Source organism: Mercenaria mercenaria, chromosome 8, assembly GCF_021730395.1.
Source record: "Mercenaria mercenaria strain notata chromosome 8, MADL_Memer_1, whole genome shotgun sequence".
Lineage (NCBI taxonomy): Eukaryota > Metazoa > Mollusca > Bivalvia > Venerida > Veneridae > Mercenaria > Mercenaria mercenaria.
The window spans coordinates 72,372,767-72,444,855 of NC_069368.1; the positions used below are offsets into that span (position 1 = coordinate 72,372,767).

Here is a 72,089-nt window from a genome sequence, read left to right on the forward strand (position 1 = left end):
TAGTACTGTGAGGGAATCAGATGTTTCCTTCTTGTGACATGGATAACTTAACACTTGCCTCGGAGGTATTAAATTCTTTATCTCAGTTCAACAGGGGTCGAGCTGTCGGTCGCCAATGGCGCCAAATGCGCCGATTTACAAATTCTGGCGCTAGTTTAGATCAGTTGGCGAAAGTTTCTGGCGACAACAAAGCAAAGATAGGCCCGAGACATTTTTTTTTTTACTGACACCAAGGATCATCCTACATAGTCACTGTGTAGTCAATTATTGCCTGCGGGCTTAATCCGAATCGCCGAGATGTAATCTGTAAAACTGATGTCAATTATCGATAAATCCTTGGTTAACTCCACCTACTCGCCTGTCAAACTTCAACCAATCGTAGCGTCGTTTATAAATTTGTAAGCCGCCGCCATTTTGAAAATTTTCAAGCGGCGTGAAAAAGACAATAATTTTATCGAGTGCAGACTTAAACCTTCTTCTACATGATCTTATTGTATCAATCTTATGTTATTTATTGATTTTATTATAAATTGCATCCAAATTTATTTCAAACACGTCCAATTTCTATAAATGAATTACCCAGGAACCTATTCCGCGGACGTCTGAACTGCTGTAAAATATTTGTAGATATATCAAGAATTTTGGTATTGTTTTCGAAAACATTAATAAATAAATCGAATAAATGTATAAATGTGAACAAGTTGATGCAAGAATCGGGCATTTTAAAAGCAAAAGAATCAAAACATGCACAAAAACTTCCTCTGCGTCTGATTGTGCACTTGATAAATTTACGAGTTTCGGACGTAGAAATTTCGGATGAAAATTTAAAGGGGCTTTTTTCCATAGCACAGTTGCCAGTTTGTACTTTACTTAGAAATGATTAAAATAACTTGTAAAACACTTGTTTTACAAAAATAATTTTTTAAACTGTGCTTTTTATTAGCTCACCTGAGCACAAAGTGCTCAGGGTGAGGAATTGTGATCGCTCATCGTCCGGCCGTTGTACGTCTGTCCGTCCACACTTTCCTTTAAACAACATCTCCTTCTAAACCAAGAGGCCAATTTTGATGAAACTTCACAGGGACGTTCCTTGGATGGCAGGGTTCCCGCTGTCGGTCGCCAATGGCGACAAATGCGACAAAATATAAATTCTGGCGCTAAAAATCTTCAATTGGCGAATTTCATTGGCGCCTACAAGATAATCGTCGATCTGATCTTCTGATCTTTCTCAATGACGCAATAACGGATCATCCGATATTTAACACTACACGAAGACAATACACAACGTGTCAATATCGATTTACACCTCGGGGCATAATTTAAAACTTCGCCGAGTCACTATAGCGTTCCTCCACGCAAGAACGATTATCAGTCAATCTGATTCGCCAAATTTAGCCCCGCCTACTTACACGAAAGCAAATGAAACGAAATATTAGCTGCGTGCTTCGTCTAATGCACCACACCTTTTTTATGATGCAAAAAACGCGAGATAAATTTACAGGTTATTTTAATGACAATCCGATTCGCCGAAGTAATTGAGACCGAGAAAATACCGGAAATAATGACACGTCAAAGCGCGATCAAAAGATACACATATTCTCCGATCGTAAATAGATAAATTTTGCACAAGCGTTGTTAAATAAATCTACACGTTCGTAAATTTCAGTCGCGGTCGTATAATTTCAATCGGAGAATTTTTGAGATACAAATGAACTAAAGCAGTTCTTTTGGTTCTTTTACGTGCCCAACGTAAAGCATTGATACACGGGCGATAATTTTAAAAAGCTCAACCCCAGAGCTTCAAAACAGAGTGCTAATAATACCTGTAGGTGGTATTTTCGCTATACATTAGTATGTATGAAAGGAAATAGAAATTTAGTTATATATATAATGAAACTTAAGCATTTTAAAAAGCTTTTCAAAAGTTATAAAATAATATAAAACAACACTGTTTTTGATAAATGACCGAAATTAATTTTGAAATAAAAAGTTAAAAGAATAAAGAGATAAATATTCATGTTTTAAAAACATCTATTTAGTGAAAATGACCATTAAAGGGAGATAATTAAAAATGGCAAACTATATAAAGGGATAGTTTTATAGATTGAACAATTACTTTTGTTTAGAAAATGTTCTTGAAAATGGTTGCGTAGATTAAAAACTTTTTTTGATTCAGTGTGACATTAGTACAAATATTCATGTTTTAAAAACATCTATTTAGTGAAAATGACCCTTAAAGGGAAATAATTAAAAATGGCAAACTATATAAAGGGATAATTTTATAGATTGAGCAATTCCTTTTGTTTAGAAAATGTTCTTGAAAATGGTTGAGAAGATTAAAAACTATTTTTGATTTAATGTGATATTAGGATAGACTGGTTCAAGAGCAAATTGCATTGTTACTGTAAAGAATCAAATGAAAAAGAGATTGAAAAAGAAAATGGTATGTCGCCTATCACAGACTATTGGCTCCAACTTGAGAGCCACTGGCGCAAACTTTTCCTGATTGGCGAATTTGTTGGCGCAAAGTGAAATTGACCCAGAGGAAACCCTGGATGGTCTTCTTTAAAAATTGTTTAAAGAATTGAATTCCATACAAAATTCTGGTTGCCATGGCAACCAAAAGGAAAAACTTTGAAAATTTTCTTGTTCAAAACCGCAAGGCGTAGAGCCTCTATATTTGGCATGTAACATCATTTAATGGTTCTCTATGAAGACTGTTCAAATTATGCCCCTAAGGTGAAAAGAGGCCCCGCCCCGGGGGTCCCAAATTTTACATAGACATATAGGAAAAAAACTTTAAAAATCTTCTTGTCTGAAACCACAAGACCTAGGCCTTTGATATTTGGTATGTAGCATTGCCTTGTGGTCCTCTACCAAGATTGTTCAAATTATTACCCTGGGGTGAAAAGGGGCCCTGCCCCGGGGGTCCCAAGTTTTACATAGTCTTATATAGGAAAAAATTTAAAAATCTTCTTGTCTGAAACTGCACGGCCTAGGCTTTTGATATTTGGTATGTTGCGTTGCCTAGTGGTCCTCTACCAAGATTATTCAAATTATGCCCGAGTTGAAAAGAGGCCCCACCCAGGGTGTCCCAAGTTTTACATAGACTTATATAGGAAAAAAACTTTAAAAATCTTCTTGTCTGAAATCACAAGATTTAGGCATTTGATATTTGGTACGTAGCATTGCCTTGTGGTCCTCTACCAAGATTGTTCAAATTATGCCCCTGGGGTGAAAAGAGGCCATGCCCTAGGGGTCCCAAGTTTTACATAGACTTATATAGGAATTTAAAAAAAAAAATCTTCTTGTCTGAAAGTTCAAGGCCTAGGCCTTTGATATTTGGTATGTAGCATTGCATAGTGGATCTCTAACAAGATTGTTCAAATTATGTCCCTGGGGTGAAAAGAGTCCCTGCCCCAGGGGTCACTTGTTATATGAGTTATATAGGAAAAAATACTTCAAAAATTATCAGATCATATTTCCTGGACTGTTTAATTATAATTACCTGATGACCCCAAGTAATTAGGGGTCACCTGACTGTGACCTTGACCTACTTTCTTGTTTTTAGCTTACCTGAGCACAAAGTGCTCAGGGTGAGCTATTGTGATCGCTCACCGTCCGGCGTCCGGCCACACTTTCCTTTAAACAACACCACAAGCATGTATGTCTCTGAAAGTTTAGTGTCATCTGTGAATGTGTTGATAAGTTTAAAATGTTAAATTGTCTATAAATAAAAAATATAAATTGATAAATGAAGTTTGTCATATTTGAGTCAAAAAGGTCTGCAATGTTTAAAATTTTGCTTGCCATAGAAATGATATCCTGTTGGTTATGAACAGTCACCCTCTGGATTATCACTGAGCACAGTTATTATAAGCAATAACACAGATCTGATTAAGTATTGCATATGTTCTCTTTCACTCAGGTGAGCGATATAGGGCCATCATGGCCCTCTTGTTCTGTTTGTTTTGTTACTTTGGTAGTTTTGAAAATTGAACTAAAATAAATGGTTGAATTTTAGTATTTGTTTTCTTTCTTGTAGTTTATAATGCAGGTAAAATTATGTTTCAAAGTTTCTCATCTTCTTTTGGCACCGGCACCAATGTTGGCTCCAGTGGCTCATCTTTGGCTCAGACTTTTGCCAAATGGCGAAAGTGTTGGCGACAGCTAAAAAATACCCAGAGCCACTCTTGGTTCAACTGCCACTGATCTAGCTAAAATAATTCAGCTCAGAGATGTTTATATGTTGTTACGGATCTCTGAGCTGAAACGAACCCCGTATTGACACCTAACCAGAAATCGTGCCAGAAGTCTGTCACGCTATAATTTTATCAAATCAAATGCCAGAGACTCACCTTTTTATTTAATATATTCTTAATCCATTTTTCTTTTGATTTGGCGTAAAATGAACCATGCAACACCATTTGAAAACAAATTATACCCAAAAGTTTCAAATGGGTACCACTGCCTGCAATATTTTGCTCACCATTGCAGTTGTCACGTGATCGAGGTACTCTTCATTTTGAAAATAAATCTAACGGTAAAGAATTATTATTTATGGAAATTCTGTGAATTTAAACCTTCTATGGTATAATTTTATGAATTTTGTGAAAAATTATTACATTTTTAAATCAATTAAATTCATTAGATATAAAAAATTTGATCCTGAAATTCAAAAATAACCATGTGCTAAGAACTTCGCATGACGTCATCAGTTTCTCGCGAGAGTCAGTGCGCCGATGTTGCTGGTTAGGTACACAAATGGGGTTACGCCATAACTTAATGGACGCGACCACCAGACTATAAAAATAGTGTCAGTTAAGTTATGGTAGCCTGAACTACCACTGATCTAATGTTTTGAGGTTACTTTTTTAAGGTATTTAAATGTCTGACAGAGGTAAATGACATGTATATTGCAGTGTCTGCAAATATATGAACTTTAAACGGTCGAAAATGAAATTTGCATAATTTATTCCACGGGACAGAATAAATAAAAAGTTCACTAAAGTATGTCTTTTTTATAGAAGCTGTACAACGTTTTCTTCGTATACAGCTTATTATGAATTCTGTATCCACAGTTACCTTTTCAATTCGCGTTTTTGAGGGGCTTCGCAATCCATTGTTTTGATAGAATTTGTACTACATTTTTGCACATTTTCGGTCAGTGGCCGCGTAACGAAAATTCCTGAGATGTACCAAATGTGTTTTGAGTAAAGTCTGTTCTATCCCGCACGCAAAGCCGTAAAACACGAATAGGTTAAATAGCACTAAATGTCACTCTCTATTAGGTTAAAGGTCAGTAAATCAAATCCTTCTTTGTTTCATATAAAAAACGACAACTTCAGGTCGTCTTTACGTATCTTTAGAGAACATCACTTTTTCCTACACCTATTTTTCATGGAAGTTCTATCACAAATTAACGAAAAAATGAAAAGAAAATAGGGGGTTATGTAGTTCCTAGTGAAATGCCAGTCAGTTGTGGTCTGCTACCCTAAAAATGGCGCATATTTGCTCTCGTCCGCGCAATAAACACCTGCTTCCGGTTTCGATCTGCAAAACTTGCCATGTGGGGTGTATGAACATGAAAACCGTCTCATTTCATGCAGAATGTATTCTAGTAGTGAAAAATGGTGATTAAAGCACTCGTTCTACACGAATTTGCGCAAAAAATGGGAAAATTAGGATCTATTTATTATGGACTTCTTTCGACTACACCACGGAAGCACATTTTTCGACCGAATTACTGACCTTATACCTATAAGAAATGTTTCTTATCAAATATCACACAATTTTCATCTCTATTTTCAAGAAAGATGTAATGCCAAACATATTGCCAAGTTTCATTGTGAAATTTCGAGATTTTAGAGAAATATAGACATTTAATAGAAGCCACCCCCTACCAATTTACTGGGCTAAATTTTGGCCCTATGGTCCTTTTATTGTATATTTTGGTAAAAGTTTCACTCGCTTGCATTATTTTTCACTTGGATTCTGAAATATCATTCATTCCGTCATGAAAAAGACCCAGAAGGATGCATTTTGTGCATTTTCTGACATTACGGAGACAAAATATTGGCTTTTTAATCCCAGAAATCGCTGCTGAATAGGCGCATCTACTCAAAATATGGTCAAAATTCAAAATTTTTCAAATTTCAATATTATTTTGCATTGGAAACACCCTTTTATATCATATACAACCGATCTATGACTATTAAGACTAATTGCGATGTGTTTCGAGAAAGTCTTATTTCAGCTCTTATAGGTTAAAGGTCAGTAAATCAAATCCTTCTTTGTTTCATATAAAAAACGACAACTTCAGGTCGTCTTTACGTATCTTTAGAGAACATCACTTTTTCCTACACCTATTTTTCATGGAAGTTCTATCACAAAATAACGAAAAAATGAAAAGAAAATAGGGGGTTATGTAGTTCCTAGTGAAATGCCAGTCAGTTGTGGTCTGCTACCCTAAAAATGGCGCATATTTGCTCTCGTCCGCGCAATAAACACCTGCTTCCAGTTTCGATCTGCAAAACTTGCCATGTGGGGTGTATGAACACGAAAACCGTCTCATTTCATGCAGAATGTATTCTAGTAGTGAAAAATGGTGATTAAAGCACTCGTTCTACACGAATTTGCGCAAAAAATGGGAAAATTAGGATCTATTTATTATGGACTTCTTTCGACTACACCACGGAAGCACATTTTTCGACCGAATTACTGACCTTATACCTATTAGGTTACATTCTACCAATTCAATTCCTTATTTATTTCATATTAATAACAAAACATTCAGACCTTATTTTCAGCACTTTAGAGCATTTCAATGATATGAAAACCATGTATGATCATTTAGTATAACATGTCTTCTTATCAAAAATAGAAAAATATTGACATGTTATGTTGTATATAAGAAAAATAATCTGTTCTGAGAAACATCACCCTCTAAAAATGCCCCTATGAAAACAGCCGTTTAGCAATTACGCATAGGTAGACATTTTTCGCAAAGAATAAAACTTATTCCAGGAAATTTACAATGAAAATGGTCTAGATCTATTCTCAATACAATAAGCAATAAACATAAGCCAAAAATTTAACTGTCACCTCCTCATTTCACTCATTATACCAGATTTCATCCATAGCATGGAACTACATTTTGGAACTACATTTTGGACTACTTCACTTCCGGTTTGGTGTAATCCGTCCTAGTCACAATAAGGTAAATAGTTTTCCCTATATATTCTATATAAAACTGACCTTTTCTAAAGAGCTACCAAACATAGCTAGACCCATTTCAGAAAACAAATCCTTACCTCATTTTAAAGAGTTATGATAAAACTGATATAAAATGAAGAGAAAAGTAGGGGTCATGTCTCTTCTAAGAGAGATTTCTCTGGTAACATTTGCTTACTGTAAACTGACACCAAAATCACACTGCTGTGACCTGGAAGTACTACTCATACTAAAACTGAGCTTGACTTCACCAAATACAACCTGCTCTCCCATTTTTCCTACCAAAATGTCAAAAATACATCCACAATGAAATTTAAACAGAAACTCGCTTCAATTTAGACCTCTGTTGGCATGCAAAGTGAAAAAATAGTGTTCAAATACCTGGCAGCCATTACGCGACTAGACCAGATGGCTCCCACGCTGGCTCCTTTAGTTTAGTTTGGCCTATTAGGCATACAGTTTATAACACAAACTACATTTTCTTGAAGAATATTGTCAGTGCTAAATAAAAATCAAAAGAAAAGTGGTGTATGATCAAAGTTTCCATGAAAAATATTGTCATGGCGTTATTTCATGATCAAAATGCTATCTTCATGTCAAGCATAAATCTGTCATGTGGTTTTACCCAAAAAACTGCAAAGAAAATAAGGAAAATAGCTCTACACAGCGAAAAAACTGAGGACTATTTGTATCTATTTGCATAATGGCGGATACAAATAGTCCTCAGTTTTTTCGCTGTGTAGAGCTATTTTCCTTATTTTCTTTGCAATTTTTTGGGTAAAATCACATGACAGATCTATGCTTGACATGAAGATAGCATTTTGATCATGAAATAACACCATGACAAAATTTTTCATGGAAACTTAGATCATACACCACAAGTATAATTTTTGGGGTCTCATTTTTTAGCTGATTTTGCAGTTTGTGTGTTTGACTGAAATTATTTTTCTTGCATCAAAATGACCCCCACTTTTCTTTTGATTTTTAGTTAGCACTGACAATATTCTTCAAGAAAATGTAAGTTACAGAAATTTAAAATGGGTCCTGATGTGTGCTGCGGTCATTGGAAATAGCTCTATTTTATATAGAATAAAGAACAACAACTATTTAGTGTGTTATAACCTAAATAGAATAATGGCGCTGAAAAAAATGGTAGTCGCATAATGGCGGATTCTTCTTCTTCCTTCTTCCGTTATCGATGCAGGGTCAAATAACTGACATTGTCGCATCGTGATTCAAATAGTCCTCAGATTTATTGTTCTGTAGGGCTTTTTTCCTTATTTTTTTGCACCTTTTCGCTGAAATCACATGACAGATCTATGCTTGACATATAGGTCGCATTTTCATAATGAAATAACAACATGACAGAATTTTTCATGGAACCTTAGATCATACACCACCACTACAATTTGGGGTCTCATTTTTAGCTGATTTTGCAGTTTGTGTGTTTGACTGAAAATATTTTTCTTGCATCAAACATGACCACTACTAAAGCTGAAGTTACACGACATAAACAAAAATGTTGCAGGCTCGGTTTGTTTCAGAAATGCAAGCTATCGTCCATGTAACCCTTGTTACCCCTAATCCAAAAACATTCAGCTGAAATTGCGTTTTCATAATTTTTTGTGACGTGCTGTAAGCTTTAGTTACCTGGTGTGGCCCTTGTATTCCTGTATACAGAAATATTCAGCTGAAATTGAGTTTTCATTTTTTGTGTGACCTGTTTCAACCTTCTATCGTTGGGTGTAACCCTTGTAACCAAGTATCCAGAAACATTGTGCTGAAACTGAAATTTAATAATTATTGTGATCAGCTGAATCCCCATGTTGCCTGGTGTTACCCTTGTAACTTGTAACAAGAAACATTCTGCTGAAATTGAGTTTTCATAATTACCGTGGCATGCTGTAACCCCATGTTGCCTTGTGTAACCTTTGTAACCCAGTATTCAGAAACATTCAGATCAAATTTAGTTTTTCAATTATTTTGCAACCTGCTGTATTCTTTTGTTGCCTGTTGTAACCCCGTATCCAAAAACATTCTGCTAAATTAAAAGTTAAATATTTATCTGTGTATTGCTGTGAACTACCATAACCTTTTATTGACTGATGTTACCATGTATCATAAAACATTTTGTGATTGCATTTAGAAAAAGTGTCCCCAACAGTGTGAAAAACTGTAACCTGTAACCCATCTTAAAAGCACATATGCTTGGGAATTTGGGTTGTTTTAAGGACATGTCCTTATTTTACATCCTGGTATAACACTTTTTAAATATTGTGTGCCAAGCAAGGGAGACCGCCGCATTTTACCTCCTGGTGCACCGACTGACACAGTAACACCCCTTTTTTAAATGCTGTGTGCCAAGCAAGGAAACTACCACTACCATTTTTCACGTCTTTGGCATGATGCGGCCGGGATCGAACTGTCGACCTCCCACAATAAAAAAAAAAGTGGCGTCTACCTAGCTTGGCACACAGCATTTAAAAAAGATTGTACCAGGAGGTAATACTAGAACTGTCAAAGGAGTGACTTATACCCCCCCCCCCACCCCCCCCAACAATACGGTCTTGTCGCAGAAGAATGGCAACCATAAGAAATTTTTAAGATACTTAGAATAATATAAAACGTAAAAAACTTAATACTTAAAAAAAATATTTTACTCGTCTTTAGAGTACTTCATCCTGGGCTTCCGCGGCACATATAAGTAATACTAGTATATGTGCCCAGGATGAGGGATGAGGTAAATATAAAAACCTCTAATATTGGGATACACTAAAAATGAATACAAAAAAGTGTCTTACCGACACATGTTACCACAGAAAAATGTATTTACATTTTACATAGGACTAATAATAAAAAAGTTAGCAAAATACCTAAAATATTGAAAATCTAAAAGTAGACCAATTCTTGGAATTTAAGGGGAAGTAACTCAGTACAAAGTTAAAAAAGGTTACTTCTCTTTGGCTCTAAGCCAATCAGAATGATATATAGTGATAATGCATCAAAATTTACCTAAAATTCTAAGTAAAAGGGGGCATAATTCATGAAAATTTGGTGTCAGAGTTATGCACCTTGTGTCACATGATGTGGGTGATAAGATGGAACAGATACTTACCTGACCTTATTATACCCCCACCAAACATGTTTGTGGCGGGGGGGGGGGGGGGGGGTGGGAAGGCTATATAGGGGTCAGTTTTGTTGCGTCGCGAAATCTATTATCTCAGTTGTTACTAAATTGATTTGATTCAAACTTAAAATAGATGTTCCACCTTATCACCCCCATCATGTGACACAAGGTGCATAACTCTGACACCAATTTTTCATGAATTATGCCCCCTTTTACTTAGAATTTAAGGTTAATTTTGATGCATTTTCATTATATCTCAGTTATTACTAAATGGATTTGATTTAAACTTAAAATATTGTGGAAGAAATGCAGGTAGATTTTACTTCTGCCCCAAGGTTATTTTTGAATGAAGTGAGCAAAATTCGAAACAGACCCACAGGATTCGACCTTAATTTTTCAATGTTGGAGTTAGAATTCTGTCTCATTAAATCTGTTCACCCTAGAAAAAATTATATTTACAGTTTTATTTTTTGTTTTATAATTGTTTAACAATAGTTTAATGCGTCTTTTATCAAAATTAATGCTGTAATTAGTTCTCTGCAAACGTTTTAGATAGTGGCCATCACATTGAAATTTGTCTCTACTTGAGCTTGAGGAAATACTATAAATTATACAAAATTTACAAAAAAACTGCACGGTAAAAGTTGTTAAAAATTTGCTACACAGTGCGAAATATGGTCAATTTTAAGAATATATCAAGCAAATGCTATTTTTAAACATAACTATTAGGGGTCCAATACCTTAATTGTATGCCCATTACAATGAACTGGAAAGTCAGGAATTTTATTGAGCTTACGTCTAGAAACAAATAAAATACATTCTGTCTTTCCTAAGTGTAGTGACAGTTTGTTATCTATCAGCCGTTTACATGTACTAGAATTAGAAAGTTCACCGCCTAAAACAGAATTGATCACATCAGGGTTCTTATGGGAAAAAAGAATCGCGCTGTCATCAGCATACAAAATTAACTTGCAGTTTATGCTAATGCTAATACCCATATCATTCACATAGCACCAAAAAACGCTGTCATCAGCATACAAAATTAACTTGCAGTTTATGCTAATGCTAATACCCATATCATTCACATAGCACCAAAAAATAAAGGTCGCAGTATACTACCCTGGGGAACACCGCAAACTATACTATCAAAATCTGACATAGTATTATTAACATGACTAGCTTAAGTATGAGCGGAACCACTCTACAGACTCGATGCCAATCGCCTTTAATTTAAGACATGATATCTGATGGTCGACCGTACCAAAAGCTTTTTGAACATCTAACATAATCATCCCTGTATACAGTCCTTTTGATGTTTGATTTCTTATGTGATCAGACAAGTGTATAATGCATGAGTCAGTAGAGTAGTTTCCTCTAAAACCGCTTTAGAATTCATATGATAAACCATATATTTTGACTAGGAAAGATTTCAACTGGTTATATACAGCCCTCTACTATTGACAAAATACTTACAGGTCTATAATTGGATACATCAGACCTATCTTTTTTCTTAAATAAGGGCTTCACCTTGGCACTTTTTCAAATCTTCACGTACAGTATTGCTAACAATTGAACTTTTCACTAAAAAGTAACATAAACTATAAGGTAAGCTGCTACATCATTCAAAAATATGGGTATTAGCATTAGCAAAAACTGCAAGTTAATTTTGTATGCTGATGATAGCGCTATTCTTTTCTCCCATCAGAACCCTGATGTGATCAATTCTGTTTTAGGCGGTGAACTTGCTAATTCTAGTACATGTAAACGGCTGATAGATAACAAATTGTCACTACACATAGGAAAGACAGAATGTATTTTATTTGGTTCGAGACGTAAGCTCAATAAAATTCCTGACTTTTCAGTTCATTGTAATGGGCATACAATTATTAAGGCACAGGACTCTGTAAAATACTTAGGTGCTCAGCCACTACTACTGTTACCAGTACAGTAAACCTCGCTTATAAGGAACAGCTTGGGACCTCTAAAAATTGTTCCTTATAACCGAGGTTCCTTATATCCGTATAGCGTACTAATTCCTTGTAACCGAGGTTTGTATAATGAACACCATTTGTATAGCGATATATATTTGACCGACGTTTGAAAAGGGCTCCGGGACGACTATGAATCTTTATGTGAGAAATTTGTGAGTCTAGTACAAGTCCTTTCCTATAGAGATGGTAAGGTAAACTGACTGCGTGTATATGACTGAAATAGTGTCGAAACACGGCGTTTAAACCTAAACTAAGCCAAAATGTACGTCGGTAAAAATGACGTGATTTGTGTTATTTTTTGTCGGCTATTTCGATTTTCTTTTTTAGGAGAGCACTATATTATGATTATAAGATATGTTGCAGCCCTTACCTTGCTCGGTAGCATGTTATGTGAATAGGCATCAATACTAATATAAAATAATTGTTCAAATAATTAATACAAAAATGTTAAATTAGACTACCAATTAAAATTTAAAAGTAGGGTGTTTATACAGTGCATTACGACTAGACAACGGCGCCATACATACGGACTAAAGGGAAAATTATACCTATAGTTTTGCTATTGTCAATTTTAGCACCTGCTATAATTTTACAATTGAAAATTTGGTAAACTAGACTGTTTGCCATTGTTAATCACGCGTAATTAACACATTTATTTAGGATAGTATGACATGACCGTGTCCACGAATGATTTTCGTTCACTACTGTTAACATGAAATACCTAATGCATGTAGCTCTCAAACATAATCTCGAGTAACTATAAGTAAATGATGCATGATGATATTATTTATTTTCTTTTTATCATATCCGTGAAATAACAAACTAAAGATTATAGAAATGAAATAATATATGTTTATTCATGTGCATAAACGCGCGTGAAAGTGCCGACGTTACTCTGACGTCATCAGCGATTTTTCCCGTTTATTTCCAGTTTTCAATAATGTTTATTCTTTATGTCTGTTCGCTATAACCGAGGGGTTTTCCATTAATGTTCGTACTTTGGGACTAGAAAAAGTGTTCCTTATAACCGAGTGTTCCTTATAACCGAGTTCCCTATAACCGAGGATTTTTATATTGAATAAAGAAGGAATTAGATCGGGGAATTGAAAACTGTTCCTTATAACCGAGTGTTCCTTATATCCGAGTTCCTTATACGTGAGGTTTACTGTATTATCAAAAAGTCAATTCAAGATTAAAGTTTTTATATAGGCAAAAAGCTTTTTTAAATGAAACTTTAAGAAAAACTCTATGGAATTCACTCTTACAGAGCCATTTTGATTGTGTTAGTTCATCATGGTATTGTAGGCTCTCAAAACATATGAATGCAGAAAAAAAACAAGGATGAATGTCACTTTGCTAGTTTTACTTATAAAGTTTCTTTGTAATATAAGGAAGTAGAACTGCCAGTGGGGTTGAGGGGGTAGGCCTTTATCAATTTGATATGTTGGTAAAAGAAGCATCCTGAAGGTATATAACATTAACAAAACTTACTCTCAGGTAATACACATAATGCCATACAGATTATAATAAACACGCCAATCTCTTATTCATATGATAATACATGTACAGGTTAAAATATATAGGTGTGTGTAGTGGCACAATGCTGTTATTAAACACAATACTTAAGATATATACTTGAAATATATGTAAACTTACATATGCATTAAAAGTATACAATTACACATTATACATATACATAACAAACACATGCTTACCAAGTTGTGGACTAAAAATGCACCAACACTATTTAACACCACCATTTTCATCACAATAAACTCAACTGCACATTCTCTCTGAGTCAGGTTAATGGTCTGCAAATGATTAAATTGTTAAATGTGTAATTAAAAAATGAGACAGAGATATGTGAGAAGACTGTCATTTATGAAGCATGAAGTTTACTCAAAATATACTAATCTGTCTAGGTAAGAAAATCCCAAACTGTAAGGTTAAATTCATCATTTATCACTTCATAAGACCAGTAAAACTGATAGGTACATTACAAATGAAATTAACTTTTAATAATAATTCCATCCATAAAATCATATGCTACAGATAAATCTAAAATGACTGAGCCATCACGTACACAGTATCAAAGTTTTCCAGGTAGTAAGATTTTGGTCACTAGATGCCTAAACCAATCAGAATACAGTCTTCTAGTGGGAACAAATTGACCAAGTTAAAAACACCTGACTGAACACAAACTGCAATTATGGTCAAAGGGAAGTAACTCAGCTATAAAACCTACTTAATCCAAACCTTTAAATTCAAGACTGCCACACATATTCAACAGGGAAATTTACGTTCTAAAAGTGACAGAGTCTCCCCAAACGTAAACACAGCACGCAGACGCGCACACGACCAACACACACACACTCACACAAAGCAAAGTCCGACATATCATAAAGAAATATTTAAAAGGTGCAAGGAACAGCACCAGTATAATATAAAGTAGAGGTAACAGTACCAATTTTTATGTACCAGCTATAAATTGTTGTAAAACTTGAACTTCTAACTATAATAGTATTTTAGACTGAACTGAAGGAGTAAATATGCTCTTAAAAAGGAAGTTAAGAAACATTTGATTTAAATATGAAGTCGGCTGAGGATTCCAGTTACATTTATTTTTAAAGTGTATAATAGTAAATTGTAGATTTTATGTGATATGATTTTTATTGTGATAACATTGTTCGTGTAATATATTCATGTCAAGTGTTGACAACATATTTGTGGGCTAATATAGCACAAACGATAAAAGTATCATTATTAGTATACTCTTGTCCATTATGACAATATGTTCAAGGACCCTGTTGGAAATAAGCCGTAAGGCTTTTACAGGTTATCCTGTGTACAATCTGACTAAAGTACTTGATCTTCTAAACGAATATCTGAGGATGACCTATTCACATTCATCTTTCTGTATATCTGGATTTCCGATATTTCTATTTTTATTTTTGCAAATCTATATTTTTAACCAATCAGACGATTCGTTTAAACAAGCATTTGGCTGAACCATCAAAATAGCGTCGAATGTCACAGGATGAGAAAAATGTGCAGTCAGTCCGGGGCTCGAACCCGGGACCCCTTACTTACAGGGCGAGTGCCGACTGAGCCAACCGGCTGCCTGACACATATTCTCCACTTACGTGACCAAGTCCGTACCGTGACATATGATACCTCTCAAAACACGAAGGCGCAGACATGATGTGGTCATCATAATAAACATGAAAAAAACAGGCTAAATATAGATTTTTTAACTTCTACTTTCACTTTCAAAATGTTGAAAGCAAGGCCCTGATTGGCTGGCGGAAGGGTCGTCAGAACGAGTCTATCAATAGCACGTCCTCAGATCCAAAGCGTATTGTTAATTGGAGATGCACTTTAGTCAGATTGACCCTGTGTATTATATATGTTTTAGCAGTACACTAGTCACAAAAAAATTGTCTGTGATATCAAATTATGTTTTAAATATGTGCTATAGAATTGTGTGATATTTGTTGTACCTGTATGACATACATGTATATATTTGCACGAATAAATCTATCTATCTACGATGCACGACACATCAAAAATTTCCTTATTATATTTTCTAAAATAAAGTACAGTCTTATTGCAGTTGACCATAACCATCTCGCACCCACAAGGAACCTGAATTACCTGATTCCACAATCACAATCTCATACGCAATACCATTCTAACTCCTTTTTTCCAAGAACAGTTCGTTCCTGGAATGATTTCCCCCCATACATACAATCCAGTCCCAGTTTGATTCTATTCACTGAGAGGCTGGCAACTGTAACCATCTAATCTATATCTATGTTTTTAATCTTAGTAATTGTTGGTCTTTTTAACTTTGCATCTAATGACTTTGCTAATCTTTTAACAGTCTGTCCCTGAGGTATTCGTCCCTGACAAGCGCCTCGCAGTTATAATCAGAATTGATTCTTGGGCACTACACTGTAGATGTAGATGTAGGTGAGCGTGCATAAAGAAACAGATTACAACGCCTATTTCACCCAAAGCTTGAATATTGCTCTTCAATATCCTTAGGACGGCCAGCACATATTTATGCAATCTCGCCAGGCACATGTATGTTTTTGACAACACAGAAAATGACGTCACTCGACCTTCAGCTATTTCCGGAAGTAAATAAAATGAAAGTAGAAATGCTAAACTTGAAAACGAAAGCCGCATTTTGATTCGTAGATAGTCAGGGGTCACGCGCAGGGGTCACCCCGTCTAAATGTATGCGCGTGGACTTTTTTTTTTTTTTTTTTTTTTTTTTTTTTGCTATTGGGGAGCCAATTTTCAGCACTTTATTACGAATTGAAATTACCTGGGCTTTAGTACAGCATGTCAGCTTTTAATCTATGAAAAAATATTTGAGCTCTGGATAAACAGAAATCCCACAGGGGTCCGTAACGGACCAAGGGTATATTGATAATTTTGGAACTTCATCAAATCGCTCAAAATGTCATTTTTGATGTTGTCTGAGAGTGTCAGTATATGCCTCAGATATAAGATATAACCGTATTTGAGAGCTGCAGACCTAGATATTTCAGAAATATTTTCAAAATAAGTTTCGTGTAATAAATGTTGTTTCTACGGAAGCGTGAAAGGGCCATCAGACGCTAATACGTTTTAGTACGTTAAGGCTGCGGAAAGGATATGGCACTCTTGGCAAAAATCCCCTACATTCAAAATTGAACGACTACAACGATCTGCAGCTCGATACGTATGAAACAACTATGGCCAAACAAGCAGCGTCGCTCAGATGCTTAAAGATCTCAACTGGCAATCCTTGAACAACGCCGTATCAATAATTCCCTTATTATATTTTTCAAAATGAAGCAAGTTAACATCAGCTCATGAGCTATTTTCCGACAAACATATATAAAACAGAGATTAACAATGATAAAGCAGCTAAAAAGGAAAACATAATAATATGCTTTAAGCATGTTGTATCATATATATGTTGAGTAAGATATTAAGAGATTTAGATTAAAACAAGTAATTTCTATGAAAGGTTTAAGGTATACATAAGACAAATTAGCAATAGTATTAAATAATTTCATGAAAACATAAAAATAATAGTAATTATTAATATAGCTACTATAATAATTTTAAGACATATTTAAATATAACAAATTTATAGAACATACAAGAGGGCCAAGATGGCCCTATGTCGCTCACCTGTGTAACACACCATAACTGTGTAAACATGTTTTACCTAGTGATTTCATGGAGACAAATATTCTGATCAATTTTCTTTAAGATTGGACCAGAAACATGGCCTATTGAATGTAAACAAGCATTTTCTTTGATTTGACCTAGTCACCTAATTTTTGACCTCACGTGACCCAGATTTTAAATCATCCAAGACTTCATGATAACAAACATTCTGACCAAAATTTATGAAGATAGAATCAAAAATGTGCCCCTAGGGTGTAAATAAGCTTACTCTTTGATTTGACGTGGTGACTTAGTTTTGACCCCACATGACCCAGATAAAAATTCATACGATATTTCATCAAAACAAACATTCTGACCAAGTTTCATGCACATCAAATGAACAAGAGTGTTAACAAGCTTTTCCTTTGATTTGACTGGGTGACCTAGTTTTTGACCCCATATGACCCAGTTTCAAACTTGGCCTAGGAATTATCAAGGTATACATTCTGACCAAGTTTCATGAATATAGGGTCATAAATGTTGCCTAAAGAGTGTTAACAAGCTTTTCCTTTGATTTGACCTGATGACCTAGTTTCTGATCCCATATGATCCAGTTTCAATCTTGGCCTAGAAATCATCAAGATAAACATTCTGACCAAGCTTCATGATGATAGGGTCATAAATGGGGCCTCTAAGTTGTTAACAATATTTTCCTTTGATCTGACCTGATGAACTAGTTTTTTACCCGACATGACCAAGTTTCGATCCAGGCCTAGAGATCATCAAGATAATCATTCTATGCAAGTTTTATCAAATCAAAGCATAAATGAAACCTCTTTATGGCTGAAATGGCCAAAATAGAAAATTGTGCCACTTTCACGGGCAGTAACTCTAGAACCCATGAAGGAATATAGCGGGTTTTCGAAAGGAACCAAGATCTTATTGTGACTTAAGTTGTGTGTAAGTGTGGTTAATATCAAATATAAAATGTCACTTCTATCGTGTTCACAAGGTAAAAACTACCAAAATTTGGCTCTTTTAGGGGTCAATCAGGGGCCGCAACTCCGGCACCTATGATTGGATCTGACAAATTCATCATGGAATCCAAGATTTATTGTTGTTGAAGATATTTTGCAAGTTTGTATCAAATCAAACCATAAATGAAGTCTATATATGGCTGCAAAAGCCAAAATAGCAAATTTTGGCCCTTTAAGGGGCCATAACTCTGCAACCCATGATGGGATCTGGCCAGTTTTCGAAAAAGAACCGAGATATTATGCCAATACAAGTTGTTTGTAAGTTTGATTAAAGTTGATTGCAAAATGTGGTCTCTATCTTGTTCACAAACCGAAAATGGCAAATTTTGGCCCTTTAAGGGGCCATAACTCTGGAACCCATAATGGGATCTGGCTAGTTTTCGAAAGGAACCGAGATATTATGCCCATACAAGTTGTGTGCAAGTTTGATTAAAATCAAATATAAAATGTGGTCTCTATCGTGTTCACAAGGAAATTGTGAACGGACGGACGGACGAGGGACGAAGGGCGATCACAAAAGCTCACCCTACGTGACAGGCGAGCTAAAAATAGTAAGTATTAAAACTATATAAAAATGGATTAGCACATAGAAACATTGACTAACTTATAGTTAAAACAGATATTTACAGTTACATGCTAAGAAAATAACCTATAGAACTAAAAAAAAGAAGCAAACAACATAAAGACACAAACAAACACAGTGAACACATAGTGATGTACTCCAAGGTGATCAGAACACATGGCTCTTACTGACATTTGAATGTCTGATCTGCCCAACCAGTCTACTCGTCCAGTTGACAACAAATAGGCCTCTCTACGGGAATAGAAAAAGTACAAAGGGCACAAGTGTGCGATCACCCGGAGTATACAAATAAGCTTGTTTAGATAAGAAAACAGATCTTTTTCACGATTTTTAGCTCACATGTCACAAAGTGACAGTGTGAGCTTTTGTGATCGCGCAGCGTCCGTCGTCCGTCCGTGCGTCCGTGTGTAAACTTTTGCTTGTGACCTCTCTAGAGGTCACATTTTTCATGAAATCTTTATGAAAGTTGGTCAGAATGTTCATCTTGATGATATCTAGGTCAATTTCGAAACTGCGGTCAAAAACTAGGTCAGTAGGTCTAAAAATAGAAAAACCTTGTGACCTCTCTAGAGGCCACATTTTTCACAAGATCTTCATGAAAATTGGTCAGAATGTTCATCTTGATGATATCTAGGTCAAGTTCGAAAGTGGGTTACGTGCCGTCAAAAACTAGGTCAGTAGGTCAAATAATAGAAAAACCTTGTGACCTCTCTAGAGGCCATATTTTTCATGGGATCTGTATGAAAGTTGGTGTGAATGTTCATCTTGATGATATCTAGATCAAGTTCGAAACTGGGTCAGCTGCGGTCAAAAACTAGGTCATTAGGTCTAAAAATAGAAAAACCTTGTGACCTCTCTAGAGGTCATACTTTTGAATGGATCTTCATGAAAATTGATCAGAATGTTCATCTTGATGATATCTAGGTCAGGTTTGAATCTGGGTCACGTGCCATCAATAACTAGGTCAGTAGGTCAAATAATAAAAAAACCTTGTGACCTCTCTAGAAGCCATTTTTTTCATGGGAACTGTATGAAGGTTGGTCTGAATGTTCATCTTGATGATATCTAGGCCAAGTTCGAAACTGGGTCAACTGTGATTAAAAACTAGGTCAGTAGGTCTAAAAATAGAAAAACCTTGTGACCTCTCTAGAGGCCATATTTTTCACAATATCTTCATGAAAATTGGTCAGAATGTTCACCTTGATGATATCTAGGTCAAGTTTGAAACTGGGTCATGTGCCATCAGAAACTAGGCCAGTAGATCAAATAATAGAAAAACCTTGTGACCTCTCTAGAGGCTATATTTTTCATGGGATCTGTATGAAAGTTGGTCTGAATGTTCATCTTGATGATATCTAGATAAATTTCGAATCTGGGTCAGCTGCGGTCAAAAACTAGGCCATTAGTTCTAAAAATAGAAAAAGCTTGTGACCTCTCTAGAGGCCATACTTTTGAATGGATCTTCATGAAAATTGGTCAGAATGTTCATCTTGATGATATCTAGGTCAAGTTTGAAACTGGGTCACGTGCCATCAATAACTAGGTCAGTAGGTCAAATAATGAAAAAACCTTGTGACCTCTCTAAAAGCCATATTTTTCATGGGATCTGTATGAAAGTTGGTCTGAATGTTCATCTTGATGATATCTAGGTCAGGTTCAAAACTGGGTCACATGAGCTCAAAAACTAGGTCACTATGTCAAATAATAGAAAAAAAACGACGTCATACTCAGTTCAAAACTGGGTCATGTTGGGACAGGTGAGCGATTCAGGACCATCATGGTCCTCTTGTTACAGGTTTACAGTATATAGTTTGGTATCATGTATACATACAGTGAAACTAACAAACCATATAACTACCGGTAGTATTTACATTGGATACAGATGCAGCATGTATAGAACATTAAAACGCCGGCTTTGTAAGCTGTACGGCCTGTCCACATGCGCATTACTGCCAACATTTAATGCCTACACAATGCTGCAGTTATGGTATGATGGCGATACCTGTAGTATACAATGAAGTTTCACTCTTAATCATGCAGATAGAGAAATTACATTATGCACAACTATTTAAGCAGATATACAAAAATGCAACTGATATGCTAACACTCATGCAAGATGGCATAAAAAGCATAACAAAGACACAGACATGGTTTAACTAAGCGGAGACAAAAGATGAAAACAATAAGCACAAGCAGGACAACAAAAGGCAAGCAGACTGGCTAGCTACACATAGCACACATACACTTGTGGCCTGTCCAGGTGCGGACCAGCCTGACAAAGTCTTTATACTTACCCACAGTACGCATGTCATTTGGCAGGCTGTTCCACACCCTGACGGCCTCAAAGCAGAAAGAATTTTTGCCATACCTAGTTGTCCTCACGTGCGGAAGTTCCAGTATGTTTGTGCATCTGAAATCATAATTAGAATTTTTATCATTAACAAGAGATTGAAGATATTCCGGGGATAGATCATTTATACATTTGAAAGTTTCAATTGCTATTGCACGTAACCTGTCTAGATGTAGTGTTGACCTATTTACTTTTGATAATAGGGTATCGTAAGAGAATTTATAATCATACAAAAAACAATTCTAAGTGCCCTAATTTTTCTAATTTTTCTGAATTGGTTTTAGTGCAGAAATGCCAAATCAGTGGACAGTAATTGACATTTGACCTGATAAAAGACTTAAAGATAACCAGTCTTGTATTTTGGTTTAAAAACTTGCTTAGTCGCTGTAACACATTTAGTTGTTTCGCAGCTTTTTTGCATAAGTCTGTAACCTGTTGGTCGAAATTGAGTTGATAATCTAGGTCTATACCCAGGAGCTTGACCTCAATTTCACATATAATTACATTATTTCCTATCTGAAAGGATTTGACCTCTTTGTTTGTTTTGACTCCTAAGCAGATGGACTGAAACTTTTCAGGGTTGGCTTCACTTGGTTTATATTGAACCAGTGTATAAGGGATTTACTTTCTGATTCAATAGTATCTTTAAAGGTTTTGAGATTTAGGTGACTATAAGATAATGTGTTATCTTCTGCATAGTTATACAGTGTAGATTTGTTTACGAAATAAAAGATGTCATTTATAAAGATATTGAAAACCAGTGGCCCAAGTATCGATCCTTGGGGTACTCCCTTAATAATTTGTAGCCAATCGCTTGTAAAATTGTTTATTTTAACCCTTTGAGACCTGTTTGAGAGATAGTTCAATATAAGTTTGCATGCATTTTCAGTTAACCCGTATGCTTTTAGTTTGGCAATAATTAGATTGTGAGGTAGACAATCAAAAGCCTTAGACAGGTCCATTAGCACTGCTCCTACATACTTGTTTTCATCAAAGGCCTTCTTCCAGTCTTCTACTAGACGGAGTAAGGTTGTTTGACAACCATATGATGACCTAAAAGCTGATAGAAATGGATGGAATATTTTGTTAAAATGTTCATTTAATTGGTCATTAATTATTCTTTCATAAATTTTGGACATGGTAGGTAGGATGCTTACAGGTCTGTAATTCTTTTCTATGAAAGGGTCATCTTTTTTATAAATTGGGGTAACCTGAGCTTGTTTTAGCTTGTTTGGGAATTGACCTTTATCTATGATACAGTTTGCTAAATTGGAAATTGGTGCTGCAAGGCTATTTTGGCCTGCTTTAATTATCTTTGGAGGGATTGAGTCAACACCAGTTGCCTTTTTGGAGTTTAAGTTCCTGATAACTTTGTCGTTGATTATTGTATAACTGGTCAAGATAGTTTAAATAAATTTAAAGATTTTTCTGTGATACGTACAACAGAGTTAATCAATGACTCTGAGAATATTTCCCTTTTTACAGGAATAAGTATGCCGGATCATTCTATGTTAAGTTGGAAAATCACTGACTTTTGTACCAACAAGGCTGTTAATGAAACTTTGCCGTTTGAACCTTATGATAAATTTGATGTAACTAATGTACCTGTTGATTTCCTTAACGATAATGTACTTGCAGAAGTAAATGCTGTCATTGATAAGTTGGAGCAAGGTACGAGAACCCAGGATGATATTGACTCTGTATACAATGAATGGTGTATTATTTTAAAACAGAACATGTATAATCAACTCCCATACAAAACTGTTAATTCAGGTTTAAATGATAAAAACGACGACCAGGAAAGCCATGGTGGTCTGAAAGACTAACAGAATTATGGTCTAATGTTTGTAATGCAGAACGGTTGTGGGTGAAGAGTAAGCAAAGAGAAGAAAAAGTAAGCTGTAAATCCGAGTATGTTAGTATTCGCAAATTGTTCGACCGTGAAGTGCAAAGAGCTAAGCGGTTCTACTGGTATAACATGCAGCAAGAACTTCTTACTGAGTGTAATGTTGATAATACTAAATTTTGGAAAAGTAATGGGAAAGTTGGTGTTTGGCATTGTAAAAAACAGAGCATACCTAATGAAGTTGTTTTGAATAATGGTAATATTTCATGTTCACTTTCAGACGTACTGCATAAATGGCAGTCAGATTTTAGTTCTTTGTTCCATAATGATAATGTTTCTAACTTTGCCGCCAACGTAAATGGTACTAGATCTAGTGATGTATTTTTACCATTTAATGAACCTATTTCTATCCTTGAAGTAAAAAAAAGGCCGTTGATAAAGCTAAATACGGTAAAGCTCAGGGTCCTAGATAATATACCCTCAGAAGTTTTAAAGAATAATACAGCAATTTTATTCTTACATTCACTTTTTAGTATATGTTTTAGTAATGGCATTGTACCGACAATATGGGGAAAGTCTATTATCAACCCTATTCCCAAATCAGGTTCCGCAGACTCCAGAGATCCTTTATCTTACAGAGGAATTGCACTTGCATTTTCCATGTATAAAATCTATTGTACTATTCTAAATGATCGTTTAAATGTTTGGGTGGAAGGAAACGTCAAGCTTGTAGATGAGCTGAATGCTTTTAGAGAAAAACGTAGTACAATTGACCAAATTTCGTCACTTACTAATTTGATTGAAATCAGGAAGAAATTGCATAAATCTACATTTTCTGCCTTCATCGATCTCAGAAAAGCTTATGATTGTATTAATAGAGAGAAGCTGTGGGTAAAGCTGCGAGAAATCGGTATTTCTGGAAAAATGTTGACAGCAGTAAAAGCACTCTACTCATCTGTTTATGCTTGTGTTAGGGTTAATTCCTTTAAGACAGACTGGTTCAGTGTACAAACTGGTTTGAGACAAGGATGTATGTTGTCACCCATATTGTTTAATTTGTATATCAATGACTTAGCACTGTATTTAAAGTCTCTGGCGATTGGTGTCTCGTTTGAAAATGAAAATATTTGTATTCTGATGTATGCAGATGACATAGTTTTACTAGCTGAAAATGCACACGACTTGCAAACTTTATTAAATGCTTTAAATGACTGGTGTAATACCAATTATATGAATATTAATAATGGCAAAAGTAAAGTTATATATTTTCGACCTGTGTCTGTTCCAAGATCAAACTGTATTTTTATGTGTGGTAATGTGATTGTCGATACTGTAGATAAGTATATATATCTTGGTATAGTTTTAAATGAATTTCTTGACTATAATGTAACTGCAAAAGCGGTAGCTCAAAGTGTATGTCGTGCGCTTGGACTAGTTATTGCTAAATGTAAAGCCATTGGAGGGGTGCCTTATGATATCTACTCTAAACTGTATGATACACTTGTTTGGCCGGTAATCAACTATGGGGCAGCTATATGGGGTTATCGGTCATACTCTTGTATTAACGCAGTGCATAATCGAGCCATGCGTTTTTTCTTATGTGTTGGTAAATATACACCTAGTGTAGCACTTGCTGGAGAGCTGGCTTGGCAGCACCCTATAGTACGTCAACATAAAACTGTTTCAAATTTTTGGGTGCGTCTTTGTAATACATCTGCGGATAGAATTAACAAGCGAATTGCACAATGGGCTATTTCTAAATCACGTGTGTCATGTAAGAATTGGTTTTTCTATGTTAGAAATATACTAACTGAATGTAATTTAAACAACTATGTGGCATAAATAACCATGTGTCTAAACGAGTTGTCGTAGAAAATGTTATGAAGATATGAATGGAAAAATTTGTGCACAATTGGGCATACTCTATTAACAGAATTGACAGCACGTCTGGTAGAGGACGGAACAAACTTAGAACTTACTGTATTTTGAAATCCGGTTTTTGTGTAGAAAGTTATTGTAAAATGATAATGCCATTGCAACATAGGTCAGCATTTTGTAAATTTCGCTGTGGTGTTGCACCTATAAGGTTGGAAACAGGCCGGTACGAAAATTTAAGTCTAGAAGATAGAAAATGTCCATTTTGTGATGTTGTAGAAACAGAAAAACATGTAATTCTTAGTTGTAGCTTGTATGATGATTTAAGGGAGACTTTATTCCACCATGCATTGAATGCCGAACCTAATTTCCTTGCTTTATCAGAAACTGAACAGTTTATTGTGTTGATCACATATCCATCATTAGTCAGAAGATGTGCCAAAACCTGTAGTGATATTTTAAGTAGAAGACAATTTTATCTTTGTAAATAATGCTAAGGTACACTTTTACAATTGTTTACCTCTGTAAAAAAAATGTTTAGCTCCACTGTTCGAAGAAAATGGGTGTTACTCTCCTAGTGCCCTGTTGTCGGCGTGTGCCTTTTCTTTTTGGCTAAGTTTTTTCGGCAACCTTTGCTTTTCTTTGTTCATTGTGCTTAAAGATTAATGTAACTTCGTGTTAACATTGCTCCGCATGCAAATTAAATATGCAGGGGCTGGGCCGATACTTAAGGTCAAGGTCACCAAGGTGTTATACTTAGATTATTTTCATTTTTTATATTTGTTACTATTGCTTGTATGCTATTGATAAATTGACATAAATATTGTCCAGCATGCAAACGGGGTATATGAGGGGGCTAGGCACACTATACATAAGGTCAAGGTCATGTTCCCGGATGCTTTCTTTTTAGACATAGCTAGTGTTAGTATGTAAGTAGAGGTCTTTATAGCCCGCCCGCTTAGCTCAGTAGGTAAGAGCGTTGGTCTACGGATCGCGGGGTCGTGAGTTCGATCCTCGGGCGGGGCGTATGTTCTCCGTGACTATTTGATAAACGACACTGTGTCTGAAATCATTAGTCCTCCACCTCTGATTCATGTGGGGAAGTTGGCAGTTACTTGCGGAGAACAGGTTTGTACTGGTACAGAATCCAGGAACACTGGTTAGGTTAACTGCCCGCCGTTACATGACTGAAATACTGTTGAAAAACGGCGTTAAACCCAAAACAAACAAACAAAAGAGGTCTTTATTGTGAAATAAATTTATTTTACCTTCAAATTGCTGAATAGTGGAGCAAGCTGTCTTGTAGACAGCTCTTGATATTTAAATGATTGTTTTATTTTCATTTATAATTTTTTATAAGAAGTGGGTGCTAATTAGCTCATCAACAATTTGATGAGATAAAATCATTTTAATTGTTTTTTTCAGTACCGCTTAATTTTAATTTGGCTGTTTTCTTATATATGGTTTTATGGGCATGCCTCAACATTTTTATGAGCTTATTAGCAACTACATCTTTCTTTTAACATGGTGTTTTACATAATAGTCAAAGTAATACTGATATGTTTTAGCTATAAGTCTCTTATAACTCTTTTATAGAGTGGCAGTGTGCATTTTATTGATATTTTATTATGTATATTATGTAATATATGTTGTACACTGATGAGACTGAAATAAAGAGAGTATATACATTTGATATTTGACCACATATCACAAGTATCGCATTGCATTGCTCTATGATTTTTAGCAACTGCTTTCGCACAAGTTCCACAGGGAAATTTTACAGGGCCTGGGTTCATCGCAATGTCTCCACATAATATTATTATACACTGGAGGAGCTGTTTTTGTAGCTTCACTGGGATATATTTCACACGGCGTGTGTACTTTGTGTGGTAGTACACAACATATAGCACGTCGATGTCAAAATGATTTCCTCCATCACACATGGAATAATATTCTATTGGTAGATATCCATCATAAAGCTCATTGTCGTGTACCATGTAGTGTTGTTCTTTGCTCAGGTTTTTGTTTACTTCTTTATTGTTTACTTGCGTAATATCGGTTAGCAAGACGATGTTTAGTGTAAATATCATATTATTATGTCTTTTATAATTAAAAAAGAACAATCAGTAGCACTCTCGTTTATAGCTTGATTCTATTCACTGAGAGGCTGGCAACAGTAACTTTCTAATCTATATCTATGTTTTTAATCTTAGTAATTGTAGTTCTTTTTAACTTTGCACCTAATGAGCTTGCTCATATCTTTTAACAGTCTGGCCTAGACAAAGCGCCTCCCAGTTATAATCAGTATTTATTGTTGTGCAGTACACTGTAGATGTAGATAATTAATTAGGTACCGGTACGTGACTTGCCGATTTAGCAGCATATTACCTATGCATTAAACAAAATTCACATTGAATAGCATGTCTGAGCACCGCTAAGTGCGAATTGCCTCCCTTGTAGAATTATGTTTTCGTTCTTTTAAAAAAATTGATTGCACTTTTTGCGCATATGACGATGATTTGGTTATCGAATCATTGAAAATTAAATTAAGTAATACACCATGTTTACTAAACTGAAGCATAAGGGTAAGAATGCACTTAGTATTCTTTTGCAATATGCGTCTCTTTTTCGAAGCTAGTCCAGCTCTGCCTCTGGTCTAGAGATTAACAGGTCCCAGAAAAGTCACAAATTAGCTATATTAGCTATATATAGCTAGAAGTAGCTATAAAACCAGTACCAGTAAGGCAAAATATGTCAAAATAAGATGCAAAATGGTCATAATCACGTCCAAAAGGTTTGTACTGGTCATATATGGAAAGTATCATATTTGACCATGACTCACAAGGTTGGTAGTGGTTTCGTCAAATCACCGGTTCGTCATACTTAATTTATATAGTAAGTGAGAAGTGGTTTCGTCATACTTATTGTTATAGTGTAATAATGATTGTTTGTTGGTCGTTTTATTGTTGATGTACTTCGTGTGGCAAACAAGTTGTTAATTTTGCAAAGATAATTTCAAAGCTAATTATTTATACAGAAAATGAAAAGAAAAATAAATGATATAATTGCCGATCGATTAAGATATATAGAGATTTACTTTTTGTTAAACTAATTATTATGGACGAAACTTATGTATTTATTACTGGTTACAAATGTTAAGTTCGACGCAAGACAATTTATTTTTCAAAATGTTAAATTTGAATTAATAAAAAATTAAGAATTTCTATTGAGAATTAAAACATTTTAAATCTATTTTGAAAATATGAATTTGATAAGAAAAAAAAAACAAATACTATAAAAAGTAAAATTTAGATATACAAAATGTATATTTATAGTAAAAGAATTAAAATTCTTATCTTAAGAAGTTAGCGTAACTGTCCCCAAAGCTTAACTGAAGATCGATGATTATTATACTTAAAATGTGCTAAATTCCTTGCATTTCTAGAATGTCAGTGAGGTGCTAATTGTGGCACATTCTGCTCATTAAATTCCCGACATTTCATTGATGTTTCTAATTAGAAATTAATTTATCATCAAAATGTATTTGCAGAAGAAAAACAAAGCGTTTTATATTTTTACATTTATTTACATCATCACAAAAGACACTCATTCAATAATGAAAATAAGAAGCACATTTAATACACAATACAATTTTATACATTATAATACACATGTCAACTCTGAAAAAGAAAAAAAAAAGCAATCAATAGCACATTCAATACACATTACAATATTATACATTATAATACATATGCCATGTAAACTCTGAAAAAGAAAAAGAAGCAATTAATATCACAGTCAATACACAATGCATTTTTATACATATCATGACAACCCTGAAAGAAAAAGAAACAATAGCACATTCAATATTAATACAATATAATTTTATACATTATAAAATATCACATTCAATATCAATACAATATAATTATATACATTAATATAATACACCCTGAAAAAGAAAAAGAAGCAACAGAACATACACATTCAATGTACAATACAATACACTACAAAACACACATTTTCAATGTCAGTTTCTTTGATTTTAATTTATACATCTTCTTGTACCGCGCTGTTGGTAAATCCAGTGAAAGGTCCGAGCCCCGCGATGTTGCTGCATCTACGTAGAAGTTGTGTCGTCGTCAGTTCACCGTCTTCGTATTTGTCCCAAGCGTCAAACAATGCCCCATGGAGTCTGGTGTATCTTGCTCGGTGTAGCCTCGTCAGTAGATGGGCTGATACAAGCCTGATTTGGAGATCTACCGTCTCGGCCTCTCTGCGAAGCAAAGGTACAAGCAGGTAGAACCCCAAATCAGCCCGACCAGCCCGGGTGTTGATTCGTCTGTGCCACCCTGAAAGTAAAAAGAAATACTAATGTTACATTTATCGTTGATAACATTGCATACATAAACTTGCATACAATTTATGATCAAACAGATCAAGCAAAACACATGGCAGCACCACAACACAACTAAAGGTAAGTGTCAGTAAATTTATTAAAACAAAACAGCTTTATGTTAATTTATGTCAATCTCATGGAATAATCAATTTACAGAAGTCTGAAAAGTTTGGTTACCTTCAACGTCGTTGTTTGTCCTGACCGTCTCCCTGAACACACTCCAGTGGTTCGGCTGCCACATACTTCCTTCTATCCACGTACCCTGGACATACTGCGTCACGTGCAGGATTGGGCCGCCGACTTCTAAAGCTTGCTGCTTCAACTGGTGGAAAGCCGCTGGAATTTGCTCTGAAGGGAGGTATGGCAGACACAGCAGTTTCCGTAAGAACCTGTACTTATCTTCTTTTTCCAGGTAGGCAGTGGTAAGACCCTCGGACTGGATTTTACGGTAAACCCGCTGACTCCAATGGAACACACATCCCTTCAGAACACACCCCGGAAAAACTTCCCTTAATGCCTGCCAGGCAGCCGAAAATATAATAAATAGAAATTAATATATTTCTGCATGAAAAATGATTGTATTATGTATTAAATGTTATATGAAAGTTGTATAATAGTTGTCTAATGAAAGTTATTTAACCATTATAGAATTTCACATGATATAAAATCGATTTTTTCTACTTACCAGCTTCAAAGTCCAGCATGAACCATTCAACCTGCGGGCATTCCAGCATACTACGTAGAAATAAGTATTATGGCAAACAAATACTTACTCTACAAATATAAAATTATAAGAGTAAATGTGAAGATAGACACAATTTATTTCCATTGGTACATTTATAACATTCATATTTTAGATATTTAAATATATCTGTTTGCCTAATTTTTAATGTAATTTAATACAAGTCCGATAATTCATATTACCAAAATTGTACATTTTTCTTACAGCATCCTTAAATTATCAACATCTTAATCGCAAGTATGCATGTACCTGCATTCGCGACCAGTGCAGATCAAGATCAGCTTTATATTGTTCGCTAATCATTTTTTTTTTCATGAAATGAAGTATAGATCGGGCCGTCTATTTCAGAAACGTAATATTTATCAAGAACTCGTTTTTAATACACAATAATTTTTAATAACTCATTTGCAATTTGAGTAACATTATCGATTAAGTATGTGCGAATTACTTTAACGCAATCATCGATATTAACTGCCATTAAATAGGTGCGATCATCTTCCATTGTATTGACCTATTATATGCTATTAACTATATAAAGTCTTTATGACGAAACCACTTCTCACTTACTATATAAATTAAGTATGACGAACCGGTGATTTGACAAAACCACTGTAATTCACTCACAACCTGGTAAAAACAAAAAGTTCTACAGTTTCATCAAGCACAACAAAAAAGAAAATGTCGGCATCGCCCCCCTCAAATCAGATGGTCTTACCTACACGGACCCCATCCAAAAGGCTACTATCTTAAACAAACAATTTGAATCTGTCTTTTCCCCTCCCCAGCCCCTTAGTCTGAAGCATATATGTTCCAACGTTCTCTCATCCCCAGTCTCCAAGATGAATAAGATCCAGGTCACCACTGAAGGTGTGGAAAAACTGCTCCATGGCCTATCCCCACATAAAGCCTCAGGACCTGATGAACTATCCCCACGCATCCTAAAAGAACTCCACCATGAGATTGCTCCTGTACTTGCCCATATATACAGGTTAGGCCTAAAAAAAAATAGGTTTGTTTCCTGTAACATGCTGAAAAAAATGGGGGTCGGTAGGTAGGGAATTTTTTTTTTTTTTTTTTTTAATTTTTTTTTAGTAAGTGTCAGAACATTTCAGTGTTTAGTAACCTTATTATCGCCAATTAACTGCCTAATCAGGCCTCAAGCTTAACTTTTTTCAGCAGTTGCCAGCAGGTTCACCAATTGCTAAAATCTAGTAGACCTGCTCAGACTTTAGTGGACCTCCAATTCTATCTCATAAATTGTGATGCTGTAGACGTCATAACTTCATATGACTCAAAGAAACAGGACTTATTTCTAAATAATTAAAAATGGAAGACTGTAGCAATCTGTTATCCCGAAAAATAATTATTTTGAAAAGTGTCCCAAAATATGGACACAATCAGCACCAATGTTGAAAGTGAAAAAAAACAAAACATCAACAATTATCGGTAATCAGTCTGATGATAAACTAAGTAATTGGCCTCGTTTTCATCATCAATTAACACCCCCTCAAAGAGCTAAAAGAAGTGTGTCGGTTATTGTGGCATCTGCAGTGGAGATCAAAGCGGTATAGTTTCCACGAGATTATCATTGCATTACGTCATGTTTTCGCGCCATGTGACACATCACTGTCTGATCGTACTTTCTCGATTCCTTTAATTGTTGAGAAGAAATCAGTAAAAAAGTTTTTTCTTTAATTTTTTAAAAGCGAATGTGCAATATCCCGAATAAACTGACATGTAAATGTGTCAGACCGTGAACGATGCTGACCTATTTGCCCTCAAGAAATTGACATTATTGTTTGAGAAGAATATCTAACAAAGTGTTGTGTCAAAAAATATATGTACGAAGACTCATTTAAAACTTATTAAAAATCGCAACGACATCATACTGCCTCATTTTAAAACCACATTTCTATTTATGTTCATGAGGTCACGTAGCCTATTCTGCCGTGCTAACAGAAATCTGTTTGCCAAAAAATCGTTTTACTCCATGTATTTAAATTGCTGCCGCTTTTTCATTATTTAAGATTTTTTAATTGTGTTTTTTGTATTTTCTGGTCAAAAGTCTGAATTTTATTACCATAGTATGTACCGTTTATTTACTTGAACAAGGAAATAAATAATCAAGATCGCGCTGTTTGAAATTTTACAAAACATTACATGAAAATTTGATCGTTTTAAAAGAATTTTGCCTACATTCCTGTGGGTATCTTATTAAAATTGTTATAGAATTCAAACTGTATTAGTTCTCAAGCGGTGTTGAATATCTGAAGCGATTATATTAAAAAATGAATGCACTACGCACGTTTTTTGTGTCAAAAGTAACTCCGATGAAATTAAGTATTACGATAGGGCGCACGTGCTTGTGGAATGGAAAATTACCAGCATGACGTTTTGATATTTTTATGATTCGCGGGTAAATTCCAGTCAATCCAGGTAATTTTGCCTGACTCAATTTGGTAAAGTTACCACGTAAAAACCACTCACCTGATCGGTGGAGTAGTCCATTCGTGCTATCCTGACTTTAACTCGCCAATGCTTATAACTGTAGAATGCCGTACTAAGGCAAAATCAACTTTCGTTTTGTGAATTCGCCTATATGGATACGATCCCCCACCTCCCACCACCCCTATTTTTTCAATTTTAAGGGTTTTATTTTATTTGCAGACCGTGACTGAAAATTGGTTGACCGTCGGTCTACCCAACTTTTGATAGTGGACCTGCCGATATTTTTGGTTGCGTCGGTCCAACGGTCCACCGCTAAGGTCGAGGCCTGATTTAAATTACTTAATCAAATAAAATTGTTGAAAATTTGCTCCCGCCTTTCAATAACAGATGTTGTTCATACAAGTTTTTTTTTCTACACTGATTCCTTTTGTTCAGTAAACATTGTGTAACAGGCAAAGTTCATAGTTTTGCAGACAGACATAGCTTCGGGCCGTTTTTGGCAATTAGAGATTTTCGGGGCCACAATTAATCTTTTGTCGCAAATGGCTCAAGTGCAACCGACAGCGTGACCCCTGAACAAGTGGTACAAACATGATAATAAGACTGCTCTTCTACGAGTTGTTTATCAATTAACGTTTACACCTTGATCAATAAACACCTTTCATAATGAAGTACTAAATACAAACCGCGAGATAACCACGTGTCAGTCGGCGCGTGGCGTGATTGACATCTGTCAGTAGCTAATTAGTATATGACGCTCCGCCTACTGCCATACTTCCGCTTGTGGCGGCGAACAGTATTGAAATTCACCGGGATTTTGATTGACAAGGGGCAGAACTTTTGAACTCGATATGCATCAAAGAAAACTTCTCGATTTTCGCGGGTGAAAACCCGGAACCTCGAGTCTACCGACAAACAGGCTTTTCACCATGTTGTTTCATGTCGACTGAACCAGGAACGTTCGTGACTATGCGCGACGAGGTCGGGTACAACTAAATTATCCCTATAATCAATAAAGATATAATCAGAATCTCGAATTTCAGCCCATAAAAAAATTGCGATCGGTGGTAAAAACTTATGGTTGGTCGGGTTACAAGAAACAAACATATTTTTTTTTAGGCCTTATCTCTCGAATCTGGCCTAGTACCCAGTGGTTGGAAAAAAGCCAATGTAGCCCCCATATTCAAAAAAGGACTCGCGTCTAAACCTAGTAACTATCGCCCAATTTCCCTAACTTGCATTGCTTCTAAACTTCTTGAACACATTGTTGTTTCCAATCTTATGACCTATTTTGACAAGCATAAGCTACTTAGCCAGTTCCAGCATGGCTTTAGATCAGGTCACAGTTGTGAGACTCAGCTCATTAATTTCACTCAGGAACTTTACAATAACACTGAACAGGGTCAACAAACAGATGTTATTGTCATGGACTTCTCCAAGGCCTTTGACAAGGCCGATCACATAAGACTAATTTATAAACTACAAAGCCTTGGTGTCAACCCACAAATTACCAATTGGGTCAAATCTTTCCTGTCCAACCGATCCCAGAAAGTCGCTGTTGATGGTCATTTTTCCAGTGAACTTCCTGTACTGTTTGGAGTTCCCCAGGGGTCTGTTCTTGGGCCGTGTCTCTTCCTGGTATATATCAATGACTTACCAGACTCGGTCAGATGTAACGCAAGAATGTTTGCAGATGACACCATAATATACCTTACCATCAACTCCATTTCAGATAGTGTATCTCTGCAACAAGACCTCATTAACTTAGAAACCTGGGAGAAGACATGGTCCATGGAGTTCAACCCGGACAAGTGTGAAGTCCTTAGATTCTTTAGAAAGAAAAATCCCGTGGTCTACCCCTACAAACTTCACAACATAGAGTTAAAAACTTGTGAGGCAGCTAAATACCTAGGCATAACCATTTCCAAAGATCTAAACTGGTCCAAACACATTGACAATATCACTTCCAAAGCAACTTCCACTCTTCGCTTCATACAACAGAATGTGAAAACTGACAATAAAAAGGTCAAAATTGCTGCCTATAACACCTGTGTCCGCCCTCAACTTGAGTACTGTTCAAGCGTCTGGCATCCTTGGCAAAAAACCCTCACTAGCAAAGTCGAAAATGTCCAAAGGTCAGCTGCTAGGTACGTCATGTACGACTACAGTTACACCAGGAGTGTTACACAAATGCTGAAAACTTTAGAATGGAATACACTTCAATATAGAAGGTTACACAACTCATTAGTAATGTTTTATAAAACAAGGACCCAGACAGTTGCAGTCGATCAATCTCATCTTATTCCAACTAGAAACCTAAATTACTTAATCCCCATGTCTCACACTCAGTACTTTTCTAACTCCTACTTCCCAAGGACCATCCGTCTCTGGAACTCCCTACCAACTTATGTTAAATCTAGCCCCAGTCTCGGTATCTTTAGAGAGAGGCTGGCGGTGGTCAGTATGTAATTCTATTGCCTCTGCCCCATTTTAACTGTAGCATACTGTCTTTTTTAGCTTTTATTATTTTAACATTGTAACATATAATTTCTTTAACAACTGTTTCTCTGACAGCGCCGCCCAGTGATAGTCGGAAATCGACGGTTGGGTGAAAGATGTAGATGTAGAAGATGAAAGAAATTAACACAAAACCAAGATCTTTGATGTCACATTTTCAATACCTGTGGCAGTATTTTGCGATAAATCATCACTGAATTTTTCACTTTTGATAATCATCGTGTATATGACAAATTTATAAATGACTATTCGCAGAAATTCGCAACATGTATTGAAACTGAAACTGCATAGATCTCCATTCTTTGTGATTGTCTTTTGTCTCATAAACCATTTGAATGGGATAATAACTATTTTATATTTGATATTCATATATTTTGAACAATTCTTATTGGTGTTACAGCTATTTCTAGCTATATATAGCTAGATTTAGCTATATAGCTAAATTGGGACTTTTCTTGGACCTGATTAACCCTTACCCTGCTAACTTGTCCATCTTTGAATTTGGACAGTGCCATTAACTGTTAAAAGGGGTGCTTACCAAAAAGTTACTGACTGAATGGCGACCAGTGCAAATCTTGTGCAGGCTGATCATGATCTACACTGGTCTCAAGGCAGAATGTATCGTGTCCAGCATGGTAAGGGTTAGACTGTTTCAAATAGTATTTGAAGTTATGGATGTTTTAGACATTCTGTCATAATTTATGGACAGACCATAGATCTTTTGAATTTTCCAGTTTAATTCCAGACATCTGGTTATAGAGCAGGTGCTTATTATCGACGAGTTCTGTATCATAAATCTTTAATTTGTTTTTAAGTGAAATAATGTCATCGAAACTCTTAAACATCACAAATGTACAAGAACTAACATTTTACTGATCGTTTCATTGTTTATGAAAGCTGTGCGCCATATTTTTGACTGACCAGAGACAATTTCGTCAGCCACTGTATGTTGTTGTTTCTAAAAGTAGAAGCGCTTACGTCACATGATGAGTGCATCAGTGTCTAAATCTTGCTACTTGTAATTTTTCGCTGATATTTTTGTCAGGTTATATATGTTTATTCGACCTGATGACGTATATTTCGTAGGTTGCTATCCACTAAATGTTATGGCAGTGGCTAGTGAACCGCCACTGTTGCAGCAGACCCGAGGTCTAGTGCACTGTCAGTCTGTCACCGGTGCATACTTGTCAAGTTCCGTGGACAGTTTTCCAGGAGATTTCAGTTGAAAATCCAGGAGATTTAATCGACCAGCATTTTTTAGGAAATTTTTGGTCGAATATAAAACTGTAAAACAGATCATCATTTTCCTTTCTGACTTGTTTTACTGATTTGGGCAATGTATTCAGGGGCTTAAGTTGCATTTTAAAACATTTTAACCCTTATCATGCTGGACACGATTGATTCTGCCTATGCGGCCAGTGTAGATTATCCATGCAGTCTGATCATGATCTGCACTGTTCTCCATTCAGACAGTATCCTTTTGGTAAGCACCCCTTTTAACAGTTACCGTATTTTGGTGTGTATAGGTCGCGGTAATGTATAGTCCGCATCTAATTTTTGCTCTGGAAATGGTCGGAAAATTTAACTTCCAGCGTATTAGTCGCAGTTAAATTTCGGATTTTTTCCCCAGCAATATTTAATATTTACCGGCAAAAAAGTTATGGCGGCGGCCATATTGATGCCACGGACTGAATTATTATCAGAACCTGATTGGTGGAAATCGGACAGTGTTATTTTCGTTCCCAACTGTTTCGTACCAACAGTAGTATCGGTAACAGACTACATCAAAGAAAAGCGGCTTTTTGACACTAATTGGCAGCAGACGGTTTGCGTTTACATTCTGTTATCATGCAAGTTTAAGTGTGAATTGTTTTGCACAGCAATTATAACACCTTTCCGTGTCATGTAATTAACCGCGTTCTTTTGATTCTGAGTAAAAAGATTAACAAAATATCTCTGTTTGGATTTTTTTCTTTTATTTAAAAATCAAAAGTAAAAAATTATCTTTCAAATTTTTAATACGCTAAGAATTAGTATAAACAATGTTTGGAATGGAGGACGGATCTGTCCGGATTTTATCCAACCCGGAGTACATGTCAATGGCGTCCAGTAAAACGAAAGTAGAAACAAACGTAATTTAAGACTGCAAAAACATCTTTGAATTAGTCATTCGTAATTTTAATAGTCTGTATCGGTTATTTACGATATATTTTATTGAAAGTAACCGCTATTTGCTGAAAAGCCGCCGATATTGATATTTTTTATCCATTTTGTTCGTTCGTAACAGATGCACGTAATTTTGCGAGAGCTACGGTCAGAAAATTGGCCCGAAAAAAAAACTGCTGGCAATGTTCTGTCGTATAGGTCGCAGGAACTTTTTCAGGCAGCAAAATGGGTAGAAAAAGTGCGACCTATACACACCAAAATACGGTAATGGTACTGTCCAAAATGAAAGATGGACAAGTTCATTATGGAAATTCAACAGGGTAAAGGTTAAACAAAAAAGTTTTGATTTAAATTTATTTAATTATTATTATCTGATTGTCATTTATAAGCAGATGAACTAGCTAGTCTCTTTTTGTGAATAATCTGCTGGTCTTTTTGACATTCCTAGATTTTTAGCACTTGAGCAGTAGCTAACATAGATTGGAAATAAACATATTTCACCATTTTAAATTCATAATTAAAAGTGCTTTTTACTCATAGAAATGAAATACAAAATCATCAGATCATAGCTGTTAAAAAAATATTAAACCCATCTGAGTTGTTTTCTCTTAATTCTGCCATCAGTGGTAATGATTGCCATCACTCCAATAAAGGTCGGCTCTTTTATCTATTCAAATGTATCCCTAAATATCTTTTCCCACCTAAATCTTCCATAAACAAGCTCCTGTCTTCATCATATAAATGTAAACATCACCACTTGCCAATTAACACAATCTAAAAAAATAGCAGAATACACACACCTGTTTGCAGCAGAATGTATGCCGGTGCAGCAGACTTGAGGTCTAGTACACCATCATTTTTGTTATATATAAAATATAGCCTTTATGTGAAGTATAATTATAAGATATTGTCACCAGTAATATGTATGAACATTATTAAAAGAATGAAGTAAGTTAAACCTTGACTTACCAGTTAATTTACCATTTTACCTCAATGTGCTGATCTTAGGCAACAGTAGTATCTGCCATTTACTAAGATATTTCCAAATAATAACATTGTGTCGCTTTTGGCAACGGTCGGTTAATAGAACGTTTAGTTATGACGGAATGATATTTAAGAAGAGCGTTCAGTTATGACATAATGAATTTCATTGGGAAAAAAAAAATTTTAATTTTCATAAACAGCATATATTTATGTAAGTAAGTAAGTAATCAGTTTAAGTTGAATAAAAGTATGGATACATATACGTCTATCAAAATTAAAATTCGAACAATTTCAGATTCATTATGTCACATCCAGGCCACACCGGCTGCCAACCTATTGTATATATATAATATAAAGTGTGTAAAGATACAAAAATTTGAAAAAGTCAGTGTAAATATCTTGTATAGACTGTCTCTGTGGTGCTCTTCCAGCTGCCGACCGATTGTGAATAGCGACAACCAAAAAAAGACAACAGAATTTTTTTTTTAAATGTATATATCATTAAAATATGGCCCTGTGGAGCGCTTCCTCGTGTTGTGGCCTGGATGTGACATAATGAATCAGAAATTAAGTTCGAATTTCAATTTTGAATTCAAAATTTATATCTTTTTTTTTTTTTTCAAAGAAACTTATTCTGTCATAACTGAGCGCTCTTCTTAAAAGCATGTCCATCGTAACTATTAACCGACCGTTGCTGAAAGCGACATAAAGTTATTATTTGGAAATACCTTAGTAAATGGCGGATACTACTAAGGATGGTAAAATCCAGATAATATAGAAATTTGGATTTCAGGTTTAGTTTTGAGATCAGTGTTAATCTGTTGAGTTTTCGTTAGTTGTGTGGGAACAATACATTTCTGGAAGTTGGGTGAAGGTCACTGAAAATCTGGAAAATAACAGACAACATTCATGGAGAGTTATCTTCCTTTTTCATTGCAACTGATTATGCAATGGTATCTGTATTCTTCCAAAACAGCATGTCTTTCTGAAAAATGGGTGCCAAAATTATTAAGAAATCCCTAACTGGCTTGTCTAGTTGTACAGATCTGTACCTCTATAATTAGATCTTAGTGGGATTGATCCATACTCCTAGACACTTCCTAGTTTAATTCTGAGACAGTCTGCTTGAAAGAGTCCAAGCAAGGCATGACAACAGTGTGATGAGGCAGACTATTCCTAACCCAGTCTGAGGTTTGACCAGAGGCCATGGTAACAGCTTACTTGTTCAGTACACTGCTGTCAGCACTAAGTGACTAACAAAGTAGCATTCTTTCATGTCTGTCATACACATCTAAAACACTTTTCACATTGTGCTATCTCTATGCGGGAAGGTTGTCACCCATCAGTAACCATAGACTCTCTTTTTTTTAACCAGCTGTTATCCAAATGTTAGTTGGAACTTTCCTTCACCCATGTAAATAGTTCATCATAATGCGACTAAAGTTGCCTGATCTTTACCCATGTCAGAAGAAGAAAACATTTAGGCAGGTATATTTGACTAATTGATTTAATGTTCTTTCAAAGTACTGTGTTTCACATCACGAAAAGTACACAGTTACTTAATTGGCGGAGCATTTATGCTTATTGCTTAGAATAATCGTCACATACAGCGAGCAGTATTCTGAAGTTCATAGTAATTTATTTTCACTTTAAATGCATGCATTTTACATCATTTGTATGCATGAATGGGAATGTTTTACTGCAGCATATCAGTTTGGTAACTCCATACCGTTTCATGTATCATTTTACGGCTTAACCATAACATATTGATATATCGGTAATACCACTCATCCCTAGTTATGAAAATAATTTCGTCTTAAGTAAAAGGATGAACCATTTAGATTGAAGTTTTAGGTGATTTTTTTTCAAATGATTGCTTCAGTGTCATTCATAACAAAGTTGAAGATTCTTCTAAACCACAGGTTGATTTTTGAAAGAAATTTACAGAAATGTTCTTTGTGATACCCTCTACTAAAATTATAAGCCATATAAATGTACTTTAAGTATCATTCATGTCAAATTATTTTAAGAACAATCAACATTATTTTTGCGCAAGCACCATACATGCTATGTAACCTGTATGATAGTAAAGTATTAGCAGTCAGAGAGATGTATTTATTGTTACAGGTTGTCTGTCTTTCTTAAAATTGGTAATAGTAGAAGAAGCCTTGACATTGTAAAATTATTGTTTTCAGATGGATTATGTGGATCCTCACGAGAGCATTTACATGCCTGTATTGGTAAAGAACTGTTTTTGTACACACAGCAACGGGAACTTGGATTGCGCAATATCTGTAACTTGGATCCACAGAAAATAGTAGATGATTATGCATCTCAGGTTATGCCACAGTTGTTCCAAGAGAAAGAATACCAGCTTGGACAAATTAATAAGATATTTTCCTCTCAGTGGCTCAACACAAAACAAATTGTGTTTGGGACGAAATGTAATAAGGTATACAAGTGATTTTACATATTTTTGTGTGTCAGTCTTTAAAGTACAATATTTTAGAAATGACTGTAATATGTTATTAGCTTGAGTGTTCAAATAATATGGAGAACTGTTGTACTCAACTCAGCGTCACCATCAGTGTCAGTGTTGCATTCAGACCTCAAAAGCTTTCTTATCATCACACCTAAATAGCCAGTATGGGTGGATATAATGAGCATGTATCAAAACATCACTAACCAGCATCAAAATAGTCCAACACCCAGTCTCCTGCGACAGTTATTGTTGTTCCTCTGATGAGTTGAAATTTGATAATTAAAGGGTCAGTAATAGTTCCAGATTTGATAGTTTACAGTATATTCAATGCACACTTCATATCCGTAATAAAACTGCCAAGATCTATAGGTATCTGGCAACTTCAACTTTTGAACATAAAATGAATGGGAATTTTACGTGTTCGTTGGGATTAAATTTCGTGGATTGACTCAACCTCGAAATCCATGAAAATTAGTCCCCCACGAATATTTATGATTTCACAGTATCTGAATAAATGATACTTGGTAACGCCATTACTTCTGGTTTATCATGCAAACCAAAAAAAAAAATTTCATTTCTTAATTGTCTTTGTTTTCAGTTGGAGGTAATAGATTTACAAACAGGAAACCTGGATCATATACCATCCTTGAAAAGTAGTAATAACAGTGTACCTGCTGGTTGCCCTTGTGGTATTCACAGCATTGCTGTCAACCCATCAAAAACTCTTCTCGCCACTGGAGCAGAAAATACAAATGACCTTGCTGTGTACAAATTACCAACATTTGATCCAGTTTGTGTTGGTGAGGTAAGAAAATCTTCGTTATTTATGATTTTTTTTGTTGTTATTTTCATTTCAAAAGAAGGGTATGCCTGTAAAAGTCAAGCCTCTGTTTGCTCTTCAGTTCAGTGAAATACCTTAAATTTGGGCAAAGATTAATTACTGTAGACATAGCCATTTTTCTTCCACTTTTTTTCGAATAAATTGTTTCAAAAATTGTCAGCTGTTTTTGAACTGATGCTCCACTGAATCTGACATGTTACACTGTAACTAATTGTGGACTGTGGAGACATAGTTTTGACATGTTATAATGTAACTGATTTGTTGAGACAAAGTTCTGATATGTTATAATGTAACTGAATTGTGGAGACACAGTTCTGACATGTTATTATGTAACTGAATTGCGTAGACACAGTTCTGACATGTTATAATGTAACTGAATTGCGGAGACACATTTCTGACATGTTATAATGTAACTGAATTATGGAGACACAGTTCTGACATGTTATAAAGTAACTGAATTATGGAGACACAGTTCTGACATGTTATAAAGTAACTGAATTATGGAGACACAGTTCTGACATGTTATAATGTAACTGAATTGGGGAGATATAGTTTTGACATGTTATAATGTAACTGAATTGCGGAGAGACACAGTTCTGACATGTTATAAAGTAACTGAATTAGGGAGACACAGTTCTGACATGTTATTATGTAAATGAATTGCAGAGACACAGTTCTGACATGTTATTATGTAACTGAATTGCAGAGACACAGTTCTGATATGTTATAATGTAACTGAATTGCGGAGACACAGTTCTGACGTGTTATGATGCAACTGCAGTGTTCGCGTTTACGGCGTAAAATTATCTAAATATGCAACGAATTTGGTTGGTACGCAAATTTTTCAAGACCATTGCGTACATGGGACGCAAAGTAAAAACGGAACTGAATGTTTTAATTTAAAGACAACAAATTTATACTAATCAGGATGTCGGACTCATTTTCAGCAGCATCATTTTCTAAAAAAACACACAGAGTGACGTAGCCTGTAGTCATTCAGTGACATATTCAGACTGGTTTAGCCTATTGATCAAAATCTCTACTTATCGATGTAAATTATATGGAAACAGTCCAGTTCCTTCTTGCATTGCAAACCAAAAGTAAGATGGAGTCTCCGGCGAACGCGAACACTGGTTTTATTTTTCAAAACAGGGCTTTAGCTAGAGGTTGACATGAGTGAAATTCAAGTCGCCGAATTTTTGTTATTCATCCACTAACAGCCTATTGTGATACAGCTTGTTGACACTTTACTCGAATACACATGGCATAATTTCGCCTCTGTCTCCTGATACAGAGAAGTTTGAAAGCAATTATAATGGTCGCTGACACCTTTGATTTGATAAACTAAACAGTAGGGATTTAGAGCGCTCTATAGTACATTCTCCTATGACTTTTCAAAAAATTATCTTACCTTGAATAATTTCCTTAAATCCATGTAATTTGAATCATTTTTACTCCGAACTTAGAAACATATCACTGACACTTTCTGTGACGAAAATAACTTTACTGAAATATACACAAATTTCTGACAGCTGCTGCAGAAACTGGGTTAAGCATGATTGGCAACTTTTTCTTTTGATGTGTGCCCACATTAGGGGATCAAAAGGACCGTGTTACCCTTTGTGTGACGTTACTGCTGCTGATGTCATGATGGCATGTATTTAACTCACACAGTCAGTTCTAGTACAATATTGCTTTTATAGATTTTAGTGTTTTGACTAAACATTGCACTAGGAGCAGCGAGCTTGATTTTAATTTTTGCTGGGCTAATTTTAGAATATGAAATGATCAAACTGTTTTGAAATTGTATTCATAGATCTAACTAAACTAAAGGGTGTTTGGTTTTGGCAGTGATTAGGAAATTAACTGGAAAAAATACTTAGAATTACAATTTACAGTAATCACATTATATAAATTCACAAGAATGAGAAATTAGATTAACAAGGATAAGAAAGCAGATTCACTGATCTTTTCAGTTGGTTTGTTTTATAATTTGATAGACTTGAACAAAATTTAATAGATTTAAACAAAGAAGTGACTTTTTCCGTAAAATCTTAGTCTAGTGCTTAAACGGAGTGTATATCAAAATCCCCTTGATCAAAATCCCCTCCACTGAAAAATGACTGTGTGTTACAAAATCCCCTTCACACATTTGCAGGGGGTATCATAATCCCCTCTGTGATTAACATTATAGATATATAGATATTAGGAGTGTATATCAAAATCCCCTTGATCAAAATCCCCTCCACTGAAAAATGACTGTGTGTTACAAAATCCCCTTCACACATTTGCAGGGGGTATCATAATCCCCTCTGTGATTAACATTATAGATATATAGATATGAAGGGGATTTTGTAACACCCTATCATTTTTCAGTGAAGGGGATTTTGATCAAGGGGATTTTGATTGTCTCCCGCTTAAACCTGTTAAAGTAACTATTAACTGGTCAAACCCATTATATTTGATGTAACTTTGTAGATTCTAATATTTTTATACCTCTGTTATGTTTATCAGAACTGGAATGCATTTATGAAGTTAAAGCAGTGTTATTTATTGTAAAACATGGACATTTGTCAATATTATAGCAGTAAAACCTGGAACTCAACCATATTTGGCTGGGACTCAACATTTTTGGGAGTACTGAGTCCCAGGGACTCGGTGAAATTTTCAGAAAACGCGAACACTGAACTGAAGTGCGGAGACACAGTTCTGGCATGTTATAATGTAACTGAATTGTGGAGACACAGTTCTGACATGTTATAATGCAACTTTTTTGTCATTTTCACAGTCTGGATGAAAAAAATAAGAACATTCATATGTCAGTAAGTTTAAACAAAATATGTTGTGAAAACTTGAGTTTACCTGGCAGTAAAAACTTGAGTTTACCTGGAAATCTGTAATCACAATACTTTAAATGTTATTTAAATATGAAAAAATGCATACATAACCCAGTGTTTTGCATCTGTTACAGAGAGCACATAATGATTGGATATTTGATATTAGCTGGCTGGATGATGAGTTTCTGGTAACAGGTATGTACGTGTACATATATATGGGCCATTCCGTGACAAAACCTGTATTAGTGACAAAAATCAAAATACTCATGAAGAACATTCTTTCACGTTTCAATATTAATAATCGTTATTACAAGACTTACAACACTCATAAGTATTTAGGGACGTGACATTAAGAAAATCATGAATGCAGTATGACGTTGCTGTGCATAATTCTTATGTCATTTCTGCGACAAATTATACATATCACTTCCTAACATCATACATTTGACTATTTAGAAACAGTTTAAAATGATTTTACTGAAAAAAAAAATTACCTTTTATTTTTGGTTCCATTAATACATCCTTTTATCTGTACACCTCTGTATTCTCATGATGCGTTGGTGCTTTTGAATTTCGGTTGCCTTTACAAAACAAGTAACATTTATTTGGATAATATGGTAGACTTTGATTTGCCTTTAAATAACTAAATAACATTATACTAGTTTTAGCATGAACATAAGAAAAACAAAGTCTTTCAAGTATTTCGATCTATTTAATATTATGCAAAAATTGTATCATGTCACTAATACAGGTTTTCTCATGGAACTGCCCATATATATTGCTGTAGAGGGATTTGTCTAAAAGTACAGACATTTATTTCTTACCTTTGGGACAGAGTATTCCAAATATTACACTGGTGTGAGATAATCTTACCTCACACCAGTCATGGACTTCTTTATGAAAATAGCCATTACTTGGTGGATCCTTAATATTTGCCATAAACACATGAAAATATTCAGAAAGTGAGAAAATAAATGTACCACACCCATTAGTTTATGGAAAGAAGCTCGACCCTCCATTTGAGACATATTTCATCCTCCTTGTTAGCTCATTTGAGCACACGACATTCGCTGTCCATCCATCTGTCCATGAACACTTTTCTTCAAACCACATCTCCTCTGAAACCATGTGGTGGAAGTTGATGACACTTGGCCTGGATGTTCCTTAAGAGGTCTCCTTCCAATATTGTTCAAATAGTTGTTTGGTTGCACATAAGGGCTGCCAGAACAAAAATTAGAAAAATTTTCAAACAACCTCTTAAACTGCTTGTCCGATTTGAAAATAAGTTCACACAAATGGTCCATGTGTGACCCACTACCAAAATCGTTCAAATTATTCCGATTTCGTCAACAAACATGGCCACCAGAGGGCTTGATCATTTCTCCCTGTATATTGTGGAAAAAAATCTTATATGAAACTGATGGCCCAATTTTAAAACAGATTTACACAAATGGTCCGCTACCAAAACTTTTTAAATTGCTTCGACTCGGCAAAAAAAAGTGGTTATCAGTGGGGCATGGTCACTTTTCCCTATATGTATTAAGTGAAAACTTTAAAAATCTTGTCAGAAACAGCAAGGTCAATTTTAGAATGTTTTTAACAAATGTTCTTGTGGTGACTAAAGGTTGTTCAAATTATTATGATTTGTCAAAAAACATGGTCACCAGGGGGCAATGGTCAGTTTTCGCTAAATGTATATAGTGGAAACTCTTTTAAGTTTTAATGTCAGAAACTGATGGTCCAATTTTGAAATAAGTTTGTACAAACATTTTTATGCCCCCGAAGGGAGGCATATAGTTTTTGAACCGTCTGTCGGTCCGTCGGTCTGTCAGTCTGTCGGTCTGTCAGTCTGTCAGTCTGTCCGCAATTTTCGTGTCCGGTCCATATCTTTGTCATCGATGGATGGATTTTCAAATAACTTGGCATGAATGTGTACCACAGTAAGACGACGTGTCGCGCGCAAGACCCAGGTCCGTAGCTCAAAGGTCAAGGTCACACTTGGACATTAAAGGATAGTGCATTAATGGGCGTGTCCGGTCCATATCTTTGTCATCGATGGATGGATTTTCAAATAACTTGGCATGAATGTGTACCACAGTAAGACGACGTGTCGCGCGCAAGACCCAGGTCCGTAGCTCAAAGGTCAAGGTCACACTTAGACGTTAAAGGTCATTTTTCATGATAGTGCATTGATGGGCGTGTCCGGTCCATATCTTTGTCATTCATGCATGGATTTTAAAATAACTACGCATGAATGTGTGACACAGTAAGACGACGTGTTGCGCGCAAGACCCAGCTCCGTAGGTCAAAGGTCCTAAACTCTAACATCGGCCATAACTATTCATTCAAAGTGCCATCCGGGGCATGTGTCATCCTATGGAGACAGCTCTTGTTTAGATGAAAAAACATAGCCGCCAGGGGGGTCCTGAGTCAGGCATACATTGTCTTTGATGATTTGATCAAAGGCACTGTGTCTAAAATCATTCATCCTCCATCTCTGATTCATGTGGAGAAGTTTGCAAGTACCAATGGAGAACAGGTAAGCACTGGAACGAAATCCAGGAACACTGGTTAGGTTAACTGTCTGTCATTATATAACTGAAATATTGTTGAAAAATGGCGCTAAACACAAAACTAATAAACAAACAATCATTTTAAATGTGTGAGCAGCAGTTTTCAAATCATGTTATATCCTAATCTGTTGTACAGCTATTTAACAAAATCTTGCAGTTTTATGAATATAAAACTTAGAAATGCTTGAAAGAGTTGCTTTAATGTACTGTACATGTATGAAAATTTGCAGGTTCTCGGGATAGTCATCTTGGTTTATGGAGAATTGATGGAATTGATGATGTTGACTCCTCGCCTCTGAACAGCCTGCAGGTGCCTGAGTACAGTATTACATCTCCACTCCTTGTCAAAGAATGTACTGACGCACGCAAAGTTCGAGCACTTGCATACCATGATGAAAGAAAAGTATGACATTAATATCAATTGCACCTTTGAAATAACCTGTAGTTTTTAAAGTGTGTTATTGTTCCTGTGTGATCTAAAAAAAAACGTCTACCATTTTTTTAAGTGTAATATTATTTTTTTCTTAAATATTAGTGTTAAGTCTTGTTATTTATAGGAATTACAATATTAATGACTATGTGTATATTAAATGTGTATTCTGCTTCAGGAGCTAGCAGTGTTGTCACTGAATGCATACTTCCATATATGGGATGTAGAGACATTCCGTATGGTAAGTAAAATTTGTCTCATTAGTTGATTTATCCTGACACTTACTATTATGTGCAGTGTAAATTCTATTGAAATTGGTTTTATAGACAACAGAACAAGCAGGCTAGATAGGACTATGTTATGGTTAAAGCTTCTTTCCCACAGATTGGATGAAGAAATTTTCCAACATATTCATTTCCACCAAGTTTGGCATAGATGTATATATGACACTGAAAAAAATGGTAAAGTGGTTGGAAATAAGATTTAGATATTGGTAAAAATGCATGAAGAATTGAAATTTTCTGCATAATTTCAGAAGTGTTGCAAGGGTTTGCTACTTTCTGAACAATATTTTTGGTTATTTAAAAGCATATCTAGCAAAATTCATGTGTCAAAAAGTTTGTTCCACTAGTCGCTTTCAGAGTACTCACTTTTTTATGGGTTTTAGAGATAAAAATTTAATATTTTTCGCCTAAAATATGTGTGCAAGTCTCTTTAAGACATAAGTACTGTTTCTAAACATAGCTTAAACATAGATATTAGAAATAATGTTATAGTTTGGTTTAAACAAAATAGAATATCACATGTTTGTATTCTTAACCTTGAGCCTGCTGGCGGCAAGTGATTTGCCTTTGCGGCCAGTGCACACCAAGATCAGCCTGCACGTCGTCCATGCAGGCTGATCTTTGTCTGCACTGTTAGCTATTCAGGGAGTAAATTTAAATGATCACCCCTTTGAATATGTAATGGTACTGCCCAAATTGGAAGACAGACCAGTCCATTTAAGAAATTTAGCAGGGTAAAGGTTAAGTGGTAAATGTATTATATTGTATTTTTATTTATCTACAGGTGTATAATCGTAAGCTACAGAATAGCAAAGAGAATGTGTGTATGTGTGTGTCCAAACCAAAGACATTATATGCTATAGGTTCCCAGTCACACGTTAATTTGGTAGACCCTAGATCTAAACACACGCTTACCACAATCATTTCTAAATATAGAGGAGGAGGTGAGTGCAATACACTGTTTTTCAGGTCTTCTCATTAATGGTTGTCATAAAAATTTTGAAAATAATCATTCATGCAGAAAATTGTATGAAGTGTGTCTGAAAGTGGGATACAACAAAAGAAGTTAAAACCAGTATTACATGTAGGGATAAAGCAAGTTTTTAGTGTTATGATATCTGCAGATGCTGAAACAGGAAACATTGTAAATGTTGATAATTATTTGTCTGTTGCAGGTATAAGATCTGTCAGTTTCCGTGAAGATATTATAACTATAGGTACCGGCACTGGTCACATATTGTTCTTTGATCTGAAAGGTGGAAAATACCTAGAAAGTGGGTGTGGTCATTCCTGTTCATTGAATCTAGGGAAAGGTTGGCTGGTACGTATTTAAGATAAATGCTTGCATTGCAAATTTGGCAGTCATTATTTTCATGATATCTTGCAAATCTTGAAAATATTTAGTTATATAAGCATGTGCAGTGAAAACCCACAAAACTGGAAACACTCTAAATAAAAACCTTTCTAAGCTGGAAACCCAAATGAACTGGAGCCCTTCTAAAATGGAAATTGGAAACTCCTCCAAGCTAAAAAGGCCGGTAATCATGAACACTTTAATCTCTAAAACTGAAAGTTGCCATAACATCCTTTGAAATGCATCTATTCAGCTGAAACTTGGCAGGCTGTTTGTTTTGTGTGAAGTTTCATTAAAATCTACAAGATTTACAAATATAGTTCAACCTGCCTTAGCAGCCACCTGTATTGGGCATCCACATGGCAGGCATCTTAATAGAGGTTTGAATGCAGGTAAAAAGTACTTTCAAAGTTGTTAATCTAAATTCCAGACATTGATGAATATGGACCCAGAATTCACACACCAAAATTAGAACCGAAATAACTGATTAATGGAAATTAACATAATTTAGATGTTTACTTTTTCTTATTATATACTAAAGAAGTTTCAAGGAGTCTGTGTTACCAACCAAGATGCTGTTTTTACCAACATCCTCAAAGTGGGATATTTCACATTATCTCTCAAAAGATACAAAATTCAAGCGTCATGCCTGTTGACACGTTTTATTTTGCAGTTACATGATGAAAACTACATGGGATTTTTCATGCATCAGTACAACCAAGAATTCCCAAATGCAATCTACACACATCAATATGATGACTCTGGGACGAGATTATTTGTCGCAGGCGGACCTCTGCCTGCTGGATTATGGGGAAATTATGCAGGATTGTGGTCCTAGCATCATGTACCATTAGATTTTACACTTAGATTTTAATTCATTGGGTACTTTTGTAATTAAGTGCGAAAATAGCAGAAAGAGATTAAATGTGGATGCCATAGCACAATTGCAATAAAAGTTTTTGTACGAAAAGACTGTCAGTGCTTGATGTTTGGACAAGTTAATTTAGCAATGCTTTTTTGCATTTGTTTTTCAGACAGAATGGCATTACTTAAAAAATTGGTAAGAATGTGATATTTTTATTAACGTTTTCATGCCCCTGGTGTCAAACCCCTAGGAGGCATAAAGTGATTGATCTGTGTGTCCATCATCTTTCATAAGCAGTTCCTTCAATTTCCATCCAGTTCATATGGAACTTAAGTATTCATCATAATCATGTAATGGACATGTACATGTTTTCAAAACTTTCATGAGCAATAATTTTTATGCCCCCTCACCCCCACCCACCTTCAAAGAAGAGGGCAGTATATTGTTTTGCTCATGTTATTGATTATTTTTAATATGCTCCACTTCCAAAAAGAAGCGACATGTTGTTTTGCTGTTGTCCGCCTGTTTTATGTTGGTCAGTAGACAGTTGTTTCTGATCAGTAACTAGAGAATGCTTTGGTTTATAATGGTCAAACTTCATAAAAGGTTTTGTGTGGTCAGTTGATGACCCCTGTTTTTGGGTCAGTAGGTCAGCAGTCAAGGTCATTATGACCTCTTGGCTGAAACGGACTCCCATCAATAACTGGCGCTTGTTTTCGCTCTCAGTTCTATAAGATGATTGGCTGTGATCTTTCTATTGTTTATGAGGCAAGTAGAAGAAAGGTCAAGGTCATAGTAGTATTTAGACTGAAAAAGAGTTTTATGTTGAGAATTGGTGGACACCTTGGCCTGCAGTAGCCATACTTAATAGGATGTATTTGGTCACTTGTTGGCTACTCTTTTTCTTTTGGATCAATAGGTCAAAGTGACCTTGAGGCTAAAAATGGTTTTTGATCATTAGCAAGGGGGCTACAAGGTCAAGTAATTAAGGTCACTGACTTGAAATCACTTGCTCTCACTGATGTGAGTTTTAGTCCCACTCAGAGTGTTTAATTCTTTATTTGAGGAAGCCATTCAGCTGGCTTATGGAATGTCAGTGGTTCTACCCAGGTGCCCACTTGTGATGAAATAATGCACAGAGGATCACCTTGGGTCTTCTTCAACCATCAAAGCTGGTTATGCTACAACTGAGATAGTCACCTTCCAGTAGGGGACTTTGCCCTGATACTTCATTCATTTGTTATATCATGTATTTTCAGGGTGCATGTATCATAAGATGTTAATATCATTCTTATTCTGCAATATTTTTTCTTCTGTCTGTCCATATTTCACAGTTTTTTTTTTAGTCTGACAGTTAAAGCCCCAACTTTTACTACCCTGGCAGTAAGTTTTGTAGGAGGAGCCTATCAAATAACAAGGCTACTCTAGGCTGTCTGTTAGCTAAAAATAGCTCACTTTAAATGATTCACAGGCAAATGTAAACAATGGTCAGTTGAATAAGAAATTTGAACTAGTTTGCATGTTTTGATGGTAAAAAACTATTATTATCCATATTGTGCATCCATATCAGTATCAATCCTATGAAAAATTGAGTCAAGACTAGCATTCCTGATTTTTAATCTTGTTTATGTAAATTTAACAATGAAACTCAAAATCAAACATTCATTAAACTAAAATTCTGTCATTGCTGGCTGCTCCATTAATTAAGATAACCTAGCAATAAATGTAGAAATAATAAACTTTAAGTCTGGGATGCAGAACAATACACACAAATTAGCAAGTGCTGCTGTGATAAGGACTAATAAAAATGATAAGCTATTTGAAATTATATTTATCACTGTATGTCTGTAATTAGTAGTTTCCTATTTTTTTATTTTCTTTAAAACATTTTTATGATATGAGATATAAAAATATAACTGTAGAAATGACTATGATATTCTATTTGGTTTAAAAATTCAAAATTACTTTCTGGAGTAGTTTTGCAATGCACTCTAGCTAGGTGTTAATTCCATTGATACGAAGCCTTCTGACGATCAGGTTTGTTGATAAAATTAACCACGTGGGAATTGTTTACATTCTCTGTTCCTCTAGGGTTCATGACCTCATTAGCTCCTCCTGGCAAATTCAAATTTTTGGCAGTTAGGTTCAAATAATTTTTTGAAACTATACTTCAACATTTTTTGTTTTAAAAAATAAAAACACCAATTGATAAAGAATATTTCAATGTGTATTTATGCAATTTTTCATAACTTTTTATTCAGTGGTTTATTTAAAATTTTGAAAAAGGACTCTCTGATGTGAAACATGCATAATTTATATAAAAACCTGCCCCAGCACCATCTTGTGGCTTTTATATGGCAGTTGGGGGTTTAAGGAATAAGATCAAAGAATTATCAGAAATTGTCATTTGCAATGACCTTGACATATGTTCCAACAAATACAGCTGGAAGCTTTTCTCATTTTATGTTCTTAAAATATTTGTTTCATGTATCATGTATTTCTGAGAAATAAGGAGTAAAAATGTGCTTTATTGATGTAACATATTCCTTATAAAGCTTAATTCAGTTTTAGGCTGTAAGCATTTTCAAGGATTTACTGTTAGACTTATTTTCAAATTTTAGTTGTGAATAATTTTCAGATTTTAAGTTTGTTCCTTGTATAGATATATTTGTGCTCGGGCATTGAATTATTTATGTTGCTAGTATCTTTGATTTATATAAGGCTTTGAAATTGTATACAGTTAGAATCAAATTTCAGTTTATAATACTAATGTATTAGTCATAAATGTGCTAAGGTTCTTTTTAAAGGAAAGGACATAATTTTATTGGTTGCAAAGCTTTATGAGCCTACATTGAAATTGTGTGGTTTTCACTAAAATGAATCATTTTCACAGATAAGAATACTTAGATTTCAGCATTTGAAGTTAAAACAGATCGAATTTATTTGCTCTTTGGGACTGAATTAGGTAAACATCAACCATAAATGAATATTTAAATACATGGTTGATGTTTACCTAATTCAGTCCCAGAGAAACATACTTAAGATATAAAACATGAATAGACATTAAAATAAAGTACCATTCCAATTTAGTAGATTTTGGCAATTTTAAATCCATCAGTATAGGCCAATAAACAGATGTATAGCTCCTTTTGTTTTAACTTGATGAATATATGACAGCCAAAGATTTTTGACTTCACTTAATAGAGTTTTTGAGACTGAAACCATAAAATTTCATGTGTCATGCCAACAAAAGTAAATAATTTCACAGTAAAAGTTCTGCTCACCTGAATGAAAATTTCCAAGTGAGCATATCTATTAGTATATTAGGTGGATGGTCTGTGGTCTGTTGTTGTCATCCACAATTTTCATAAATATCTTCTTCTCTGAAACTTCTGGTCAGAATTACACCAATATTTGGTCTGTAGCATCTGGCAAATTTGTTCAAAAGAGGGTGCTTGGCCTCTTTTAGGGGTTGTTGGAGCTAAAAATAGAACTTTTTATGGCTCCAGTAGTCTTGGTTTATTTTAACATTGTAAAGTGATCTCCCAAATTCATTTAATGGGTGCACTCAGCCCGTTTCAGAGGTTGCTAGAGCTAAAAATGGAAAAAAAAAATAAAAATACTTCCGCTCATGATCCATTTGATGTCTCTTCACACACCTTAATGTCTTGACACTTGACCTGTTTTTTGCTAAACACAGATGTTACCATTCATGATCCAGTGTTTCATACATATATTTAAGGATAAATTGTCAGTTTTAGAAGTTAAGATAAAGTTGATCTGCCATCCTATATGTGGAAGGAAATCCAATCTGAGGTTGAGCAAGTTCTACAGAGTTTTTGGACATATGAGGTTGTCATTACGAACTGTTTTATATAAACTTTGAGCTGTACCACAGAAACGCAAGTTTCATGTGTATATTTTTGACCCCCAAGACCACCCCTGTATCAGGAATGTTTATTCTACTCAGGTTTAGACAATTTTCCAACTTCAAAATAATTTCTTTATGATAGTAAGCCATTTCATTAAAAAGAATCTTTATTCTGTTCTTTGATTTTAGCATTTTGCAGCACTCATTCTATTCAGTTGATCACGTAGTGGTTTACTTTCAATGTTTTGTAGATACTTTTAACAGTTGAAATACTGTCTTTATGCAGTGTTGGAAAGATGTGAAAGTTTTAAAAGGCTAAAATATATTGTCAGATCAGCACAACCACAACAGGTGGTAGTAATCCTGTAAATATGTGTCCAGCCACTTGTAGTGAGGGTTAATTTTTATACGCTTGTCTCTGAAAGAGCGGGGCGTATTATGTGAACACCCGTGGCAGGTGGGCATTCAGCATCCAAAAGCATGTCATCTCTCTAAGTCGAACAGTTTTCATACAATCTTTACCAAACTTGGTGACAATGTCTTTGGGCATAATATCTCGGCCAAGTTCGATAACCACCCAAATCGCCCCAGGCTCTCTTGGATTTTGGCCCGTGAATTTATGTAAGTGAATATTTAGACTGGCTTATTTTGTGACAGTCTGGCACTCTTGTTTTTTTTAAGATGAAGTTGGAACAGAAATCTATGAATGAAAACATGAGTATTGTCTGGTCAGTATGTTAAATTTTCTGAGCTGTCAAGCCTTTTTATATTCAATTATTATGCAGTGCATGTGCATAGACCTGGTCTGTTGCACAAACAGGCTATAGATGATGGATAGATTTATAGGTGGTGTAATATAGCAAGCTGTGGGTGTAACAAATGATTAGATAGGAATGAAAGTAAATGCTTTCTGCTTCAAGTGTCAGGGTAGATGAAAAATCTTTAAAACAAGTATTTTTCTGTGAGAAAGTTGCTTGATAAGTTGAATGGTTTCTAGAGAATATTAATTGAAGCTCAGTTTTAGCAGTGTCTCATCTATGCATATACTCTTGTCTGTATATAAATATACATTTGTCATACATGCCAGGTTTTGTTTTCTGATAAAAAGATGGTGCATTACCATTTTCACAAGTTTTTTCATGCTAGATGACACATTTTAGTGTCCTCTTAAAATTGTATGGACATGTTTGTTGTACTGTCTTGAAATAAATCTGTATTTCTAGGAATTTTTCTCCAATAGAGTAACTGTTTTATTAGGACTGTATTTTTGCCTTACTTGTGTATTAATTATACCCCCCGACAACAAAGTTGTAAGGGGGGGTATACTGGTTTTAGGTTGTCTGTCTGTCTGGCCGTCTGGCCGTCTGTCCGTAGACGCAATCTTGTGCGCACCATCTCTCCTTATCCCCTTGACAGAATTTAATGAAACTTCACACAAGTGATCAGTACCAACAGTAGTTGTGCATGGGGCATGTTAGGTTCTTTAAGAAAAAAAATTTGCAGAGTTATGGGACTTTGTTTTTTTGTTACTATACTATATACATAGACACAATCTTGTGCGCACCATCTCTCCTCATCCCCTTGACACAATTTAATGAAACTTCACACAAGTGATCAGTACCAACAGTAGTTGTGCGTGGGGCATGTTAGGTTCTTTTAGAAAAAAAATTTGCAGAGTTATGGGACTTTGTTTTTTTGTTACTATACTATATACATAGACACAATTTTGTGCGCACCATCTCTCCTCATCCCCTTGACACAATTTAATGAAACTTCACACAACTGATCAGTAACAACAGTAGTTGTGCATGGGGCATGTTAGGTTCTTTCCGAAAAAAAATTTGCAGAGTTATGGGACTTTGTTTTTTTGTTACTCTACTATATACATAGACACAATCTTGTGCGCACCATCTCTCCTCATCCCCTTGACAGAATTTAATGAAACTTCACACAACTGATCAGTAACAACAGTAGTTGTGCATGGGGCATGTTAGGTTCTTTCAGAAAAAAAATTTGCAGAGTTATGGGACTTTGTTTTTTTGTTACTATACTATATACATAGACACAATCTTGTGCGCACCATCTCTCCTCATCCCCTTGACACAATTTAATGAAACTTCACACAACTGATCAGTAACAACAGTAGTTGTGCATGGGCATGTTAGGTTCTTTCAGCGACAAAAATTGCAGAGTTATGGGACTTTGTTTCTTGTTAACATACTATGTACATACAGTCTGCATATGCAATCTTGTGCGTGCCTAATCTACCAAACCCTTGCACACAATTTAATGAAACTTCACACAAGTGATCAGTACCAATCCTAGTTGTGCATGGTGCATGTTACATTCTTTTAGATAAATATTCTGCATAGTTATGGGACTTTGTTTCTTGTTACTATACTGTATACATACAGTCTATATACATACAGTCCACATAATTATGGAGTCTTGTGTGTGTCAAATTGCAATGTACTGTGTCAGTGCATGCGGGGGGTACATTCATCACCTTTAGTGATAGCTCTAGTTATATTTGTTAATAGATGTTATGTATATATGGTTTAAAGTGTTAGATGATATAACACATTTCATGCGTATATAATTGTCTATGAATATTGTACATACTTTTTTTCAGCTTTTAGATGTTATTAATTATTTGATGTATATAATTGCCCTTTGTTATTTTCCCTTTCTTGTTATTTTTTCTTTTCTATCTTTTTCTTTCTTTTTTGTGCTTTTTCCACTGATTTTAATCTACTGTTCTGATTAACCTTTGGTAGGAAGCTATAATACATTGTTTCCAGTTAGAAGTTGTCAGATAGTTACATGTAATTTCTTTATTTGTTTGTTTTCCTGGACAGGATCATTGTTCATAGATAAAGTGTTGAATAAATCCAAGGATATATTATCCTTCAAGATTAAATATTGATTTTGATATTGTGTTGATCAGAATGATTTGTGCAAACTGATCTTGAATGAGGGACTTTTTACATATATATTTTAAAATAATAGTAAAAACTCATTGTTATGTTCATGACCATGATGCCCAATGGTTCATGTAAAATGCAGTGGATAGATATTTACCAGTGTCTGAGTCATATCTTTATACAGACCTGTTAGAGAATTTATGTTAAAGGATTGACTTATGACTTCAACAGGTGATTTTTATTGTAACTTAAATATGCTTTTGATTTCTTTTCATCAAATACTGGTCTTGATTATTTACCTCATCTAACCTAAAGGTTTGTGATGAATTGTTAGTATAGGTGTCATGGTCCAGTAGCCTTCATCCACAGTCAGTACCGCCTTTTTATCTGTTTCTCGTCTGAAACTACTAACCCCTACTGGTCAGAGTTACACAAATCTTTTATCTGTAGCATCCTGGCATGGACCTATCCCAGGTTTGTTGAGCTGGTTTAGCTTGACCATGTTTATGCAAGAGCTGAAATAGGAAACCTTTAATAAGTTCTTTCCATGAACAACTTGATTTATCTTCACCACACTTGAGTTGCAGAAATACTGGGTGACCATTTCTAAAGTTTGTTGAAATTGTCTTGCTTGACTGCATTTGGGGGTCAGCATGGCTAAAAACATGAAAAAAAAATGAAAAAACATCTGAAAGATTTTTTCTACATGAACCACTTGATGGATCTTCACCAATCTTGGCCTGTAGCCTCCTTGGATGAATCTCAGATAGATTTGCTCTACTGGATTTAGGGCAGTATGAGCTAGAAATATAAATGCCTTTAAACATCTTCTCGATGAGCCACTTAATTGATTTTCACAAAATTTCGCCTAGAGCATCCTATTATAAACCTTTCTCAGATATGTTCAGATGGGGGGCCTCCGTGGCCGAGTGGTTGAGGTCGCTGACTTCAAATCACCTGCCCCTCATCGATGTGGATTCGAGCCTCACTCGGGGCGTTGAATTCTTCATGTGAGGAAGCCATCCAGCTGGCTTATGGAAGGTCAGTGGTTCTACCCAGGTGCCCGCTTGTGATGAAATAATGCACGGAGGGGCAACTGGGGTCTTCCTCCACCATTAAAGCTGGAAAGTCGCCATATGACCTATTGTGTTGGTGCGACATTAAATCCAACAAAAAAAAAAAAAAAATGTTCAGATGGACTTGCTTTAGTTAGGGAAGTTAGAGCTAAAAATAGAAAAAAAAAGTATGGATTTTCAACAAACTTGCTCTGTAGAGTCCTTAAATGGACCTTTCTAAAGTTGGTACCAGTATGTCTGCTTGACTGCCCTAGAGCTTAATATACTTCCTCTTGTGAACCACTTGATGGATTTCACAGATGTTAAGTCAGGTGAGTGATCTGAAACTCTTGTTTTAAAATTTCCCTTCCTTACAATGCAGTAATGTTTATAGGCATGTTTGTAGCTCAGGACACTGTGATGACTTTGCATTATTTTGCAGACCTGACGAGAAATACCATCTTTTGTCATTAGACACTTGACAGTCATCATACATTTTCATTCGCAGACCTTTCAGACTTCACACATATTTTCAGCATCATAAGATTACCTCAACATACAAGGTACATAGATCTTAGGTTTATTTTGTTAGAATTTTGTCTCCCTCTTAAGTTATTAATCTGGTTAAAGTTGTGCATGTTAACAGGGTTTTTCAAAAACTACTAGGTTTACTTCACACATATTTGGCATCTTGGGAGATGACCCCACAGGACAAGTTACATTACTCCAGCTTTTATTTGTAAAATTCAAGCCCCTTTTTCTACTTAGAAATTTTGAAAGTTCTGCCTTAATTTTTAATGTCAGTGAGATTATTAGGATTTGCTTGTGTAATCTTAATACAGTAAAGACTGTCTGCAGTGACCAACCTTTAGAGAATTTCAAAAAAGGTTGTAGACAGGGAGTCTCTATACACAATAAGGCAAATAAGACATGCTCTAGTTAGCATTTGATTAAGGACCTTTACTTTACACACTCTGATAAAACATGGAATATTTTTAAATGACCTTTCAGTCTGCTTCACTTAATTGTCATCAATAAGAGGTGACACAGTTATCAAGATCAAGAATCAAACTCCATGATTTGTATTGGAGAATTTTTCTACCTTTGAAACGGGGATTCAAAAAGTCGGGGCTAAGAAATTTGCTGTACGCATCAGACAGGGTTCACCAGAAACAAGCCAATTTTAGTGCAAAATAGATTGGGGGGAAATAAAAAGGTCGTAGATAAGGTGGCACTAACGTACCTAGGATACAGTATGGGTCCATGAGCCATATACACTTAAATATATTACAATTATAATGTTTTCTTAGAAAAAAAAAGCAAAAAAGTCATTTTGAAAAATTTTGCACAGGGGCAAACAATTTTCAAAATGACTTTTTAGCTTTTGTGATCGCGTGGCGTCCGTCCGTCTGTCCGTGCGTGCGTAAACTTTTGCTGGTGACCACTCTAGAGGTCACATTTTTCATGGGATCTTTATGAAAGTTGGTCAGAATGTTCATCTTGATGATATCTAGGTCAAGTTCGAAACTGGGTCACGTGGGGTTAAAAACTAGGTCAGTAGGTCTAAAAATAGAAAAACCTTGTGACCTCTCTAGAGGCCATATTTCTCAATGGATCGTCATGAAAATTGGTGAGAATTTTCACCTGGATGATATCTAGGTCAAGTTTGAAACTAAGTCACGTGCGGTCAAAATCTAGGTCAGTAGGTCTAAAAATAGAAAAACTTTGTGACCTCTCTAGAGGTCATATTTTTCATGGGATCTTCATGAAAATTGGTCAGAATGTTCACCTTGATGATATCTAGTTGAAGTACGAAACTGGGTCACGTGGGGTCAAAAACTAGGTCAGTAGGTCTAAAAATAGAAAAACCTTGTGACCTCTGTAGAGGCCATATTTCTCAATGGATCTTCATGAAAATTTGTCAGAATGTTCACCTTGATGATATCTATTTGAAACTGGGTCAGGTGCGGTCAAAAACTAGGTCAGTAGGTCTAAAAACAGAAAAACTTTGTGACCTCTCTAGAGGCCATATTTTTCAAGAGATCTTCATGAAAATTGATCAGAATGTTCCCCTTGATGATATCTAGGTCAGGTTCGAAACTGGGTCACGTGCAGTCAAAAACTAGGTCAGTAGGTCTAAAAATAGAAAAACCTTGTGACCTCTCTAGAGGCCATATTTCTCAATGGATCTTTATGAAAACTAGTCAGATTGTTCACCTTGATGATATCTAGGTCAAGTTTGAAACTGGGTCACGTGCAGTTAATAACAAGGTCAGTAGGTCTAAAAATAGAAAAACCTTGTGACCTCTCTAGAGGCCATATTTTTCAAGAGATCTTCATGAAAATTGATCAGAATGTTCCCCTTGATGATATCTAGGTCAAGTTCGAAACTGGGTCACGTGCAGTCAAAAACTAGGTCAGTAGGTCTAAAAATAGAAAAACCTTGTGACCTCTCTAGAGGCCATATTTCTCAATGGATCTTCATGAAAATTGGTGAGAGTGTTCAACTTGATGATATCTAGGTCAAATTCAAAACTGGCTCAGGTGCAGTCAAAAACTAGGTTAGTAGGTCTAAAAATAGAAAAACCTTGTGACCTCCCTAGAAGCCATATTTTTCAATGGATCTTCATGAAAATTAGTGAGAATGTTCACATTGATGATATCTAGGTCAGGTTTGAAACTGGGTCATGTGCGGTCAAAAACTAGGTCAGTAGGTCTAAAAATAGAAAAACCTTGTGACCTCTCTAGAGGCCATAGTTTTCATGAGATCTTCATGAAAATTGGTGAGAATGTTCACCTTGATGATATCTATGTCAAGTTCAAAAGTGGGTCACATGCCTTCAAAAACTAGGTCATTAGGTCAAATAATAGAAAAACCTTGTGACCTCTAGAAGTCATATTTTTCAATGGATCTTCATGAAAATTGGTCAGAATTTTTTATCTTGATGATATCTAGGTCACATGTGCTCAAAAACTAGGTCACTATGTCAAATAATAGAAATAACAACGTCATACTCAGTTCAAAACTGGGTCATGTGGGGATAGGTGAGCGATTCAGGACCATCATGGTCCTCTTGTTTGCATTTTTTTTCTAAGAAAACATAATTGTAATATAGTAAAGTATATATGGCTCATGGACCCATACTGTATCATAGGTATGTTACTGCCACCTGTGGTTGTTGACAGAAAGTCGCTGAAGCAAGGGGTCGCTAAGGCAGTCTTTACTGTATTAAAGTGTATACCCTTTAGTGATAAACAAAACTACAATAGTGTATTACTTAATCAGAATTTTTTAAAGGAACAGTTATTATAATATGATTCCTAAACTACCATATGTGTTTAGACTGTGATGTGTAATTTTTTTTACTTCTTTCAGCACCAGAATTACTTCCCATATATTCCATTATGTACCAAATTCCAGAATTTACTTAAGTCAAAAGTTTTTTTATATAGATTCTAGATAATTAAAAAACAAGTTATTTATTTTATTTCCACTAAGTGTTCTGGCGAAAAGATTTTCAGGTTTTGCTTGCATAACACCAGTGTTTATACCCACCATTCAGTATGATTTAAGTAATAACTGCACATCCCAACCAATAGGGAACCTTGTACTTACTTCACATTTGTTTGGCCTTTCAAACTTGTTTTTCCTTCTTGCTGTTATTGAAAGGTATTGTAAATGTCATGGTAAGAACTTCTTATTTGGTGTTACGTATCACTGACTGGCTAACTACATTTCACTTTGGCCCATAATTCTCCAAACCAATAAAGGTACAGAAATGGCAAGTGTATCTATGGCTTGCTTTAGATATTATTAAAGCAAAAAATTGCATTTGTTTTAAACTATAACTTAAATTCAGTACAGTAATATAAGTCTCATGTAATAAAATGTTCCTTAAATACAGCTAGATCAACATTTATTATTTACAGTTGAGACAGTTCAGGAACAGAGAAGATATTTATTTTCTGACAGGATTTATAGAAGAAACTCTGATGTCATTAAATATAACCTAACGTGTTGAATGTTTTAGAAATTTAGCTGGGTAAAGGTTAATGATCATTTGGGAAAGTGTAACTATATAATTAGTACAGTAGATTTCTGCTATTTCTTACTTGTCAATATATATGATCTGCTCATGTGTTGTTATTGCCATATTTTCATCAATAAATTGTTAATAGTTGAAAGGGTAGTTCTGTTACTCATTTTCCAGGTCCTCTATAACCAAGTGATTATGGTCACTGATGTTGAACCAATTGCCACTCACTGCTACAAACCATGCTTGCAGTGTAGAATTCTTTCATGTGAGAAAGCAGTCAAGCTGGCATACAGAATGTTGGTGGTTTTAACCAGGAATCTGTCTGTTCAGAGGGGCACTCTGGCAACTGATTAATTTGCTCAACACTACCAATGTCCAAAGTCTTCCTTATTTGCTTGTCTATACGAAGAGCTATCCTACTCGGCATCCTGATGCGTCCGCACCTTGGTTAAAGTTTTGATGCACTTTATTTTTGTTATTGCTTGATGGATTTGCTTCAAACTTAAAATAGCTATTCCTCATCACCACCCACATCATATGACACAAGGGTCATTACTGGCACTGGTATTTCATGAATTTAATTAGAATTTCAGGTTAAAGTTTTGGTGCACTTTCACCTTATCTCAGTTATTACTAAATGGATTTGATTCAAACTTAAAAACTGTTGTTCCACATCATCACCCACATCATATGACAGAAGGTTCATAACTCCAATTTTTCATGAATTATGCCCCCTTTTTACTTAGAATGTTCTGTTAATTTTGAAGCATTTTCACTATACATGTATCTCTGTTATTTTAGAAGGAATTAGATTCAAACTTGAAATAATTGTTCATCATCACTTACATCATTTGACACAAGGGCCATAACTGTGACACCTCCCATTTTTACTTATTTCAGGTTAAAGTTTTTATGCACTTTCACTCTCTCTCTCTGTTATTACCAAACAAATTTGATTCAAACTTGAAACAGTTGTATCACATCATCATCCACATCATATGACCACTCTTGCACCAATAATTTTTTAATTATCTCCCTTTTTGCTTAAAATTTCAGGTCAGAGTTTTGATACACTTTCACTTTATCTCTGTTATTACCAAATGGATTTGATTCAAAGTTAGAAAAGTTGTACCACATCATCACCCACATCGTATGATATTTACCAGTATTATCAGAATGATAATGAGGGCGGGAAAAGTAGGTCACTAGGTTGTAGTGGGTCTTTAATGTCTACTGACAACTTGGCATTTTGTCACGGATATGCTTCGCTACTTCTTTACATTCCATACAAAAAAAAAACAAAGTGACAGCTTATAAGCCTACAAATAAATCTTAAACAAGCTGACATCTGATACCAGCGCTTGTAAAACCCATTGTTTGAGTAGTAAACCATAAAGATTTTAAAATGATAGAAAGTTTAAAACAATTGCCCATGGTTTATGATTTCTCTCAATTGAATTCATTTTTACTGATTTTGTGAAATATTTCACATGTAGGTGACATCAAGTGAAATTTTAGACTCCATCTTTTTTCTTTTCTTTTCTTTTTTTTAAAAATCTTTTCGAGCAGAATTTCTGAAAGGTTAATGGAAAAGGAGTCACATATTTAAAAAAAAAGTTTAGTAACATTTATTCTAGTTAGTTTAAAATGGCTGATAAAACACCTCAAAAACCCAGAGGTACTGGAATTGACGGAGTTGAACTCTTCAATATGGATTGTGTGGTTTGTAAGAAAAACAAAATTTTAACCGAGGCTCAATACCATTGTAAGTATTGTGGCGTGATGTGCGAGAATTGTTCTGCAAAACATCAGAAAACACCCAAACAGACAGGTCACTGGGCACAGAAAATCAAGCGAATCCGCCAAGAACTTCCGACATCCGCCCCATCCTTCAGTTCTATTAAGAAATGTGAACATCATCCCAACAGACACATTAAAGGCTACTGTTTAGACCATGGGGAGTTGTACTGTAATGATTGTATGAGGGACCGTCACTTTGATTGTACTGTGGAAAGTGTAGAAGTTATGAGCGAAGACGTGTCGCGGGAACCGCACATGATTGACGCGAGAAACGAACTGGAGGACCTTAAACGCAGAAATAAAATGGCGCGAAATGGCAAAAAAGATGAAATCGCCCATCTGCAGAAACAAGCTGAAAAGTTTGAAGCTCACTTACGACAAGTTAGAGACAAAATTAATGTCATATTCGATGATATGTTACAAGCAATTTTACGAGACAAGGATGCTTTCTGCAAGGCAGAGGAGGAAATAATAACAAAAGATATTTCCGAATGCACGGACGTTGCTCCAGTACTGGAAACTGCGTCTTCGAATTTTGACGACTCATTTCGAAGCGGGGGTAAAACGGAAATGTGGATTTCACTGAAAAAGCTACAGAGTGTGTTAAATCACTATGATGAAATTGTCACAAAAATCGAAAATGACAAAAGTGAGGTCAAATTCGAGTTTGTGCCGAGTAAACATTTGAAAGCTTTGCTCGAGTCACCAGAAAATATCGGGACGATGAAAGTGACGTCATCAAGGCTCTATGGGAATGATGTTACACTGAATACGAACAAAACTGAAACTGATCCAAAAGGCAAAACTAAACTTAAACTTCCGTGGGCAAGTGAGTAATTTATTGATTAATCTATGTTAATGATCAATTTGTTTAAAAATTGTTTTTTAGAATGGTGAAATTTCCATTCATTTTCCTGCAGATTACGTTCAAACAGCAAAATGGTTAATTGTTCTGCCACCGAAAATACATAGCTAGAAACATCATAAGAAGGACGCACTGGCGCTTTGTTCGTCTGTGAGATTGGAGCGCACATACTCTCAAGGACTTTAAAAACACCACATTTACTAGTACGCATTTGGAAAACTTGATTGTAATTCATCTTTTACGAAATATCATTTTATATGCATAGTAAAAATGGGATGAATATGGTGATTTTTCTGTGCTAAACGAAGCGTGACTAACGCTGAAGAAAGTATTTACAATGATGAATGATAAAGTTGATTTTTATGGTGCAACGTAAGTTAAAACGTTAACGCGTCGAACGCTAGAGCCACCGCCTGCTCAGTGTAATTTCGATACAAACACTGTCGCGTCATAACGTTTCAACAACAACAACAACAACATTTATTAGCATAATCGACATATATATGCCTTTGGCTAATGAACAGTATACAGTTCTTTCAAATCATGCGTATAAATAATTTGCAATCAAGATTTCAAACCCTTAACAAATAAATTTCCTTCAAATACTTACATATATTCCATTGGACTTTTTTCTTAGCAACATTTTCAGATTTGGCCACGATGTTTTTGGCAAATATTTTGAACGTAAGTTTTTATATTTAGGACAAGTCAATAACACATGATACTCAGATTCTATAACATTTAAATTACAATTTTGACATATTCTTTGATCCCGAGCTATACCACTATACCTTCCAGTTTCAATAGCTAAGCAATGTGAAGACATTCTAAAACAACTGAGTAATTTTCTTAAGTAATCATTATCAACATTTGTGAGATATGGTTCAAACATAAACAGCGTTTTAAATCTTGAATAATATTCTAGTTTTGGCATGTTTGTAATACTACCATGCCATTCCTGTATAAACAGGTCTCTTAACCGTTTTTGTAGCATTGGAAAATAGTTAATATTTGGCGTTATATGGTTCCATAAATATCCATATCCTAATTGTTCTAAAAGAGTTTTAACATATTTGGGCCAGTTTGTACATCGGGGAGAATTGACATTGTTACATTGGTCTCTAAAAATATCAGTCATGATAGAATCTGGATTATTTACAAGCGTTAATCAATATTTTAGAACTCTCTCTTTACACAGTATTGAGAGAGGATACCTTCCAAGTTCCCCCAACACTGCCATATTTGGGGTTTGCATTTCTACACCGAGTATCCTTTTACAAAATTTCATATGAATTCTATCAAGGCAACTTGTATTGTTTACGCCCCATACTTCAACAAGAGAGTTTGAGTTTTGTTTGTTTTGTCGGGTTTAACGTCGCAACGACACATCTATAGGTCATATGGCGACTTTCCAGCTTTTAGAGTTTGAGAAACGCCTACTTCTGAAAAGAATAAAATTCTTTAAATTCTCGTTGTGAATTTTGTATGGCATGATTAGAGAACGAGCTACACGTGCCCAGGTAACACTGGCCTACTTTCATGTATCACGATTGGAACGACGCCCGAATGTATCAGATTTAATGACTAGTAATAATTAAGTGAATATTTAAATAATTTGAACTCAAAGTTGCAGGAATCAAATAATTGCCATATATTGATGACGCGTTTTTAAAGTCCTGGGGTGTATATGAAATCTGAACTTATTGTTTGATGCTTTTCCCACAAATAGCACGATATTTTTCACAATATGCCTGCACTATTATCTGAATAAGAAGTTACTGTGTTTTCAGCGATTGTCAAATTATCACCAACTATTGTATGCGTCTTTATTTTTATAAATGTAGTTACGACAGTTCCGCGCTAACGCGTAGAAACTGAAATAAAAATGCTATTAAATTTCAAATGCATATAATTGTGTTTACAGAAAATGGGGACATTCAGCAGGAACCCTGGAAGATAAACAGAATTGACACTAAAGGCGTTGTAGGTCTCCCTAGTGTTGTCACTACGCCCCAGATAGGGAGAAGTTCCTCAGTAGTAGGGTTGACCACACTCAAATCCCCTGACGGAAAAATAAAGTCTCGTAGCCGGGGAGGGACATCTAAGCACGACTATATTGACAAAGATAAGGTGACTGGCCCTGTCTTTGGACCCATTAAGAACGTTAAGCTGACATATTTAGGACGAAAAGAGATTCTTATATCCTCGGATACTGAGTTGACCTGTGTTACTGGCTCAACATTTCTTCCGAACGGCCGGCTAGTCCTCGTGGACAATCATAATAAATCACTGAAGTTACTGAATGGAGAGTTTGAGTTACTGTCTAGCACCGTTTTTGAAGAACGACCTTGGAATGTCACCCATTGTTACAAGTCGGTTGTCGCTGTCTCGTTTCCTTACGACAATACAGTTGTGTTGATAACAACAGGGCAGGACATGCAGAATGAAGGTAAAATCAAAACGGATCGTACTTGCCTAGGAATGGCGTTTCACAAGACAGAGAAATGGCTCTATATTGCATGTGGGAAAGGCGCGGATGCACAGATCCAGGCCTATTCCCTTGAAGGATATCTGAGAAAGGTTATAATTCCAAAGTCTGGAGTTTTCCTAGAACCATGTTACATGGTTATGTCGGCGGACTGCACGAAACTGTTTGTATCTGATCTGTATAATGGAATAATTTGTTTCAATACCAAATCTGGTGACCTGATTTACCAGTATAAGGATAAAAAGATCAAGCGATACTGGGACTTGGCCCTCGACACAGACGGACGTGTGTATGTTGTGACAACTGGTCCGGACTGCATATATGTCTTAATGGGCGACCACAACGGGCAGCTTGTAACTGAGTTCCGAGCCGGAAACCATCCGTGCTCTCTCAGTTATAGTTCTATTATAAAAAGTCTAGTTGTAACCCGATGGAAGGCTGAAGATGTAGAAGTACTTAGATTTGTTTAAATGTTTCAAGTCGTACATGAAGGAATCTGATGACATACTCAGAGTGAATTGTAATGTTTGATTGTTGAATTCAATCCTAGTAAAAAAACTGCTGTTACTGTCGTTTTCAAAGAGTAAGGAGATCAGTTGCTGTTTTATACATGAACGTAACAGTGTAAAGGCCCTATAACGCTTAACTGAAACAAGTATGGAAGGGAATTAACTCTTATTAATATTCATTAATTTAGCTTTTCTAATAAAAAGATTGTGTTCCCTGACCAAGTATTTGCAGAATTCCTCGGGCTTGGGTACCAACTAGTCTTTGAGAAATGTTATGCATGAACTTTACAAATATACATAAATTACATGCTTTATCATTTCACTACAACGACAAACTCCCTTGTTTTCGTACTGCTCACTAATGATATACATGTCTTTAAATATTTTATTTTTATATTTTTTTTCTCTGATACGGCTTGTAAATCAAAAGTGGGCATTGACATTTTATTACTAAGCTGTTTGAGTCCCTTTTGTAGGACAGTAATATTTTCAATTTTCGGAGAAATACTGTCACCTGTGGCGTACAGACAGATAGACAAACATGGTGAAAATGGTAGAGTATATATTAAAGCAAAAACGTCAGCCACGCGTACACCAATGTCCTCTGGGCAGTAGGTGAATACCGAAGACGAATTCTTTTTGAATCATTGTAAATAATTGTATTGTGTATTGTTTGGGAAAAAACCGTTTATTTAAGAAAAAATATACTTGTCGTTGAATAAAATTGATCTTTAGTGTCCAAATGCGAAGGAATTTTATCATGAGGGCGCAGCTGGACATGTATGATAATACACTCCTGAACGGTAAGCAATGATTTTATTCAAGAGAAAATCACTATTTGAGAGATTATTTCGATTCTGTCGCGTAATTAAGGATAATTATCTGCATCAGTGACGACGTCCAACAGTAACTGCCTATTTTGACAGCGTGCCTTTATGACCTTTGACGCTATGACGCAGAAAGTGAAGTGCTACATAAAAGCTTCTTTGGTTAAATCGGGTTTTGTTAGAATTCGTTTAAATAGCATTTGTGCAATGAAATTAGTGGACTCGCAGAGTCTAAAAATAAATTTTCTCGGTAAAAGTGGACTTCTTTCCATGAAATTGCACTCATTCGCAAAATCACTCAAACAAAAGGGCATCGTTCAGAAAACAGTTTTCAAATTGGAATCGGCAATCAAAATTTCAAAAATAATATTCAATTAAAGCTCAAACTATTTTTTTCGGACGGTAGAGATCAAAACTGAATCGACACGATCAGGAGATTTTGAGAGGATTTAAAGATACTTAACGTTAAAATCGGGAACTATATTTCGTACGAAGGTGATTCAACGTGTCTTTTCGGCTGCTTTAAACGCTTTCTGGTATTTTTTGAGTGATTTTCTGGTACTCATTAAAACATTCTCAATCCATCCGAGGTTCGTCTAAATCCCGAGACGAACTAGGGAACCTTGGTAGACATCTGGTATGCGAGAATGGTTAAAAAGAACTACCTACATTTTGTTGCAAGCTACAGTAATGAAAGCTTTTTTATGCGCTTGGGCGGATGTAAACCACACCAAACAAAAGACTCGCTAGCGCAATTTATGTGGATTTGCCGTAAATTCCACATAAGTTTATATTCATCTAAAGGCTCTTTATAAATGTTTGTGAACTGTGCGTTAGCCTCAGCCCATATAAAAAATTATGGGACAAGTAGAACTTAAGCAAACGGAGCCGACAATTTACCACTCAACGAGAAAATGGACAGTTCAAACAAATTATTAGAAATGAAGATCTGCTATTTACATGTATGAATCTTTGAATCTTAAACGACCCATTTTTGAGCTAACTAGAATTACTTGTATGTAGTTTTTTATTTGTTTACTTTTCTTATCATTTGTTACTTATTTCACTTTTTCGGATTGTTCGTAAATTTAAAAACACTGAACAAAAAGTTGGCAATAAATAGAGGCTATTTGAAAACTACGTCTTTCTACATTATATTGTTTGTGACTAATGTTTTAATTCGTCTGCTGCTGCAAAAAAAATGTATAAGAACAAAACATGAATTGTGCAGAAACTTGTTCAGCTGTCAGATGATTTGGCCACTAGGTCAAGTGAAAATGCATTATTTTACTCATTTCATGAGTACATGACTTAATGAGGTCATTTTGAACAATGTATTTTAGGCTAATTAGTAAATATGACTTAAACTATCATCAGTAAGCGGGGTCAGGGCACAATGTCTGAAACCACAAGACCTAGGCCTTTGTTATTTGGTATGTAGCATTGCCTCTACCAATTTTTTACAAATTATTACCCTTGGGTGAAAAGTCGCCCCACCCCGGGGGTCCCAAGTTTTACATAAACTTATATAGGATTTAAAAAAAAAGTCTTCTTGTCTGAAAGTTCAAGGCCTAGGCCTTTGATACTTAGTATGTATTATTGCCTAGTGGTTCTCTAACAAGATTGTTCAAATTATGCCCCTGGGGTGAAAAGAGGCCCTGTCCCGGGGGTCACTTGTTATAGGTATTATATAGGAAAAAAAACTTTAAAAGTTTTCTGATCATATTTCCTAGACTGTTTTATTATAATTACCTGATGACCCCAAGTACTATGGGGTCACTTGACTTTGACCTTGACCTACTGACCTATTTTTCTTGTTTTTTAAGATAGAGCCTTGAAATTTGGATGACAAATACAGTTTTGCACACCTATCTTAAAACTGACTTTCAGTGACCATGAATGTGACCTACTGACCTACTTTCTTAATATTTTAGCATCAGTTTGACATTTGAAACATGTAGCTCATATTACTCAGGTGAGCGATCCAGGATTATCATGACCCTCTTGTTCGAAATTTCGTACGCCCGTTGTGAAAAAAAAAACGGACGTAAATTATGTGATAGCGCTTGCATCTGTCCGTCCGTCTATTCGAGCACACAATTGATACCTTAGGTGGAGGACGTGTGGCCTAGGCCTTACCACTTAAATTTTTAGTTCCGTAAGTGGTCTTTCTCAAATGGAATGACCGCCTAATTCCAAATTATGAGTGCGCCCGTTTGCCCGTCCGTCAGTCTGTCATATTTCGTGTCAGGAGCATAGCAATAACCATTTATGGTATTGACTTTAAACTTTGTATGATGTGCAGAGCACTTGAACCAGGTTGATAGGCCAAATTTCAAAGTTCCGGAAAGGGAGTACAAATGTAAAATTTGACCCTCATATTTCGTGTCCCGAGCATAACGTTATAACTATTCAAGGTATTGACTTTAAAATTGGCATACAAGTAGGTTGTGATGAGATGATGTGCAGAACACATAAATCAGGTCGGCAGGTAAAAGGTCAAAGTCAGAAAATGAGCTCAAAAGCCAAACGTGTCATTAATATTTCGTGTCCGGAGCATGACTTAATCTTAATTAAGTTAATAACTATTCAAGGCATTGACTTCAATCTTGGCATATACGTAGGTGGCAATACAAGTACGTGCAGATTTCATGAACTAGGTTGGTAGTCCAGATGTCAAGGTAACAACAAAAGTATTAGTATTCAATTAGTATCCCAAATCTGTCTGTCATATTTTGTGTCCAGAACATAAGTTTATACCCCTTGGAGGTATTGACTCAAAACTTGACATGTAGGTAAGTGACAATGAGACGATGTGCGGAGCGCATGCACTTAGTCGGTACGTCAAGTGTCAATACAGCAAACTGACTTCAGATCTGTCCTTTGCGTATTGTGTCTGTGGCAAAACTTCAAAACTATTCAAGGAATTAACTTAAAATTTTGGAATAGAGGTTGGTGTTAATGAAGTGATTTGAGGAGTACAACAATACACATTACATAAACCCCCCACACATTAACCCCTCACTCCCCACCCCCCTCATCCCCCCCCCCCCCCCCCCCCCCCGACCCCCAAACTTTCAGTTTCTTGTGCCTAAGTATTTCATAAGTGCCGCACGATTACATCCCCTTTCCACAGAAAACCCAAAGAAAAGAAATTCTGGGAATCTTACTTCCCGAGTATACATACTGGAGAATAACACTTAATTAAAATGTGATTTTTGTGATTATTTATGTATTTTAGTTATTTATCAGAACAGTCTTCTGGAGCGACATTCGAAAACATATACAGGGAAAAAAGCGCTGTGAAGTTTATGGTTACGGATGTAACAGAAATGATGTGATGAATACACATCTTGAAGAGCATTCAGACGAGAAATATTTGAAATATGGTGTTTGCGATTTTACAGGTAATTACAGTAGTTCCCCGAAATGGCAAATAGCAATTAATACAGAAGGAAAACGCTTTACATGTGACCTCTATGATTACAGATGTAACCAAAACAGTTATCTGAAAAGACATGTGACATAACATTCAGTGAAACATCCTATGAAAATCATGTTTGTGATTGTAAATATTCCT

At 35.5% G+C, this 72,089-nt stretch overlaps 4 protein-coding genes across 4 annotated transcripts in view; 3 read left to right on the forward strand and 1 right to left on the reverse strand.

Annotated features, from left to right (window-relative positions):
• Positions 1 to 5,191, reverse strand: part of LOC123566105 (myogenesis-regulating glycosidase-like) — a 14,635-nt gene extending 9,444 nt beyond the window's left edge. The window contains exon 1 of the mRNA XM_045359964.2: positions 5,086 to 5,191. Within this exon, the coding sequence (XP_045215899.2) occupies positions 5,086 to 5,123 (38 nt within the window). The 5' untranslated portion in view covers positions 5,124 to 5,191. The remainder of the gene's footprint in view (positions 1 to 5,085) is intronic.
• A 16,254-nt stretch (positions 5,192 to 21,445) lies between these two features.
• Positions 21,446 to 25,178, forward strand: LOC128558904 (uncharacterized). Its single transcript, XM_053549185.1, has 3 exons — positions 21,446 to 21,536; positions 22,976 to 23,161; positions 23,347 to 25,178. The coding sequence occupies exons 1-3, from the start codon at positions 21,446 to 21,448 to the stop codon at positions 25,176 to 25,178; spliced, it is 2,109 nt and encodes a 702-aa protein (XP_053405160.1).
• A 2,463-nt stretch (positions 25,179 to 27,641) lies between these two features.
• On the forward strand, positions 27,642 to 52,034 carry LOC123566103 (DDB1- and CUL4-associated factor 12-like). Its single transcript, XM_045359961.2, has 9 exons — positions 27,642 to 27,796; positions 40,663 to 40,919; positions 41,548 to 41,754; positions 44,762 to 44,822; positions 47,431 to 47,603; positions 47,809 to 47,871; positions 48,699 to 48,858; positions 49,090 to 49,235; positions 49,942 to 52,034. The coding sequence occupies exons 1-9, from the start codon at positions 27,772 to 27,774 to the stop codon at positions 50,104 to 50,106; spliced, it is 1,257 nt and encodes a 418-aa protein (XP_045215896.1). The 5' UTR covers positions 27,642 to 27,771; the 3' UTR covers positions 50,107 to 52,034.
• An 11,421-nt stretch (positions 52,035 to 63,455) lies between these two features.
• LOC123566102 (uncharacterized) lies at positions 63,456 to 67,900 on the forward strand. The gene is made up of 2 exons (XM_045359960.2): positions 63,456 to 64,649; positions 66,610 to 67,900. Exons 1-2 carry the CDS (start codon positions 63,668 to 63,670, stop codon positions 67,641 to 67,643), a joined length of 2,016 nt encoding a protein of 671 aa, XP_045215895.2. The 5' UTR covers positions 63,456 to 63,667; the 3' UTR covers positions 67,644 to 67,900.
• Positions 67,901 to 72,089: the final 4,189 nt, after the last annotated feature.

Excerpts from the sequence above, each read along its gene's own strand:
- LOC128558904 (XM_053549185.1), top strand. The coding sequence starts at position 21,446 with ATGTCATTTGGCAGGCTGTTCCACACCCTGACGGCCTCAAAGCAGAAA. Across the intron at positions 21,537-22,975 it reads CCTCACGTGCGGAAGTTCCA|GAATAAGTATGCCGGATCAT; the intron begins GTATGTTTGTGC and ends CCCTTTTTACAG. Across the intron at positions 23,162-23,346 it reads CATTGATAAGTTGGAGCAAG|AACGGTTGTGGGTGAAGAGT; the intron begins GTACGAGAACCC and ends TTTGTAATGCAG.
- LOC123566103 (XM_045359961.2), top strand. The coding sequence starts at position 27,772 with ATGTTTACTAAACTGAAGCATAAGG. Across the intron at positions 27,797-40,662 it reads TACTAAACTGAAGCATAAGG|ATGGATTATGTGGATCCTCA; the intron begins GTAAGAATGCAC and ends TATTGTTTTCAG. Across the intron at positions 49,236-49,941 it reads ATCTAGGGAAAGGTTGGCTG|TTACATGATGAAAACTACAT; the intron begins GTACGTATTTAA and ends TTTATTTTGCAG.
- LOC123566102 (XM_045359960.2), top strand. The coding sequence starts at position 63,668 with ATGGCTGATAAAACACCTCAAAAACCCAGAGGTACTGGAATTGACGGA. Across the intron at positions 64,650-66,609 it reads ACTTAAACTTCCGTGGGCAA|AAAATGGGGACATTCAGCAG; the intron begins GTGAGTAATTTA and ends TTGTGTTTACAG.